The sequence below is a fragment of the Cryptomeria japonica genome, chromosome 4 (assembly GCF_030272615.1).
Source record: "Cryptomeria japonica chromosome 4, Sugi_1.0, whole genome shotgun sequence".
NCBI lineage: Eukaryota > Viridiplantae > Streptophyta > Pinopsida > Cupressales > Cupressaceae > Cryptomeria > Cryptomeria japonica.
Window position 1 is genome coordinate 582,198,777 of NC_081408.1, and position 72,089 is coordinate 582,270,865.

At 34.7% G+C, this 72,089-nt stretch overlaps 1 protein-coding gene across 8 annotated transcripts; it reads left to right on the forward strand.

The window, feature by feature from the left end:
* The first annotated feature begins 1,748 nt into the window (after nucleotides 1-1,748).
* LOC131076262 (uncharacterized) lies at nucleotides 1,749-53,762 on the forward strand. 8 transcript variants are annotated; one of them, XM_058013340.2, is made up of 18 exons: nucleotides 1,755-1,878; nucleotides 2,007-2,030; nucleotides 10,621-10,663; nucleotides 11,076-11,157; nucleotides 11,568-11,718; nucleotides 12,088-12,235; nucleotides 12,383-13,253; nucleotides 13,368-13,551; nucleotides 20,863-20,964; nucleotides 21,078-21,419; nucleotides 37,813-37,896; nucleotides 38,020-38,178; nucleotides 38,487-38,570; nucleotides 38,857-38,991; nucleotides 41,299-41,414; nucleotides 41,512-41,699; nucleotides 52,832-52,996; nucleotides 53,105-53,762. In XM_058013340.2, exons 1-17 carry the CDS (start codon nucleotides 1,831-1,833, stop codon nucleotides 52,966-52,968), a joined length of 2,898 nt encoding a protein of 965 aa, XP_057869323.1. In that variant the 5' UTR covers nucleotides 1,755-1,830; the 3' UTR covers nucleotides 52,969-52,996; nucleotides 53,105-53,762. The 8 variants fall into 8 exon arrangements, with proteins under 8 accessions (XP_057869328.1, XP_059075939.1, XP_057869329.1 ...); XM_058013345.2 differs by having other exon boundaries at nucleotides 1,749-1,878; nucleotides 2,007-2,070; nucleotides 52,832-53,762; XM_059219956.1 differs by having other exon boundaries at nucleotides 1,750-1,878; nucleotides 52,832-53,762.
* The last annotated feature ends 18,327 nt before the right edge of the window (nucleotides 53,763-72,089 follow it).

The following is a 72,089-nucleotide window of genomic DNA, read 5'->3' on the forward strand; positions in this document are numbered from 1 at the left end:
TGATCTACCAGGATGGAGATTCACCTGTCATTCATTTCCACAGGTGAATTTAGTGGTTGGAGATGAGTTGCTTACCAAAGGAAGTTCTATACTTAGTCATTTTTGTGACTTTGGTAAGTTAATAAAATCTTTATAATTTAAAGTTATACAAGTTACTTTTTCTAAAAATAGAAAAGTAAATAAGTTATAAGAGGTTATTAAACAACTTTATGTTTTCACCATGACACCTTTTTCTAAGTTATTTTTTAATCAAAAGGTGGCCCCACTTTAATGATGAGCTTACCCATACTTGGGCGTACCTTTTTGGAGGTTTAAGATTCCATGAGAATCTTTCTAAGATGCCACTTAGAAATTCGAATTAGGGTTGGAGAGGTAAAAAAAAGGTTTGGGGGTGATTGGAGAGCATTCTGAATTTTATTTTTACATCTAATTTTGAAGGTTTAGGTCTGCAACCTTGCATATGACTAATAGAGGGTAAAATCAACAGGCATCTGTCAGTTACAACAGTATACGAGGCAACCGATGAGATCTGGGCAAGGTTCCATTAGCAAATAACATAGTTGATATTGTTTTATGTAGACCGTACCTTTCCCAGCAGGGTTGTACCACTTACTTTGCCTGGGGAAGCCAAATAAATAAATTAAGGGTTAATTAGTTGGTTTGAGTGCTTAGATTTTATTGTTATCAATAAATAAGAATAATCCAATAGCTTCTTTGGTGGAAGGACGTCAATTCACATCTACAACAACAAAACAGTGGGAAAATTGGCTAATTTTGGAGATCTTGCTTGGCAAGATTTCAGGATTCATACCAGACTTGGGGTTTCTTTATCAAAAGGTTTTATATAATTATCCTAGAGTGAAATAAAGTCATTTGCACCCATTAATAGCAATTGGAGGCGCTTGGTTCAGTCATTCCTCGTTCCAGGCTTATATTCCACCTTCAAACCCCAACGCTGGACTTCCGGTAGGTCTTAATGGGCTCAGTTTGCTAAGAATAGACATTTCAAATTCACATGTACTTGCTGCAATTAAAAATCAGAAGTTTGAATTTCATTTCCAACTCAATATTTATTGTATTGCATTTATTATATTTTCATGCATTGTCAAAACTCCAAAAAATAACAAAAAATTGAAAAACCACAAACTTCCAAAAAACAATTTTCGCTAGTTAGATATTAGGTACATAATATATTGAACTCTCTAATATTTTATCATTTTAGAAGTACTTATTTAGACCTCCAATATTTTATATTTTTAAAAATACTTGTTTATCTTGAAAAATGTGAAGACCTAAAAAATGAGTAAAACTCATAGATTGATAATAATTCACTTTTAGATATTTTATGTCAAATTTTTAGAGGTAAATATTTGAAAACATAAATATTTATTTAAATTTAGAAAATTTAATTTTTTTATTTCTTAAAAGATACATACATTAATCTGCCTTGTATAAAATTATATATAATTAACTATTAGTTATATAAATAGTTATAAAATAAAACCTAATAAAGAGAAGGAACCAAATTTAATTAAGGATTTATCACATTCAAAATGCAATTCTAGGGGGAAAAACAAAAATAAACGACACGTGGCCATTATACATGATGCATTACATTTAAGGTATTTCCGTCTTCCTATGCAAGTTTCAAAAACAAATTAATAAAAAATAAAATTCTCTAAATTTTGAAAAAGTCAGCCCAATAAAGGGGTTAGGTGGGGGCCGTAAAAAAACTGCCAAACCTTATTGATTTTCCATCTCTATAAATAAGTCCTCTCCCACCAATTTGGGACGACCGATAGCTTTGTGCATGTCTTTTAGCTGTTTCTTATGATCCCGCTTCTTCAAAAATCTTGCCGCCGTTTCTGCATGAATGAAGTAGAGTTCGTGTTTTAGGGTTTTGGAATTTGCTTTAGGTTTTAGCTTGTATCTTTTTAATGTTGCTTGGAGGTAGGGTTTGTAGCAGTTAAACATTTCAGGTTGAAGAAGGCATTGTGTTGCTGCAGGTCTTTCCAACTATTTTTTTCAAGGTAGGAAACGGCATTCCGGTGTTGGAGGTTTTTGTCTCAGGTTTTGCTTCTTTCTTTTTTCCTAGTTCGTTTGCTTTGCAAGATTTTGTTCCCACCCTTTGTCTTTGTTTGCTTTGTAAGGATTTATTGATGGAACTGCCTGCATTGTTTTAATTTCTTGCTAAATTGAGCTCCATTGTGTAGGGCTTATAGGAAATGCAGGATCGCATCATTAATTTTTTGCATGTATCGTTTAAATTCGTCCCAATAATTTAGCCTAGTTCGGATAATAGTGGAAGTTATTGAATTTTTTAAGAAAAGAATTTGAGGGATTTGCATGCTTAGTTGCTCAATGTGAAGGTTTTGTACACCTGCCTTCCGTTGATAGAAATGCGGATGTCTGTTTTGATTATAGTGGCGAATGTCATTTCTAAGATCTGGTTTGCTGCATGGGTCCAAGAGTTTCCTGCAGCAACATTTGATTTTATCATACGACTGGTCTTATGTAGACCTCGTGCTGCTGCTCTGTCCTCTTGTTTCTATCCCCAACAATAGATCCATAAAAAAACTGCAGCTGCCGATTTTTCTTGGTTCTTCTAAATTAAACTCTGCTTGTGGTTTTATTCATACAACAACTAATTGCTAGTTGCCAGATCTTAATTTACAGCTTTATTCTCTCAGTTCTTATCTATTTCTTTGTTGATTTGCTTTTCAAGAATGCTTGTAGACAACTTTCCAGGTAACAATCGTTTGGCTTATCTTAATTGGGATAAAGTTTCATCTCAATGTATTTGTTGAAATTGATATTACTTGAGAGAAGATTAAGATCTGCTAAGATAATTCTCATAGGTGCTCGAGCATATGGATGGATCCTATTTACATGTTATGTTATCTAGGATTGATGCATATTTGTATTCTGGTTGGAATCATACCAATTTCTCCAACTTAAGGGTTGTGATTTGCATTGTTAAACGTCATACTTGACTTGGTTTTCAAGTCTAATTTTATCATGGTTCAAGTTTGAAGTATTTGTTATGATAAGGGCTCAAATTTGTTTGACAATTATTTTCACCTTGGTTTGATTTGACTTGGAAGCTATTGTGGATAATTGCTTTCACCAGTGTTTGTTTGGTTGAGGTAAAGCTGTGCTCAAGGAAAGGAAAGGTTGTTGAAATCAAAGTCTCAAGGATAATGTGGGCATGTGATAAGTGTTAGCTTCTTGCAACACTATGGATTTTAGAGGTCTTTGTTTTTTGTTATATTGTATTATTTGTGTTTCATGATCTTGTAGGGACAAGGTCACTTAGAGAATAAGGGGTGCATTTTGTAGAAGGTAGTTTGAGGGCCATTTTAGAAGATGCTTGGAGGATGATGGTATATGAATTTTTCAATATATATATGCATGCATATATCTATCTATATAAATACACATATACACATACATATACATACATATATGATATAGATAGATATACATTCATACACACATGTAGAAATTGATTGTGACCTCTCCATAGCCCAAGATCATATGTTTTTTTGATTGATTGAGATGTATATGAGGTCCAAGATGGAGGGATATGATAAGACAATTATGACATGTTTTGATATTATGTTACAAGACAACTAACTTGATAAATGTAGGGGACATTTTCAAGAATTGGGGACTTGGGGGAAACATCCCCCCTAACAACACCACCACTTTTGTCACCTTTGCCACCCTTGTTAGGGATGCCTAAGATTGCTTGCTATATGGCACATGCCATTACATGTTGATTGCAACATTTAACTTTGTGAATATTAGTCGGCCTTTCATGGGGCACTCATAGAGATGTTTTATAGTAGATTTTTCCTCGAAGATTTTAATTCACCTCAATGTTTTATTACCCATCAAAATGTTAGGTGAAGTATAAGGCTAACATTCCCATGCATGATGACATATGATGAGATGCTCTTGAATCAAGGCATAGATGAAGGCAATGAAACAAACTTAGGGGTGCTTTGTGATGGTGCTTCTTTGACTTGCTAATTAGATTTGGATTCCTTATTGTTCTACTTCTTACTTTTGCCACCTAAAGCCTTTCGATCTTTTGCAAGAAGAGCTTGTGATTTAGAAGACTTAAGTGTGCCAATGTGTATCGACTTGGCTTTTTCCTTCATGAGCATGAGCTGCAAATGCATCAATTATTGAAGGACATTATAATTAATGGATGTGACAAGTGGTGATGGCACTACACAAGAGGGCAAGTATTTTTAGTTGTTTCATAATCATAACATGCGATGAGGTGATGAGTCTTAGTCCTTGTATTTTGGATTAATTTGAGGCCTTTGTAGATTTGTGGTATTATGGACAATTGTGCTTGCTTGTAGGAATGGACAAGTTGATCTACTTAACTTTTACTTGGTTCTTGAATGGCTTTTTTAGGAGTTGTGATGGATCTTAGACTCGAGATGTTTTTTAAGACCCATTACAGCCTCATCTCAATGGTTGTTAAATGGGTCATTGGGGATGAATTCTTGATAGCAGAGAATAGATATAGAGTAAATACAAACATATCCTATCGCTTCATCATGCCCATTCTATATCTCGATGAGGATAAGGGTATGGTGTGGTGTGAATGCATGTGAAGAAATGCTTTTTTGGTGGCTTGGAGCTGGTGGTGAATGTTGCCAAGCCAGGCATGGGTGTTCCATTGCCCATGGATCTAGAGGGCTTGGGAGGAGCACAATGCAATAGTAGTGAGTCACTCTCTTCCAACATTGCTTGCAAGTAGCGAAAGATTGCTCTTTTTAGAAAAGATCCCAAATTTGGAGTTAACATATAGGGGAGAGGTTGTTCCAATTCATTTATGAAGAAGATCGACACCTTGGTGAGTACCTTTTGCTCTATAGATGTAGTTAGGGATAATCAATTTTATGTAATCCTTAGCAAAGGGGTAAAATGGTGATACTATTTTAATTAGGGGGGAAAACAGGTTTTTAGGGGATCGGAAATCTAGTACAAGTTATGAAGGGACTTGAAACTCTTGGATTTTTCAAGGATTTGGAACCAACAAAGGAATGCTGCCAAAAGATACATCAAAGACAAATAGCAGCCCAACCACAACCTCACAAGTCAGAGCAAACATTATAGAACTAATGGCAAAAGAGGTTGCAAAAAACAGAGCAACCATCGCCAAATAGACACCAGTCAGACAACAAAAGTAAGCCAATACAAACCAAATTGGTAGAAACAACATATCTAAAACATCAAGCTATAGATCTAAAAACAGAGAACGAGGGTTTAATAGGCACCCTCAACCAACAAGAAGGGTTTTCCAAAGCTCCCTTAACCTATAACAAAGTCTCTAGGCCACCAAAAGCAAAACCCGATCCTAACCAAAACCAATTACTGGCCAAACTAGGCCTTTGAAAACTGCCAACATCTAGCTTGTCCTAGATAAAACAAAATACATAGTGTTTTTCCAGGCTCCCTCAACCATGAGAGTGGGTTTTATAAGGCTCCCATACCCAGACAAGGTTTTGACAAGGCACCCAAAACCTCCAGCACAAAAATGCATGAGGATATGAAGGACTTCCTCAACCAACAACACAATATGAGGGTTTTGATAGGCTCCCTCAACCAGCATCATGAACAATAGCCTCAGAAAGACTCCTCACCATCTCTCCACCTTAATAGGAGAGAGAGCCACCTCAATAGGCCAAGAAGGAAGGCAAACCAACTGCCCAGTTGACCCACTCTCCACCCAGAACCCTTGCAACCTCTCCACCTCCATAGGAAAGCAAACCTTCTCAAACAGAGAAACAAGAGAGTGGGCACAAGGAGCAAAAGAAACCCTCACCAAGGAATAAGTAGTATGAGAACAGAGGGTCCACATCAAAGAGACCAGCACCTCACGGACCAAGACCGTCTCCTCCTCCAAAGAGTCAACCCCCACCTCCATAGGGGGAGAAGAGAACAAATCCGGCAAAGAGTGGGCATGAGGAGAAAAAGAAACCCTCACCAAGGAATAGGTAGTATGAGAACAAAGGGTCCACATCAAAGAGACGAGCCCCTCACAGACCAAAACCATCTCCTCAAAAGAGTCAACCCCCACCTCCATAGGGGGAGAAGAGAACGGATTCGACAAAGAGTGAAGCCAAGCCAGATGCACTCCCACACTGGAACAACCACCATCCAACATAAAAACCTTTGACCAAGACCAAACAACTCCTCTCACCAAGGTTGTCTCCACCCCAATAGGAGACATCAAACAAAAACAAATTAGAGCAAAGGAAAAATAGAGGGTCCACACCGATAGCGAGAAGCCAAGATGGAAGCACCACCAATAGACAAGCCAAACCATACATGGCCAGATTGTCGCCCAAGAAAAAGATGCACCAAATCGGACCGAAGAGGGCAAGAGGAACAAACAGGGAGAGCGCCAGAGCCAACAAGCCATAGGGCATCCACAAAAGCAAAGCCCCCAAAAGAACCACCACTAGATAGGAGGGAAGCAACAAACACAAACACCCTCTAAGGCCAAAATAACACCTAATCCGCACCCATTGCACCATAAAACGCCTTTGCGTTGCTAGCATTGTCATCACCCACAGGAATAGCCAACGTAGCTAAAATTCCCTCCCCAATGCAGCTAGCCCAGGCACCCACAATGCACGACACAAAGGACTCACCGTCCACATCATCTTCTTCGTTCTCATCTCCTTCCCCTGCATCCTCCTTCGTCGAAACCCTTGCACTCGCTTTCCCACTCGCTCGCCTGATCTCTCCCATCATAAAATGGTGATACTGTTAGTATGTTAGGTTGGCATTATAGTCTTATAAGCCTATGAATAGTCCGATTTTGCAAATTGGGTCTTGAACCTTAAGAACAAATGCATTTGATAAATACTTTTAATATAAATGGGAGTAATGCTCATGCTTATTGTTTAGGTATCAAAAAATCAATTGAAATACTCCCGAATACCCTTTTGATGGTGCGAGAATTGTGAAAAATGGAGGCTTAAAAACTTGATTTCACTTCATATTCTAGGGTCAGTCTTTTGGCAATATTTTGTTTTTTTTAATAAAAGGACATTTTTGGCAAAAGTTATTGCAATTTGAAAATGACAATCAATGAGGGTGTAGGAGGGCAAAATTTAGGTGCCTAGGCACTTATCATTGCTTCCCCATGTGATCTTGGTTGTTCATAGAGGAAAAAAAGGTGTAGTCATATTGAGTGGCAAGCAACAAAGACGATGGTGTTGAGTTGGTGGAGGCTCTCATGCACCATTTGATTAACTAAAAATTGAGTGCTAGAATATGACTTGCACCTTTGATTTCTTTTGATTGAAAGATAATCTATGTGCCAAAAATTTTAAATGAAATTTTTATTAATAAAACAATTAAAAAATTGTACCAACTAGTGCAATGATGCAAAATACCAAGTGCTCAGAGGATGTTGAAGCTTGCGTAAGTCGCCAAATATGCCATGGAATATGTCTAGTTTTTTGATGATCATCTAAGTAAGAGAGGATGATGTTGATTCTAGTGGTAAGGACTATGCAATAGATGTTTGGATGCAGATCTACCCAATGTATGGTAGATTTTCAGCAACCCAAAAAAATGGATCTATTGTCCAAATCTAGCCTCACTAATGAAATCAACTTAACAAACTGATTTGAAGGCACCTGTGGCTGAAGCACATTTTTGATCACACCTCTCTGCCTGAGTGTCTGACCATTCTGGGTACCGGCTCATTCATCCTTCTTGCTGTTGGCGATTCACACTGTAAGTTTGTGGCACCTTTTATTAAGCATTGAATTTATTAGAGCAAATCGAAATTCCTTAGCTAGGCGTGGGGTTTTGAAGGTGCATTGGGATGCGTGCCAAATAATGTGGGTGTTTTGATAGCTTACCTTTGGTTTGTTTTCATCGCTGCTGGTCTAGTGTTGGTTTGGGACTGATTTTGGGTGAATTGGGTGAGTATTTAGAGAGATATGACTGATTTAGTGGGTTTATAGGCTGCTGGTTATGCATTTCCAGCCTGCAATTTTGATGTTAGTAGAGTTTCATGCTTATTATCTTTTATGTTCAACATTATTCTTCTACTCTCACTCTCTCTGTTATTGTAAGGTTATGTAGTAGTACTACTAACCCATTCTGGCTTGTAATCTCTCATCTCGCTAAAAAGTGGAAGAGGTTGGCTTGCCGCCTACATTAGTTAAATTGTAATTCAGTCCTCCCGCTGCATAAGCGGTCGAGTTGAATATTTGTAATTCAGTCCTTTCGCTGAAATATTGCGGTTGAGTGATTTGTGTTTGTTGTATGGTTCTCTTGGCTGGTTCACCGCCGAGTCTTTGGCTTTCTTGCTGGATAAGCGGAAGGGGCTGGCTTGCCGCCCAGTATTGTATTTACTTTATCATTTCAGCAGATTTGTGATCTAACGATCCTCTCTTCATTGTATGTTCTCACCTTCCCACATTGGGCACTTGGTGATCAGAAAGTGGAAGGGTTGCATTTTCAGCAAGCTTTGAGTTTATGCTTTCTAACCTTAATGGGTTATATGTTGGTTGATGATTCTTATTGGTCTTAAAAACAAAAAAAAATATTCCGGATATTACAGTTTTCTAGTTTTTTTGGTTGTTTGATTATAGGGCTCGACCCTTGCGAGAAACTGGGATGTCTTAGTACTTTGGTACTTATGCATATTTATGTACAAGTTTAGTTGTTGACTCTACTTCTTTTGTTGAATTTATTGTGGATATACATCTTGTAGCGTATACTCTTAAGGTACATTCAATGAAGTTTGATACTATTGTTATCTACCTAATTTCAGGTATTGTACTAGTGTGGTTGCCATTTTCTTTTGTGTTTTGTTTGCTTTTTTACTTTTCCTCTTTTATCCTTACACCATCATAGAATGTCTTGGAGTTCATCTATAATATTTATAGAGTATGGTTTAACTCCTAAAAGCTACATAAAGGGCATGCATCCATAGGAAGTAGAAGCTTAGTCTTGTGGGCAGCTTTTTAGAGGACAATGGAAATCCAAATATTTTTATGAGAAATTAGCTACTTGTTGAACAAGCTTAAATCATTTACATTGGTACATGTCATTCCAATATCCTTATAAATCCCTCAATATTTAAAATGAATTGGAAGGTTTGAACCTACAATGCTAGGTGTTGTATATGCACCCATCAGTCGTTCAAGCTCAAGCATTGAGATTTACATGTAAACTCTAATTCATCTTGGATAAGATTATTCAATCATAAATGACATCAAGTTTTTAAGCTCGATCTTTGAATATGTTAGTGCCTATTATTTCTTTATACCACTTTATTTTTCTATTCAAACAAAATATAGAAATTAGGAGTTTAACCTACCTAAGGTTTCAAGCTCCTGGCAGATAGTAGTTTAGCCATTTTCTTAAGTGTTCTTAGAAAAGGAATTAATGATATATAATCCCATCTATCAGAGTTCTTTGTTGTAGACATTCCAGTTGTTTTCTGAAGTGATGTCACTGAAATGCTGTATAGGATGTGTTATAAACTATCTAAAATGTCAAGCTCCTGGCAGATAGTAGTTTAGCCATTTTCTTAAGTGTTCTTAAAAAGGAATTAATGACATATAATCCCCTCGATGAGAGTTCTTTGTTTAGATGTTCCTGTTGTTTTCTCAGTGATGGCACAGAGATGCTGTATAGGATGTTATGAACTAGAGGTGGCAACAAGTTTTCTTTTTTGATGGATGAGAGATCAGTAGTGTCCACTTCCAAGAGAACAAAAGCACATGACTTATTTTAATGTCTCAACAAATACCTACACTGTTGCATCTTTCTTGAGATTCCTGTCCCTTTTCAGAATGAAAAACCTCTATATCATACAAGTAATTACGCTGAGAGGTGTAATGTGATGGCAGCAGGGGATGGTGTCTCATGTCATGACTGTGTACATAAAAACCAAATACAACCAATATATATAGAAAAAGTAAAACTATAACACTAGAATTTCAAAGAGTGACATAAATATTTAATATTTACTACATTTTCAAATTAAAAACAAAACAAAAGAATTACTGAAATAATGAATGGTGGCTTTATTAAAAGTAAAATTAAAATTTATAGACAAAAGTAAAATTGCTCTTCAAATAAAGATAAAGTAAATAATGTAGTAAAATAAAATAATGCTTTTTAGTGGATATAAAAATTTGTGTCCATGTAGTAAATAAATTAATTCTAAAGTAAAATAAATTAACTCAAGTAAAACAAAGTATTTCTAGACTTATATCTCACGTTGATTTTTATGTAGATCTATTTAAGGTATCCTTACCAATGTTAGGAATGCTATTAATAGAATCACTTATATTGATCTACTTTATCTTCATTGTAAATATAAATGATCTGCTTTTTTGTTGGAAGGATCATATCTAGCTAATACTTGACTATTTAATATTATTTTATATTGTAAGAGTGTGTTTCAATTTGTTCTTTAATCCAACAAAGCTTTGAAATTTTCAGTGGACACTGCAAGCTGTTGGAAATTATCAGACCATATGTTTTTTGTTAATTTGCATTTGTCATGGGAATATCTTGTCTTGATCTATTCCTAAGGTTTTGTTTTCTTTCTTGTAGTTGATGAATGTGGTGATGGATTTAAACAAGCCCCCTGAAGAAGGTAGGTGCATTATTCCCTTGTACATATTTGGATTTCATTAAAAGAACACATAGATTTGTAAATCTAAATCCATTTTGTATTTAATTGTTACTACTTTTTAAACAAAATAATATTCAGAGTAAAATTCCTTTAATCGTATAAAATCTTGATATGTAGTAAGTTTCTTATAGAAAGTAGTTTCATGGTATAAATTACATTTATCTTTGTGTATTGCGTATCCATTCTTGACATTTATTATGTTCCTTGAAGAAGGTATGTTCAGTATTGTTTATACGAATAATAGGAAAATTAAAGTCGAGTGCTAAATTTCAACATTTTGAGGTTTTTTTATATATTTAAAATTGCGTGAATCTAATTTTTTTTATGTTGGATATTTCTGACATTTGACTTATGCATTTTTATGGGAGACCAGATGAATCATCCATTCTTTTTATGCTTTTGAAAGACGGCAAGCAAATCAGCCAAGTTTCATGCTCTAACACTCCGGTGAAAATGTAAGATTATATTGACAGAAAATGTAAGATTAGGTTGGCAGAATATGTTTTTAAGTTATCGGTGATGTCTGGATGAATTGAGTTATTTGATATGTATCATGCATTGGAAATACATTTAGTTCTATCTTTGATAATAAAACTTTCCTTAAGGCCAAATGGTGGAAATATCTTTTCCCTTTTTATAGATCAATTCTCAGATTGTAAGAGATAACTTGTCCCAGCAGCTGTAATGTGTGTTATAATTTGTAAGATGCTTGCCATTCCAGCTTGTATGTACTTACTCAACATCTGAGCAAGGTTACGTATCTGAACAATTTATTCAGATAGCATTCAATTTTGCATGTTCTTACTTTTGATGTTTTTAAAGGATTTATTTTTGAAAGTGACTATATATTTGAATACCTTTACAGCTCTGAATCCTTGCATATCAAGGATATTAATCCTGCGGCCTACTATCCACTCAAAACGTTGCCTCACATTTACTTTCATGCAGCTAGTCAGAACCGGCCTCAACGTAATGAGTGGCAAAGATTTCTAAATTATCTCCTTAATAGGGACAAGGTGAACATCTATTTGCTTTTCCACTTTACTGTTTATAAAGCACATGAATATTTCATTTTCATCACCCAAAGTTACTATGTGCCCTATTATATTGTACAGCCTGTGAGAGAAGTAATGTTATTTAATTTTGGTTGCTGCCAGCCTGCCACTATAGAATGGGGTTTACTTTGTTTTGTTAGGAGCAATTTTCATATGGAAAGTTTTGGTGCTTCCTGAAAATTTCAATGATGTTAATGTAAAACTAAATGTAAGCATGTATGCATTTGCATGATATGAAACCTATGTTCCTGCAATTAGCTGCTTCAGTCAAATTGACCCTTTAATATTTAAAAGATGATCTGAAGATCATGTTTATTGTGTCTAATACAGGTTGCAGTTTGCCAACATGGAAATTGTGAGTTCTTGATAGCACCTCCTGCTGGACAAGGCTCAGCTAATTTGGACTGTGTTGCTGTTGCTTATCGTTTTGGGGAGTTACCCAAGGATGGAGAATCTGGAGAAATTTTGGTATCTGCTGGTAACTATGCTACTTGCCATTTTAATATTACATACTACGTGGTTCTTGCTTACATTATATGTGTACCTTTTATTGAACAAACCAAAATCTGTTTTCATATGTGTTACTTGCAAAAATATTCTTGATGATTGCACTCTTCTTGTTCAGATAACCGGACTAGAGAGTCTGTGTTGGTTCAAGGGGGAAGCGTACCTAAATCTCATACTCCTGCATTACATATGAAAGGATCACAGCTGATTGTAAAATCTGAAGATGCTTGCTTAAGGCCACAGAATTCCCAATCACCAAGTCCAAGATTGGTGAGTGGTGATGCAACTTGTGCAATTTCAAGGGACTATAAAGAAGATAGTTTGGATAGTTGTCACCCTGTCAAGGAGCAAGCTTTGTATCAAACAATATATTCCTTGCCTGGTGAGACCATGTTGGCTCAAGGGGGAAGTACACCTAAACCTCAAACTCCAGCATTACACAGAGAGCAATCGCAGGTGATTGTAAAATCTGAAGATTTTAGAAGTGCGAGGGTCAGCACAGAAGATGCTTGCTTAAGACCACAAAATTCTCAATCGCTAAGTCGAGGATTGGTGAGTGGTAATGCAACTTGTACAGTTTCAAGGGACTATCGAAGATTTGGTCTGCATAATCTTCACCCTGCAGAGGAGCAAGCTTTGTATGAAAGAATATATTCGTTGCCTAAAGAACCTCTAAATTTTAAAGAGCATATGCATAACTTTTCAGCTCAAATACCACTTGAAATTCCCCACTATATGCATAACTCTTCAGGCCAAATACCACTTGAAACTCCCTGCCATTCATCAAGGGAAGTCGAACAAGATAAATTAGGTACTCCGCGCTATTCATCAACGGAAGTCAAACAAGATAAATTAGGTACAGATCGAGTCAAGGGCAGGTATGAAGTGGATCCTGATTTCTTTAATACACTTCGTCACATGCACAATGGATGGCCTTTTGGCGCTCTTGCGGAGCTCATTGATAATGCCAGGGATGCTAATGCTTCAAAGTAAGCTTAAGATAAGTTTTAAACTTTAAATCTAATTGATTGTCAAATAAAGATCCTGCTGTGCATTTTTTATGAGATAATAAAATCATATACTGAGTGAACCATGTTTAATAGGTTGGATATATCAATTCAAATGGAATTTAGTAAAAATGCTGGACAAAAGATACCTATTCTGTCTGTCATTGATAATGGTTGGGGCATGTCACATTTGGATATTAAAAGGATGGTCAGTATTGGGCATGGACGGCCCACTAAGGACAACAGGGATCACATTGGAAGATTTGGAGTTGGATTCAAGGTAATCAATCATTTGTGCTGTTTAATATTCTGGCTGGACTGTTCATTGATTACTTTTAAATGCATGACATCTATTGTTTTAGTATAATAACATTAGATTTCTATCATCAGGGATAACAAGATATATTTTAACCACAGAATTACTTCCAAGGCTGACATGGTCTAATGGGCTAACATTTCATGATTCGTAATGTCAATTTAAGTAGTCTTTGATGGGGGCACCACCTTGCCCTTGTCTTGGACCTCCTGGGGGGTTGGAGAGTGCACTCCCTTCTTTCACAATAGGAAGTTTGTTCCATTTGGTGCATGACAAAAGGTAGGTTTTAAAGAAGAAAATGCTAGAGTGATGTAAAGCTAAAATCCTTCCCCTTGCCATTCCTAAAATTCAGGCAAATATTTGTCATTTTGAAACCATGTTTCTATGCCCCCTCATCTTGGAATCTTGGAAAAATACTGATTTTTACAATGTAATGAGTGAAACTTTGGGTATTGAAACCTTGAATATGCGTTTTAGGTTGCTTATCTGCTTTCTTTTCTCTTATTGGCATTTTGCACCCTTATATGTGAAACATTTTGCAATCTTCCAACTTGATGATATGTAAGGTACAAGGGTATATACTATATATATGCATGCCCATATATGTCATGTATGGAAGGATCCATAAAACTAATTTGGTGGATATGTATGGTGGTCTTGATAGTGGGTGTGCATTTTTTTCTAAGATTTTCTAATAGTCTGCAAATATAGCTCATACAAACATTTGAGCCAACAAACACAAATCTCAGTTTCATAAGAGCAACAACTTAATATTTACAGCTACATGCTATACTGGAAAACCAAGAGGCAAGGGATTTGAATTTGGGTCCAAGGGCTTTTAACTTGGTTCTCCACAACGAGAACTAAACACTTTGATCACTTGATTTTTTTCCCTTGGACATTGGGAGTATTGAACATGGTTATGAAGAAGCTTTGCATTTTTTTCTTGCCCTGAACAATCTATTGCCTTCAAAAAATAAGGCCTTTTGCTGCATGTTACCATGATATTAAGTAGTGGATAATTTCTGGCATCTTTCCACCCATTCATCACAATACTACATCCTTTTGGAGCCTACATCCTTTTCATTGGTGTAGTTTGTTCCTCCAATTGAGTTTTTTCTTTATCGATTAGAGTAGCGCGAAGCCTTTAATACCCAGGTAAACCACCTGCTGGTGCATTATTGACAGCTTGGATCATCTCCTAGTAGAAAGTTGAGTGAGCAACTTTAAATGGTATTCCAGTTGCATAAAAAAACCTGCAATCGCTGCATCAATTGCTTTTCAACCTTGCACTTCAAACAATCTTCCAATGGGGTTTGAGCTGCCAATGTGTGGTCTCTTGCGAGCATATTCTGTTGCTACATCTCTAGAAGACACATCCATCTTGGACTCCCATTTTTGACTTTGAGCTGCAATAGTTGCTCCCGTTGTTGAAGCATGAGAGCTCTGACTAGCAACTTTCATATTAGCCCATTCTTGATCTTTCATAGCATCATATCATTCTCCCTCATTGGGACAAGGATCAACACCTTTCCTAGGTATGTGAAGGAAATGAGCCTTCACCTTGAAAAATAATTGAATCAATAATCAAATGATATTTATTCAATCAGAGAGCCGTTTAAATAGCCGATTACAAACGATGATGTTTCTAAAAAGAAACAACCACACTTCTAAAAATAGAAGCCAAAAATAGAAAACTAAATAAAGCAAAAAATTACACTAATGACCATTAAAATACTAATTAAATATTCTAATACCCTCTCTTAATGGTCATTCTATCTACTAACTACCCTACAGAAGACACTGCAGGTCTTTTGATCACAAACGGAAAGAACACTCTGTTGCGGCAGAGACCCTCCTAGGATTTGCAAAGTGTTAATGACCAAGATTACCAGAATCCATTCAACTTGATGTTGGGTAACCAAACTGAAACCTAAAACCCTGATTTTGAGGAAAAATTGACAAACCCTCCAAAATTGAAGATACAAATCATTGTTTGTGGAAAAAAATGGTAAAACCTTAAATAGGAACAAAAACTTTGCAATGATTTTTGAGGAAAGAATCAAACAAAACCTTGAAACGTCGCGTGACAAAACCGCAAACATCACGCGGTAAAACTCCAAACATCACATGGTAAAACATTAGACACTAGGTGGTAAAACATCAGACATCATGCGACAAAACACTAGACATCACGTGTTAAAACATCACTCCCCAATTTTGGAGGAAAAAATCAAGCAAAACCCTCCCATGATTTTTTTTGGAGAAAAATCAGAAAACCAATAATAATTTTTATCTAAATCCACGGAACAATTTTTTATGGGCAAAAAATATTATTATTAAAAACCCAAAAATAACCACAAATAAATTGTTAGGACAAAAATTATAAAAAACCATGAAACGATTTTTCTGAAAAACTTTTGTTCTTGGGTGCGGAACACACTAGAAGAAACACGGAAAACCCTGCTTCATTGTGTCGCAGAAAAACATAGCGAACATGGGATTAGCAAAAATGCACACGGAAACACGAGAAAGGTTTGCCTATCGCTCATAGAAAAAGACGAAAAATTGCGCGAATAAATTGCTGCCGCTGCTGTGAAACCCAAAACGCAGAAATGAACACATTGTTGCCACCCAAAATTGCGGAATACAAACATATCGCAAACAAAAAAATGGCAGCCGTGAAAAACGTGGGCATAAGGAAGCCGTAGGAAAAAACGCGAATTTAAAAAGATCCACCAACCACCCAGATCAGCAAAAATCGTGCCACGAAAAAAATTGCGACGGAGGTTGTAGGTGCGACAGAAAAACGCGAAACCCTTGTCGTGGGAAAAACGTGATGTAAAACAAATGCTTGCCGGAAAATCTGAGGCCCTACAAAAGTTGGTGCAGAAAGGAAATCCAATACAGGCCAAAAAAAAATGTGAACTAGAGACAAAAACTCTTCACAAAAACAACGCTTTGGGAACACACATGAATGCTCACACACGAACCTGCAAAAAATCTAGGCCCGAAAAAAAAAACTTCACGATTCTTCATTGGACAAAGCTTACATTTGATTGTGGGTGTGCTAACTGTACCTTTTTGCCCTGGAACATGGTCACCGATACCTCCACATGGGCTTCAAGCCTTTCTTTCCTCCACCCAACATTCTACATGGAAAAACAAAAAGTAATTAGATTTGATGTGAAGTCATGCGATTTTTTCAAAATAGATGGAATGCAAGTTTTAGGTTTGTAATGCAAATAAAATTTGAATTTGAATTTCAGATTTATCTTCTGTTATTCTACCAATAATTGACAATTTTTAATGCAAAGAAAATAATAAAAATAAAATATATATGATTATGAGTATATGATAGTAGACACAATACTCTGTCGATTGTCATAGACTCATATATAAAATTAAAAATGTATTTAATAAAAAAATACATATTATCATTAAACACTTGGATTTATCAATAAAATATATAAAAACAAAGGTATCAGATATCAAATTTTAATTTTATAGAGGGAAATTCAAATCATACATGAGTGATCCCAAATAAAGAAGCAAAGAAAATCTGGAAAAAGTAGACCAATATAGTAATATTTAAATATTAAAATACAAAGAACTAAAAGAAGCAATCATAGATCAAGCAAAACCCTAAATATGCACAAAGAAAACTGAAAATAAAAAAAATAAAAAACAGGAGTCTATGTTAGTTGCAGATGAACGTTTGCATTCACAGGTGCTATAAAAATCACTGCAAATCGTTGTTGAAGTTTGGATCTGGTGTATTTTAAGTTTTGATGTGGTGTGATCAGACTAACCTCCACATTTTCTTCCTTTCCTGCACGTTTTTCCTCTTTCTGTCACATTTTTTCCTTGTTACGCGTTCTTCTTATCCTTTCACCCGCATTTTTGGAGATCATCATGCATGTTATGTGGGTACTGGTAGAAGTGGCTGTGCTCTTTCTGTTCATTTGACTTGGCCAAAATTTCAATAAGCAGGGCTACACTGTCAAACAAGATGGGGTTTGGGTCTCCGTTGGATTGCAGCAGAATAAAAGCCTACTATTATTTACCTATTAAAGATAAGGGCTTCATACAATTCAAATATAGATAAATCAGAAGCTAAACCTCAATTTTTTTTTTTGCCAAATTAACGAACATGAACTGAAACTGATAACTTAGAAAATGAACAGATAACAATGGTAATGCTGATAACTATGTTTGGATAAAGTGAATTTAAAATGGTCAAACAATCCTTTCACATTGAAGGTTGTTGGAAGAATGTCTGCTAACACATATTTTTTCCTTTGCTGCCTTGATTTTTTTTCCTGTTGATTAGAGAAAATAGAACAAATATTGAATAGTTTGCACTAAAATCAGGTACAATTGTATTGGAGAAAATATAGAGTTTGATTGCCAGTCACATGACGTATTTTGAGAGCCAAATGCACATGCAAAATCTAGAGATGAAATCAAAATTCATATCTTTCATAATGTAGATTATGAAATATGGAATGGAAAAGACAAATCTTAGAGGTGGAAAATAAATATCTCTTTTGAATGTTCTTGTTTCTTCTCTTTCACAAGTTGATTTTTTCTCTTAGTTGTGAGGACATTGTAAGGGGAACTAGTTCATTATTATATACTTATTGGAGATGTAAATCTTTAACATTTTAATAAATTAATATGCATGTAAAATTAAGAAGGAAAGTATTATTGTAGGGCAATTCTTAAAAAAATGTACGAAAAACTAACATTTTAAAGTACACAAATATAGATGTCAACAGATGCAGGAATAAATCATCATTTTTAATCATGACAAAATATCAAGACCTCAAAGCTGATGCTTGATAGGACCAAGGCTTTGTCAAGAATACAGAGTGGAACGGAGATAAATAGACACAAATGCACCAAGGAAAACAGAGTATATTGAGAATGGAATCAATCTCCAGGTTCCTTATTTAGTTTGTCTCTAACAACTCATCACTCTCGTGTCTAGTAACTTTGGAGGCAATCAAAATATCATTTAAAAAAATTAGTTGATGAAGTTTACAAATTTGGTACAAATGAGCAAGCTGATTCCAATTGGGATCAATACTTTAGCTCTTTATGAGAAATAGATTATTTAGGGATCAATACTTTAGCTTTTTATGAGAAATAGATTATTTAGGTCCTTATGAACAATGGGTGTGCAGAAGTCATCACTTAGAATTATATGTAATAGTTTAATGTTTTGTTTATTCCAATAAGTTTTTGGAGAAGTTAAATGTTTACTTTTTTGTACCTGCTCTTAATTCTTATAAGGTTTGATTTTTTCCTTTTTACGTAAGTCACCTATGGGGATATTTTGGAACAGCATTTGGAATTGGCTGCATTTAGAAAATGAAAATAACTTATGTTAGTGATTCAATTTGGATATGATTCCCATCCTGCAAACACACACTTATGGCACAAATTCAAGAATAAGATAAAAATTAGTATCAAATTTATGTTTTCTTAAAATTAATAATAGCGACATATCATTGAACTAATGCATTCTTTTATTGTATGTTTTTCTCGGAACCAAATATGTGAGGTGATATAAAAGGGTAATAGTTTCAAAATTCCTGCAAAAAGTCTCAACCTTGTGAGAGAAGATACATCAAAGAAGTGAGATGATAACATAGTCAAATTTTGGATCTTGATCTATATATATCATATAAAGCCTTAGAAGTAGGAGAAATTTGAAAGATCAAAAGCTACAACATGATTTATCTAAAAGGATGGTTCATAGTGCATTGACACTTTCCTTGGGTTTGTTGAATTAGAGGAGGTCTATGCATATTTCAAAGCCAGCCAATACCACCATTAGCAGGAAAATCAACACCACCATTCCAATTTTCCACTTGGCAAGATATTCGTGAGGGTGCAACTGCTTCACAATATGAGATTTCCAAGGCTATGTTTTTGGGACGGGGACGTTTTTCCGATTCCCTGATTTGTCGAGCCATTTTTGGGGATGGCCATGGGATGGCAAGATAAAAAATAAGGAAAATTAAAAATATACATGGAATTTTTAAATATTTATATGATAACATTGATATCTGATAAAGTATGCATATATACATTATAGAACCTTAATATATTTATATAACATTTGTATTAAATTGAGAGTTCACATGAGAGTGAATGTCAAACAAGCTAGCGAAACTCAAACTTTAATTCAAATTAGCAAGTTTGGGAGCTTCACTTTGAGCTGCCTTTTTCATTGACACTCTCTCATTGATGATAGAGTTTGTATCCAGTTTGCTGTTTATGGACTGATTTCAATTCTTAAAATGATGCCAGTTATGCTCATTCATGTGTGTTTCAGCTATTGAGGCTAGTTAAGGTACATTTCTTTTAAGGCATCAGTAATATCTTCTTGGAGCTTTGAAATCAGAAATTTAATGCAGGAGCGAAATCATATGAAAGACCTTATTTCATGTTGCTGCAGTTAGAACTGACATGTAGTTTAATGTGTATGAAATCTATTAAACACGTATGCACTATTGCTGAGGTGTGGGGGCATACAAAAAGAAATAAAAGATTTTTTTAAAGCATTTAAGTGTTGTTTAAATTGTGCTGGGTAAAATGGGACTGTTAAGGGATGTCACAGACGTCCTCGACTGTCTCGGAGACCGCTGACCATCCCTGGCGTAAAGCCCAGCTTTCCCCACTTAACGGGGATGCTTGCAAAAACCCTGTGGACATGCCCTCAGGTTTCCTTGCTCCAAGGCACTTGCTGCGGTGAAAGCTGTTGATGGTTGTTCATTTAAAGTACATTGATTTATGTATATAAATGATGGTTATAAATAATTATAATATTTGATGCATTACTAATCTATGCATCTTTTGTTAGGCAATATAATATTTGTTATGCATCTTATAATTATCATATAAATTTTGAAGAGTTGAACATTTGCGCAATTTAATCATATGATTAAAAAAGTTAAAGATGATCTCAGCATTGCAAATTTTTATTTGTACAGAAGTAATAGATAGATGAACACAATACTGCCTTATATTACATGGACTGACTATGGTTATCATTAGAAAACTCTCGACATAATCAATTGGGATTTTTTCCATAATTGATCTTGATTTATATTTTGTTATTTTCTTCAAGATATTTGTAGAGCACTTCTTTTAGGGAATCATGAATGTGCGTCCTAGATGTATGATGTTGATAAAACGTGTGAGCACACATTTTTAGAATCCACATGTTATTTGTTGACAATTTTTCCACCATGACATGTGCAGACAGGAACCATGCAACTTGGAAAGGATGCAATTGTTCTTACTCAATGCAGTGAAACTCGGTCAATAGCTTTTTTGTCACGTTCATACAATGAAAATAAGAAAGTGAGATTTCTCTATTTGTAATGTTACCATAATGATGTAATATACACCATTCCCTTGCATTTTGTCATTTGGTGAATTTGCTCTGTATTTGATTTCTTATGTTTAAACTTGAGTGTTATCAGGATCTAGATATTCCAATTATAACATATCGAAAGGAGGGAGGGTGGATGGATTTTGACCTTGAAGTACATAGTGAAGCTGAAGCAGAGACTGACTTGAAATCCATTCAGGAGTACTCACCATTCAATGCATATACCATTGGAAGCAAGTTTGCAAGCTTTGCAGAGAATGGTACTGGGACACACATTTATATCTACAATCTAGCCCGATGGGGTTCAGAGTACACTTTAGCCTGGGATGAAAAATGTAATGATGAGAGAAATTTAAAAAAGAAACGAGATATCTGGATAAGATCAAAGCGGGTGAGGAAACGGGAGGGTCAAATTAGTCGAGAGGTGAGTAAATGAGCCTTTTAAATGGTTTTCTTCATCATGTCAGCTTTTTTTAAAATAAAAAATGTTTCAATTAAATAAAATATTTCTTTTATATAGTCCTTTTTGTTATCTCTCTTCCATTTTTGGTTTTCCTGATTTTTGATGATTGAGGGTTTGTGGTGTTTAAGAGTCGATATTTTAATTTTTCTTCCAACATGTTCAGCTAATTGAAATTTTGTATGAATTGAAAAAGATTGTCTTTCAGTTCACTCTATGATCAAATCTTTAATTTGAAATCATTTAACATTGTGTTCAAATTTTTCCCTTGATAGTTATATAATGTAATTAGAAGCCACACGTGGCAGTAGACAAGGGCATTTATTGAGGTCTTTGAGGTTAACATGTATTTCTCATAGACTTTCAATTTATTTTTCATGATGAATATGCTAGAAATTCAAAACTTTTATTCAGAGGTGAATGGCACCTTCATGCAAACTGATCATTCAATTAAAGGATGGGGTCTATTCTTCATGATGCATATTTTATTATAGTGATGACTTTGAGCTCACTTTGCTGAAGTCCAATGCCAAAAGCAAGCTTATGGCTTGTTTAACTCTAATATAACTGAATGTTAGAGCATGATTACTTACATGTTTGTCTTAATTTGATTTCTTGTGAAAGGGAGGGAATCACAGATGGAGGACAACTTGTTTCTTGCTGCAATAAGATGATTCTCTGTGTAGCATCCCCTCTCTCATCTTAGAAAAAGATCTTGTAAATGTATCTTGGCGACTATATATACTAAAGAAACTTATATCTTGATAATTACGTTATGGATAAGATAGTTTTTGTTTCTTGCTTTTGCAGCCCTTCCCAGTATTGAAACGCCTTGTTGCAGGTATAAATTTAAAGGGCTGACAACTATGACTTGGGTGATTCAAAGAATTCTAGCAGGTTCACCAAAGAATTAGTTTTATGAATTGTAACACATTGAATGATATTTTAGGCTACGTAAATGGTACAAAATATGGTCAATGTTGAGATTAGGATATCCATGGAGTGTGACTGACAACCTTACTTATAGATAGATCTATCTACTTCGCCTGTGAGTTATATTGAACATGCAATGAAAATGTGAAAGACAAATATAGAAGCACCTTTAACAAGGGAAAGTGAACACAGCTCTTCTATTTATCATGAACATGATATTATAAATGTGTGCAGATTTTTTGACTTTGAAACCAAAGTCACGTATAACTCTTTGGAGAACTTTAGAGATAGATTGGCATTGAGGGTGTGGTACAAAATATTGAAGTCTATTAAATGACTAACTTGCTACATCATGCCTCTATAGGAAATGAAAGGGTTAGAGTTATAGATTCTGAAAATAGCTCATTCCAATAATTGTTGATGTGTTGTTTATTTTATTCAATTGATCATTGACATGTGTGCTTTTTAGGTGTCCCAAATTTGTCTTATTATACATGTGGAACTCGCCACAGTGATGTCACTGTGTAGTCTTGCCAGCATTATGAAGTTTGCAAACTATGAAAGGGTTCACTTTGTAGTGTTGCAAGTGTTGTGAAGTTTGGAAACCACAAAAAGGTAGTTTTAATACCTTGCAAAGAAAAAAGTTTTTGTTGGGGGCTATGAATTCAATAGGATTGCGATTGGATCAATGCACAAGGAATTTGTGACTTACTGATGTGCTTTAATCTTTGATATATTTGAAAATAGAAATAGAAATACATGTAATTGTAGGGGTGTCAAATATTTTAAAGGATTTTGACCAAGATATTTCCTGCTATGAAGGTCTAAACTTGCTTCCTAAATAAAAATTATGCATGATATATGATTCTTGATTCACAACTATAGATACCCTTTTTATATTGGGCTAATATATAATCAAATATATCTTATTTACTATGTTCAATGGAGTCTTGACATAGGGGGACATGGGTGATGGGTCTTACAGATGGGGAGACCAAGGGCCTAGTATTGGGGATGATGAGGGGATTGCTTGTAGTGTGGGTGGGGCTCATAAGCTATAAGGGCTAGGGTTAGTGGCACAAAGATCCCAAATATTTTCTTTATTAAAAAAGTTGGACTTTTTTCAATTGGACTATTGTGAGGGATGTTTTGGTCTCTTAGGCTTGGTTTGTAATGTCCCCAATTTGGGATGTACCTATTATTGACCAAAATTACATTTCCAAGAATATGATTTACTTACCAATAGCATTCAAAAGTTTGTAACTCTTGCGAAGGACCTAATTATGAAGAATTGTGACTCCCTCACATTGGAAGGTATAAAGGGGGAAAACATGTTATTTGAAAGGATCATCACATATCAATTCATTCAAGAAACCAATTATTCATCAAGGCAAACAATAAATTACCAAGCACAACAATAAAACACTTGAATAAATCATATTTTCAATCATCAATCAATCCAAGCAGTTCATGCTAGCTTCAAGTCGTTTGGGCAAATCATTGAAATATCAATTCCTTCAGGCCTCAGTTAAGGAATCTATGAATCCACCTCAAAATTTTCATCATGCATACCAATCAATTTATAAATCAAATCATCAATGATCAAAATGTCAATAGCAATCAATTATCAAATATGGAATATCAATCAATTATCAATTCATAATGCATTCATCAATCTGATTATCAAACATTTAATCAAAAATTGGATATTCACTCATCATCAAAAGGACATAACCAATCATTTGCAGCATTCACACACACACACACACACACACACACACACACACACACACAGAGACTATCGATTTATCGTCCAACTCCCAAGCAATTTGTCATATGAATTCAGAATTTCATTTAAAACTCACTCTAACACACAGATGAACATTTTGTCATTGATGTTACCATTTAATTGCTTGAAGGAAATAATATGCAAATTGTAAATCATCTTGATCACCCTATCCACGATCGTTGCTTGAGGACAAGCAATCTTGGGAAGGGCAGACTGTTATGCCCCTCTCATAATGCCAATATTCACACCACCTCTAAAGTACATTAAGGAAACCCACACAGAGAAAATTATCTTATATTATAAGACTTCAAAATTTTTCAATGATCTAAATCAGACCTAGACAAATAGAAAGAAAACATTCTAACCCTGCACTGGTGCATAGGCAACTATCTCATCGTTAATCCAACAACAATCTCAGTATGAATGAAGCGATAATGGTAATAACAGTTAATATCAAATGGTGATAATAACAGATTGTGCCTCTTTTCCTAATGATAAAGTTTCCAAAGCAACATTGTTAAGATGCGATTTGAAGGGATGCTAAGTTTCAATAAGATTAAGCCAAGCATTTGTTATGAACAGTCACGGTCAAATCAGGAGGAGTTGCCTCTCTTACAAATATCTGCGACCAACATGATGGGTCATAACTTCTCACCGTTGATAGGAAGGTATAAATATCCAATCCAAGTGATCAAGGGAGGGGATCAGAATTAGCATTAAATCTAATAAGAGATTGCAGATTCAAAATATATATATTCTAAGCTATTCAACTATTGTGCTATGGAGGATAATGCATAGCAATATGATGTGATTTGTTATTGGTCTCCAATTTGATAGGAAGTGGGAATGTATACAGGTATTCTGTTATGTATAATTAATAATGAATCTAGAGTATATGCATAATTAATGTGGATAAGATTCCTTTAAGCTTATATCCAATCCACCATACTGTTATGGAGGGGAGGTAGGACATATAAGGGGGGCAAGTAGCAAAAGGTCTATTCAAGTAGTGGTAACCCTGAATGGGGTTGGGAGGTCTAATGGCAGATGCCATTAATCAGCTCCTGGGCTTGATGGATAGGGGCTCAATGCGCCTTGTATGATCTGCCATGTGCTTCATAGTGTGAATGGAATGTTGGGAAAAGTCCTATGGGAATCTTATATACATTAAGAGTATTACAATGATGGGTAGAATTCCCTTTGGGATATTGTTGAAATATATGTTTATTTTTCTATCTATGACTAACCTGTTTGCTTGATCTAAATCAAGGAGTCAATCTAGACTTCAATTAGGAATTACAGAGTGATGACTGAGTGAGTGATCATTGATTGTTTTGAATGGTCTCTCCTTTATACTTTATTGGTGGAAGAGTCACCACCTTTCATAAGAGTTGAGTCATCACTTTTTGTTGCTGCCTTTTCGAATAATAAATTATTCTCCAAATTGAACTCCCTTGGATCCCCTCATCAAATGAAACCTTCTCCCATTTATATCTTCCAATGTGAGGGAGAGTCACACCTCTTCATCATTTATGCCTTTTGAAAGAGTCACAATCCTTACATAATTACCACCCTTTGAAAGAGTCGCAACCCTTCATAATTACCACTCTTTGAAAGAGTCACGATACTTCTTGATTACCACCCTTTGAAAGAGTCACAACCCTTCATGATTACCACTCTTTGAAAGAGTCACGACTTTTCATGATTACCACCCTTTGAAAGAATCACAACACTTAATTGTTACCACCCTTTGAAAGAGTTACAAACGTATTTTCTTCACGTTCTTTAGTTCTTCCATTAATCCTTCCCTAGTTCCGATGCTCCATTTTTTTTCCTTCTCTCCTTTCAAATGAGGTTCTCTTCTCCATTTCATATCTCATGTTTGAGGGAGTCACAACTTTTCATTTCATGCCTTTTGACCATTTATTATAACTTAGTTAAATTTTAATTTTATTCTTTTATATCTCAATTTTATTTTTATTCTTTTGTATTTTAATTTTATTATTATTATTTATTATTAAATCCTATTTCAAAGAGGGGGACATGACATGGCTGGGAGATGCAATGGAGCCCTCATTGAGGGAGAAGTCTTGGAGATGTCCCCATGTACTTGGTGGATGTTGTGGGATGATGGAGGGACATTTTCCACCAACTCCCCATTGGTAGAAATTTAGCAGCAAAAATCATTTGGGGAAAAAATCAGCAAACCAAAAGTATAAGATATTTTGAAATAATCGGCAAAAATAGGATTTAAAAAAACATAACAAATTGTAAAACAAGAGAAAAAACTATTTCTTTAAAAAACTTAAGGGCATTTCCATAGCATAGAGATATAGAGAACAAATAAAATAGAGTTTAAGCCATGAATTGTAGAAAATAATTTTTCGTTGTTTATATTCATATTGCTGATTACATAGGAAAATATTCAGTTAACTTTTTAAGAGGGCAGCAACCAAATACACCAAATAGCTGTCTAAGTCTGAAATATTAGCTAAGTCTATGAAGTAACTGAGATCAAAACTTAATAGACAACAATCCAGCTACTGTTATGAATTTAGTAAAGGTGGAAGCCATTTTGAAGTGATCCAAGAATTTCATTGTGATTGAGGCAAGGAGTTTTGTATGGTTAATTCAATATTTTAGAAAGCTTATCAAATCATATTCCACAATGTAATGTCCCCTCTTTCCTAGTTGGTCACTCAAATATAGAGATTCGTCTGTTATCACAGGTGAACTCAGTGAATAGGAGATGTCAGTGCTGACATGTGGGGTCTTATACTTGGCATTTGGGTGCTAGGAAGTGTTAATATTTGGGAATATAATGTTATTTTTATATAAACTCACTTTTCTAAAAATAAAAAAAGTTAATTAAAGTGAATTTATGGGGTCAAGTTATAAAGTAATAATAAAATATAAATGCACCCCCATGGCACACACCCCTAGGCATAATGTTGTTTTAAAAAGTGGGCAATATCAATGATGAATATGTTAGTTTAGGATCAGACTGATAACAGAAAGCAGAAAATAACAAATGCAACACACATAACACAACAGTGCCCTGGGAAAACCTCCCTCTTGGAGGTGAAAAACCCAGCAACAAAAGATCTCAGATTATATTAATTAAACACAGTAGCAGATTTACAATCTTGCTTCACACATGAAACATACTTCAAATTAGGGCACACATTAGGGCAACTTATCTTGCTGTAGGCAATACAATATGTTGAAGGCTATGTCCTTGAATGCTTCACTGCCCTAGATGAAGTTCACTGTTACCATGAATGGATTCGGTAGGCTTGAAAGTTAGTTTGCCAGCCTTGTATGATGTTCGCCCAGCCAAGAATGATGTTCACTCAGCCAAGAATGATGTTCGCCCAACGAAGTATGATGTTCGCTCAACCAAGAAAGTAATCAAGATGAATTCGCTGGATTGAAACACTAATTCGCTTGACAAAGGCAGATCGCTGATCAGTAGACAGAGATAATTCGCTATACATGAATTGGTGTTGAATGATTACAAATCAACTTGTATAAATATGCCTCAATGCCTCCTAATAGACCTTAGGTCGGCCTTATTGTTTTGGCGCCAAGAATAGGATCAAACCTATAAATTACAAGTTACATTCATATAGGTCTTGTCCAATACAATTACAAGTTACATATAGGTCTTGCTCAATTACAAGTTACATGTGATGCCCGATTAGGGCCAAACTTAAACAATGTTTACATATCAAATTGAACCATCAATATGGCTAAGGTCGACAAGCCACTTAGCCATCAAGTGTACTAGGTCGGCCCTAGATAGAAGGATCTTACCTAGCTACACAACAACACTCCCTCTTAGCTAGGGAGGATTCCTTTTGAATAACCGAGTCACATAGTGACAACCATCATGGCTACTCCCATGAGTAATGCAAATGAACACAACCACCATGGCTACTCCCAGAGGGTGGGTCCATCATGGCTACTCCCATGAATGGAATTACGAATGAACACAACCACCATGGCTACTTCCAGAGGGTGGGTCCACCATGGCTACTCACATGGATGGAAACCAAATAAACATCATGACGTTCACCATAGCTACTCTCGGAGGGTGAACAAACACAAGTGCTTAGTCATGAAATTTCTTCCATGACATCCACCATGCCTACTCGTAGAGGGTGGATCCACCATACATACTCACAGAGGGTGGATAAACACAAGTGCTACATCATGGAATTTCTTCCATGACATCGACCATGCCTACTCGTAGAGGGTGGATCCACCATACCTACTCGCAGAGGGTGGAACGAGGGATTTCACCTCAAACTTCTCACAAAGAAGAATGCATTAACCAAAAGATGAGGCTTCCTCTGAAGCTAAAATGTTAGGCTCCCTCTGAAGCTGAAATGTCAGGCTCCCTCTGAAGCTGAATTGACATTTCCTCCTTTTAGAATAAGAAATCTTTTGAGTTGACATTTGACCTTGGCTCCTCCTAAGGTGTCCCTATGTCAACTTCCGCAGAAGAAGCTAGAGGAGTAGACCTGAATTTGCACTCTTGAGCATAGTGACCATACTTATCACACCTAAAACATTGAATGTGAGATAAGTCCTTCCTTTTTGATTCAGAGATAGGGTCTGATTCTCTGTCTCTATCCCACTTCCTTCTTTTGCCTCTTTCCATACGTGTAGCAAGGACTTGATTTTCCACATCATAATGATCACGCTCAATTCCTCTTGCTATCAATCTTGACTCTTCTTGAATGCAATCCGCACGAAGACGATCAAACTTGGGAAGTTTTGATCTTGCACTAATTCCTTGAATGCAAGACTCCTAGGATGCAGGAAGACCATTAAGAGACAACATGGTCAAGTCCTTTCTGTCAATAACATGACCAATAGAAGAGGGCTGATCTCTCAACTCATAGATCCTCATGAAGTAAGCAATAATAGTTTCTCCTTGCCATCTTGATGTGATGAAGCTATTGCTTTAATTCTAGGGCACGACTTGTGTTGTTGATCTCATACATCCCTTCCAATGTCTTGAACATATCTTTGGCTGAAGACATCTTGAAAATGATAGGCACAAGGTGGTCCTTCACGAAGTCAATCAGGATCTTCTTTGCTTTGACAACATTCTTCTTGAATTGGAGTTTCTCTTCTTGATCTTCAGGTTCAGGCTGATCTTTTCCTTCTACAAACTGAAGTAAATCATTCTCTTCGAGTGCAATAAGAACTCTAACCTTCCACAAGGTGAAGTTCAAAGCTCCGTCAAGTCTATCTTCAACCTTTAAACCGGTCACCATCTTCAATGCAGGAAATCGCTTGATGAAGGTGAAGTAGGCGAGAGTGCTTTGCTGTTGTCAGACAATTTGATCACGATTGCTTCAAACTTGGCTCCGATATCATGTTAGTTTAGGATCAGACTGATAACAGAAAGCAGAAAATAACAAATGCAACACATATAACACAACAGTACCCTGGGAAAACCTCCCTCTTGGAGGTGAAAAACCCAGCAACAAAAGATCTCAGATTATATTAATTAAACTCAATAGCAGACTTAAAATCTTGCTTCACACATGAAGCATACTTCAAATTAGGGCACACATTAGGGCAACTTATCTTGCTGTAGGCGATACAATATGCTGAAGGCTATGTCCTTGAATACTTCACTGCCCTAGATGAAGTTCACTGTTACTGTGAATGGATTCGGCAGGCTTGAAAGGAAGTTCGCCAACCTTGTATGATGTTCGCCCAGCCAAGTATGATGTTCACTCAGCCAAGAATGATGTTCGCCCAGCCAAGTATGATATTTGCTCAACCAAGAAAGTAATCGGGATGAGTTCGCTGGACTGAAACACTAATTCGCTTGACAAAGGCAGATTGCTGATCAGTAGATAGAGATAGTTCACTGTATACGAATTGGTATTGAATGATTACAAATCAACTTGTATATATATGCCTCAATGCCTCCTAATAGATCTTTGGTAGACCTTATTGTTTTGGCGCCAAGAATAGGATCAGACCTATAAATTACAAGTTACATTCATATAGCTCTTGTTCAATACAATTATTGTTTTGGTGCCAAAAATAGGATCAGACCTATAAATTACAAGTTACATTCATATAGGTCTTGTTCAATACAATTACAAGTTACATATAGGTCTTGCTCAATTACAAGTTACATGTGACGCCCGATTAGGGCCAGACTTAAACAATGTTTACATATCAAATTGAACCATCAATATGGCTAAGGCCGACAGGCTACTTAGCCATCAAGTGTACTAGGTTGGCCTTAGAAGGATCCGACCTAGCTACACATCAACTCAACAAAATAAGACCCTCAAGTTGTGCGAACTTTCTTTGGACATACTTAATTAAATAAATTTCATTAAAAATAAAGCATGAGAACCCTAAATGGGACGATTAGGGTTAGGAGGCAATAAAGCAACAAGAGGAGCTTTCATTTTGGCATTTATGATTTCATTTTTACATCAGCAGGTTGAGAATTGAGCTCTGGATATGATTTTCAGCAGCATATGAGTCTCCTGGGAACAAAAACTCCTTGAAGGCAAGTGAATTGGAAGAAACCCCAATCCACATGAGAGAGGTATTCACACAGAATTCCTGTTGGTGCTTCAGAGACTTATTTCAGAGAATTTTCAGAAGTGATTGCAGAGTTTAGAGAGATTTTGATCTCCCTAAGGCAGCTGTTTCACCTCATAAGCCAACCGTACATCTTCCTTGGGCAGCCGTACCATCTTGCAAGCCTCTGGGTCCTAATCATGATCGATCCAGCCAATTAAGGGCATGAATCTCATGCAAATCTTACGAACAGCACTTCTCATTCAGATTGTTGTTTTGTAAGTAGATTGAATAATCTAGCCTGGGAGCCAGGCATGGGATTCGGTAGTTCTTCAGTATTTGTTTTTTGGTAATTGCTGTAGGAGCAACTAAAACTATTTGGAGCCACCTTCAGTAGTTGGAAGCTCTTAGATTGTCTTCTGTTTCAATTCATTAATAAAACCCACTCTAGGCTAGGCGATGGATTCCTGGTATGCAATTTTGTTGTCCTAGTGAATTAAATTTCTTGAATCTGAAAATTATAATATTGCAGCTCCTAAATTAGAATTCTGAAATTAATTATCAGTCAATTTTATTTCTGCATTTGAGTTTAAAAGTAGTGGTTCATTGGCACTGTTTATGATTAAACCCTATACAATCCATTGGCATCAAAATCTCAAACTACACAACTCAGTAAACAACCTTAAAACCTCCAATCACCAGCATAAAAATCAGAAAAATTTTCAGTACAATCTGGTTGGGGATCATTCACACAATTGCAATGCTTTCTACCATAGCAGCAAAAATTGTTTTGGGAAAAAATCGGCAAACCAAAAGTATAAGATTTTTTTGAAAAAATGGGTAAAAAATTGGATTTTAAAAATCGTAAAAAATGGTAGAAAAATAGACACAAACTACCTTTTTTTTAAAAACTTAGGGCATTTTAATAGAATAGAGATATAGAGAGTAAATAAAATAGAGTTTAACCCATGCATTGTAGAAAATAGATTTTTGTTGTTTATATTCATATTGCTGATTACATAGGCAAATATTCAGTTAACTTTTTAAAAGGGCAGTCACCATATACACCAAATAGCTGTCTAAGTCTGAGATCAAAGATTAGCTAAGTCTATGAAGTAGCTGAGATCAAAGATTGACTAAGTCTATGAAGTAGCTGAGATCAAAATTTATCAGACAGCAATCCAGCTATTGTTAGGAATTTAGTAAAAAGTGAAAGCCATTTTGAAGTGATTCAAGACATTCATTGTGATTGAGGCAAGGAGTTTTCTAGGGGTAGCTCAATTTTTAAGAAAGCCTATCAAATCATATTCCACAGTTATGCTTTATATTCCCTAATGGAAATTGTTAAGTCTTTTATATGGGGTAGAATTAAATAAAAAGGCATTTGTTTAGCTTAAGTAAAAAATTAGCAAGCCATTGGTTTTGGCAATACCTAGCTTGCAACTACTAGTGGAGGCTGTTTTATTACAAGTATGTAAGCTTTCTTGTTGTCATTCAGATTTTTTTTGTGGAACACTTTGGATATATTGCTCATATACTGAATTGTATGTCTTTGTTTGAACAAAAAATAACCATATCAATTATAAATAAAAAATCATATATCTATATCTATATATGTTATATTTGTCTTCGGACCTTAGTGTCATGGTAGAAACACTCCATTGGTGAGGCAGCCACCAAGATTCAAACCCTTGTTGGGCCATTGAGCTCGTAGGCCTTCTGCCTTTATTGGGCCGTTGAGCTCGTGGATTTGAACAAGTGGAGTGTGGGGAATGATGACCCCCTATAAATGGTCTCGTGGGAAGATATCCTCTGTAAGTTGTCTCGTTGGGATCAGACCAAGCTAAAAACCGAAGTTTTCTCCATAAAAAAAATATATAATTACGTTAAAGGCGTTCCCTTATTTGAAAGGGACGACTTGATCTCGGCCATCAATGGTGTGTAATAGATGAGGACGGCTGCAAGACGATTCAATCGTTCGTGGCCGTTAGATTTTTCGTGAAGTTTTTTTTCACCGGTTTCATTGTTTTCGTCGCTACTGTCCATCGGTCTTTGCCCTTTTTGGTCCTCGCTATTATTTGAGATAATGTGAGTTTTTCATTGTCCTTTCACTTACTTGAAGTTTTTTAGTGCATTTATAACCCATTGACGTTGCCCGTACGAAAACATTCTACGTTGCTCTCAGATCTAGGAATTAATGATGATAAGTCTAGCTCGTGGGGTCCACTTTTCCTGACCTATCCGTTTCGATCATTTCCACTTTTTCGTTTTCCATAAATTCCGTTTCCGTTATCTATTTCATTCCTCCGTTTTGCAATTAACCGTTTCTGTTCGCATGGCAATTTCCGTTCCCTTTTTCCATTTGCGTTCTTGTAAAAATTTGTTTCCATTGTTTGCAAGGATTCCCCTCGTCGCTACTCGAAAGGGATTTCAGTCTTATGAAAGATAATGAATCTTACGACATACAAAAACTCTATTAAATCAACAATTTTTAGCACAATCAACATATATTTTACTTTACACAATAATTTTTTTAAACACAATTAATATATTTTTGGAAAAAAAAAATATATAAAACAACTAAGTAAATAATTGTAATTTTAAAACAAATTCAAGTAAATAAAAAATCAAATAATTCTTAGATAGTTTAAATTTTTTTAATATTCTTTGGTTGTGTTTTGATTCTTTTAGCATATATATAAATATTAAACAAAATAGACATAAAATTCAATATATATATATATAAATTAGGTGTTACTTTTATTAACATGTGTATATGTATAAATTTTTTTATAAATATTAATTGTATCACTTGTCAATTTATAATTATATAAAAAAATATTGGACAAATATTATATTAAAAAATATCTAATAGTAATTAATATAGATATATTAAATACATCTTCCCAAAGGATATTGAACGATACAACATCATCATATTATACAAGTATGGCCATATCCCTTTTGAAGAACTATAAACAATTATAATGTAAGGGAAAAATTTAATATTGATTGTGCTAGTAATAGTCCTCGCTAGTACTAATTAATATTTTTCATTCGTTGAATTTACATTTCCTATACCAGACACAACACAAGACTCTATAACTGAATTGTGATGTCATTGTCATCCCTTGCCTCAATAAATAATTCACAAAGGATTTTATTTACAATCCGTTCACATAAGTTCCTATCACAAAACTTTATTAATAGTGTTCAACACCTACAAGGTTTTAACAGACTAGCATCCATCATAGCATCATGCTAGAGGATTTTGTTAGATGTTATAGATGCAATTTTAATTATTAGTCTCTTTAGATGAAGTTTTAACTATTAATCTCTCCTCTCAATGTCACTTTTCCTTTATCTCTCTTATCTTTTCCTCTACCTCTTGGTCTCTCTATCTCTCTAATCTGTTTGTCTATATATCACTCTCTATGTCACTTTCCCTTTATCTCTGTCATATGCCAATGTATCTCTCTATTTACCTCTTCCCTCTTGGATATCCCTCTCCTTCTTAGGTCCTCTCTCCTTGTTCTTTGTATCTCACTCTAATTTCTCTTCTATCTACTTACCCTCTCTCTCTCTTACAAAGATAACATGAGCCTATTGATTATCTACTCATTCAAAGGTTTTGATACAATCATATTTCTATCCCCATTTCAAGTAGCATCACTACTCCACTAGACCAATGTTGCACAAAAATCACTTGCTAAATGGCCTACCAATTGACCTCACATGTATTCTACAAATGTGTGTAAGAAATAAACCAATTTTTTTCCTAATTGACCTTCCACACCTTTCGGCATACTTATTGCACACCAAGATGCAATTGCTAGTATATATTATATTAAAAATTAAATATGTACATTATAAATTTTACATTATTTTTTAATTGTTAGTTTATTATATAACTATTAATATATATTCATAATCTATAATAGTTTAAATTTTAAAACTACTTTATACTTATAGTACTAATTATAAACTATAGGTGTTCACTCCTTCCCCATCAAAATGCCATCTATAATAGTACATAATAGCTAAGTCATAGAATCCGCTGAATTTCAACCATGAAAATCGAAATTCGGAGAACTTCAAAACATGACTTGAAATTCGTTAAAATTCATCTCATATTCGAATAGGTTTAGGGCATAATTTTTTTTTCAATAAAATGTATTAAAAAACGTGGTTTTCCCCGTTTGGGCAGCTCTAGGCACGGACATTAGAAATCCCTCTAGCAGGGATGGTGGGTCAAGATTAACAAATTATTGCAAGTCGTCATACTTGGGCAATGCCTAGGTCTGCGCATAGGTGGAGCCGCACGATTTAAATTTTTGTGCGTCGAAGCGTAGTTTGCAAAAGTTTGGTTCGACATCCCTAATATATCTTAAATGTTTGAGGTAAATTAAAATCGTACTCCTATGTTGCAAATTAAAATCATATTAAGAGTTTTCTTATGTTGCCGAATTAGATATGTCTTCTTGATATATCTGAATAAAATCATAAATTAAGAGATGTCTTCCTACTTAAGATATGTAAAATTGTAAATTTGAGGTCAAGATTAAAATCGTATTTAGAGGTCGTAAAAAAAAAGATGTCTTCCTACTACGTATATTTAATATAGTTATTCAAATATATATATCAAAGTTGCATATTTGATATATTTATGATTTATATAGTAATAATATTTAAACTAAAATTTTAAACTTATTTATATTATAATATTTTAAAAGTTATTATAATATACAATATATTCAAATTGAATATAATATTATTTTTTTAAATTTATTATTTTAAATATTTATTATTTATATTTAAAAAATTAAATTTATATTAGGCAAATTTAATTCAAATTTTTTTTCAATTTTTTTTCCTCGTCGAATTTCATTCGAATTTTATTGTTGCCGAATTTGAATTCGAATTTTATTGTTGCCGAATTTGAATTTGAATTCGAACCTTGTGACTTAGCATAATAGTATTAATTTTAAAGGTAGTGTACAATATTAATTATATACTTGTTCGCATCAGAATCCATGTGTGCAGAGAGCTTGAGTCATATTGAAGCTATGATTTAGAGAAGATTTTCCAGCTGCTTTGGTACAATCTCATATGCCGCCCATGATTTAGGATGATTGAGGCCCTTTCAAGTTCGGTTGATGATTGCCATTGCTTCTCCCACTCCTTTACTTAGGGATTTTTCAGAGGTTGGAAATAAAATTAAGGGACAAAATAACAAACTTTTTCAACGCTGATTCCACTTTGACTCTGATTTAATCTCGGATCAACCCTATTTTTGAGCAATTCAGTAATTTTACAAGTTTTTCTAGGGTTTTGCGAGTTTTTACAACAATTTTTTTCACTTTTTTTTTGGTTTTTTAACATGATTTAAATGCAAAAAATCATTGAAAATTGGGTCAACGATTTGTTTTCATGAATTGGGATTTTTTCGGGGAATAAATCAGCTGGCTCCAAGATTCAGGATTAATCAGGTATAATTGTGATTTTTTGCAGACTATTGCTTCTATGGAACTTAGAATGATTTGTTTTGTCATTGATGTCAAACAGAGCTATATGATGTCAAATAGAGCTATATAGAGATCTGTCAAAAAGAGTTATGCAAATGTTAATTAGAATTCATGAATTCAGATTCATATACACAAATGAATATAGTTCAATATGAATGAATACCTCAGATTTATATGCCCATATCTGATATTTGTGACCACAAATGATCTCGTAATCTTCATAACCGTTGGTATTGATATATATATATATGTATGAAGTAGTGTTGCCTTCAAAATTCTGTAGAGATCTATGTTTCACATCGAACCAGGATACAAAGTTGTTTATTGGAGAATCATGTGTCTGGAAATTCACCGATATATTGTGCAGCAACTGATATGTTTGATTAAAAAGTTTATCTTTATCAAGTGGCAGAAATATTTAGTTGCAACCTAATTCAGTTTAACCGATGGAGGAGGTTAGAAACCAAATATAAATGACATGAATAAGATTTTTTATGTGAAGAGTATTGTGTTTATTTGATGGTTGGATAACTAACGGGTTAGTAGAAGATTGTTACAACTTCCTTGTAACCATTTATACCTGCTCTAGAATCTTATATATGGTGTGTGTGTTGTTGATATGTGTTTTGTTTGGATATGAAGAGACATATTGCTTAGAAATGATATAAGTAGAGACCACAGATATGAATGAAGTAGCACGAGTTCAGAGATTGTTCTAAGTCTGAGAAAATAAATAGGACGCATTGAATTTCTTTATAAAGAAGATCGGTAACACTTGGGACAATTGCAAACTTCTTTATGTAGAAGCACACATTCAGGGTATGCAATATAAAAGGGATTAAGTGCTGTGAGTATATCATTTATTTCAGAAGATTGACACAGTATCGTGTAAAATGAATTAAATCAGATTATAAGGAGAATAACATCAGTTACAGAAAATAGTCTATATCATTTTTGATGAATTTGTCTTGAGTTGGTATAAACAGCTTTTTGAAAATTGCTGATTGCACTATGTCTGGAATAAGTTTTGGCAGATTGCTACTGTGGTGATACAGGTTAATATATTAGAAGAGTAGTGATACTCAATGTATAACACTTTTTGTATATCTTCAAGGTCGTCATTGTAATCTATCTCTTTACCCCATCTTTCGCTCTTACTCCCTTTATCTCTCCCTCTTTGTATCCCTATCTCTACCTCTCTCTTTATTGTAAACATAACATGAGCCTATTGGTAATGGAACTTGATTATTATCATGATTTAAAGGTTTTGGTTCAGTTATGATTGGATCCTTGTAAGTGGATGCATAGTTGATTTGAAACTATCACTTATTTATTGAGACCTTTGTTGTACAAACATCATCATTTTGCTAGTTTATACAAAAGATATTAATTTGGTTTGTGTACATTTTGAATTGCATGAATGCCATTTTTAAGGTTGGTCTAAACAATGGTTGAAATAGATTACTAGTCTCTTTTTTTATAGACATGCCACTAAATGATTCTCTCTTTCTTCTTATATGTTTTTTGTCAAAAAATGCTACAGGTACCTCTTGATTATTCTCTGCATTCCTACTTGGAAGTTATGTTCCTTAATCCTCGAATGAAAATATATGTACAAGGGACAATGGTATTTTACTCAGCTCTTCTTTTGCTTTAGAAAGCAGAGCCATTCAGTTTGAAAATATGCTACGATAATCCCAATTTACATATTGGGTGGTTTTGTTATATTTGATATTATGAAATTTCACAGGTTAGGACACATCCACTTGCTAAGTCACTCAATAAAACGAAGGTTTTAAGGGATGTAATCCTAGAAAAAAATGTTGAGCTAACTTTAGGACGAAGTCAAGTGGAAAAAGAGCGAGGAAATTGCGGGATGTTTTTATATTGGCATGGTCGACTAATTGAGGTAATATTAAAATTAAAGGTCTGGTTGATAAATTGTGATTTAATATTATATTTTTGTAATAATTATGTTTTAACTTCTTAAGCGTTTGAAGATTGCATCCAGAGCTATATACCTTATTCTGGGTTAAGAATGTATTAATGCATAATGTTTCTTAGAAAGAAAGATAGAATTCAAACATTATGTTATTGCAATAATTTCTAAATTCTTTAAGGTATGATAACATTTTTAGATTATCTTGTCTTTTTGTTTCTTCTGGTGAAGAAGATTTTGATTTTTATTATCTCCATGATCGCTTTGTGTCTATATAGGCATACAAAAGGGTAGGAGGAATGGTTCAAAGTGCAGATATGGGTCGTGGTGTTATTGGTGTTATAGATGTCACTGATCTCATGGTTTGTATTAAATAGTAAACTTATGTTTTTATGAATAGCTGCTCGAATTTTTGTGCCTCCAGTTTTGGTTGGATTTTTATTTTGTAATGTAGGTTCTACTGACAGATGACATAGAGTAAACTGAGACTCCATTAATTAAACTAGTTATATTCTTGCTTAGTTCAGAAAAGAGCATATTTGCGACATTTGTTAAATTTTAGATTTGTTGAAGCGTAGCTTTTATATCTTAATAATGGATGGTATAGCAGAGACTTACAATTATTTTTATGGCCATTGGATGATGCAGAAAGTTGGTGATCAAGTTATGATTCTCCCTACCAAGCAGGGCTTTCAGGACTGTGAAGAATTAGAAACACTGGAGAAATGGTTAGGATGCAAGGCTGATGAATATTGGGATGAAAATTTTGATACCCTAGAATTGGTAATTGCTCACATATGCTATAATAGGCTGTTGATCATGGTTTATGAAAATCTATTATTTGTTTTTGGTAGTTATCATCGTATAAATGATCTATATAGAAACAATTGTCTAGCTTGATCGCTATTCTGTTCATTTAGATGTAGTGTAGCATGCTTGATGAATGTGAAATATAGTGGACAGAACTACACACTTAGCTCCAGGTGATTGTACTTCCAAGTTGATAACTATAATTTATGAAATGGTGAAAAGTAACAAAATATCACTAAATCCTAGAAAACAATCACATCTTGGACATTCCTCCTTCCTCTAGTTTTCTGCACCCTACTTAGCTCCAGGTGATTGTACTTCCAAGTTGATAACTATAATTTATGAAATGGTGAAAAGTAACAAAATATCACTAACTCCTAGAAAACAATCACATCTTGGACATTCCTCCTTCCTCTAGTTTTCTGCACCCTACTAAATGTACATCCATACTTGCTATTATTCTTACTGTTATTTGTAGATTATATAGATTAGGAAATCAAGTAGGGTGAAAAGTTGAAATCCTTATAAATCTAAATTCTACAAATAAATTTGACCATCTCTCGAAGATGGCAGTCATAACGTACTCCATTATATCATTTGCCACATATTATGTGTAGCTCAGTGTTTTAACATTGATCAAGTATGTTGGTGATGATGAACTTTAAGCCATATGCAGTTAATGTCTTTATTCTTATTTTATGAGTAAACAAAAAACTCTTATTTTATTATCTATGAAATACAACTAGGAGCCGAGAAAATCATTATTTGATTGATTCCATGATACAAGAAGCTATTCATTGAACTAGATTGAAGCATGGTTTGTTCTAATTTCTGCCTGCCTTCCTCTACCATTCTTTGGCGATGATGTCGGAAAGATATTGATTTTTCATGTTTGTTTTCCAAGAAATACAGTGGGGAGTGGCTAATCTATTACAACCTACAACATGCCAAGAAGATTAATTCTAGATGCTATTCAATGAACTACTTCTTGAAGCTTATCCTGTTTTAAAGGCTGACTATATCTTCCTCTACCATTTTTTGCCTGTGTCGTTGTAGACTATTGATTTACTGCTTTCTTTCCTGAATTTCTACGATGTTCAAAATGCTGCCAACATTAATAGTGGAAGCCATTCAATGAACTACTTTTTGAAGCTTATCCGGTTTTAAAGGTTGATTACCTTCCTCTTACCATCTCTTGGCCATGCTTTTGAAGACTACTGATTTTTTGCTTTCTTTCCTAAATTTCTAGGATGGTCAAAATGCTGCCTTTTTTTTAGGAGCTTGTTTAAGTTTTGAAGTTGGTTTATAAGCTGGGTTCCTCCATTGACCTGAATCTTTTGAGAGAAATGCAACTCACCTGGGTCCTCTAACCCTTACCTTGGGTTCAAACTCATTTGCAGGAGGTTTGTCGTTAATTTCACCTTCATTTATAATTATTTTTGAGCCAAACAAGGCTTTAAAGTTCTTATTATCAACAATTTCAGGCTTTCTTGTGATGTACTTGATCTGCATCTGCAGTTCTTGTTTTAAGCATTGTTCCCTTTTCTATTTCATAGTCATGGTCCTTATAACATATGTATTTATGGTGGAGGATGTCAAATGACACCTAGTTTTGATAGGGTTTTTTGATGGCTGTTGTTTACAGCTTTTTTTGATGGTTTGTAGTTTTCTTCATGAGACAGTTTGCCTTAAAGGTTGAAGTAGTGTGCATTGTCTTGCGAAAAATGCATTACATTTCTATACAGGTGTATCCATTTATACCCTTGTTCCCCTTCAGGTGTGTAGAGAGGATTAGGAATGTATTGTATAAATGTATGTGAGAACTATGGAGAGGAAGCCATCCTATTGTATTTGTTGATGACTAGAGATTTTTAGAACTATAGCTCCGTTACCCTTCAGCACTTTTTGTTTTATGCTCAACATGACATGGATGGACTTGAATATATATACAATATGTCTTAAAACATGGGATTTACTGTGATTTGCATGAATGTGATAATGGCCTAACCTTTTGTATATGTGCTTTTCATCAGAGTCAATTTATTTATCATATTGTTAACAAATGAATTTTGGTTAGTGAACAATGCAGTGAAAACATATGGTATTGTGGTACAGTGTTATGTGTAATACATTGAAATCTCATATAAGATTTATTGAAAACAAGCAAGTATCCATCCCAAGGATAGTAAATTTTTTTTTCTTGTTTTATCCTTTCTCATTTGTATCATTAAACATCTCTTTAAAGTTTGTGTATGTTAACACACTTTTAGTGCTCACTAGCAGAGAGATAATAGCAAAGGGTACAAACCAGACAATGAATGGGTTCAATGTAATAAATGTCGAAAATGGCGAATACTCGATCCAAGTTTCAATGCGGAAAATCTACCTCCTGAATGGTATAGTTTTGTAATCAATCATGGTTTTGGAAATTCTTTTCTTGATTGATTTATTACCATTTTCTTCATTGTTACTAAATTTTTGTTTGGATTTCAGGTTTTGCTTTATGCCTCCTTATAAAGGTGAATGTGATATTCCTGAACAGAAAGTTGAACATGGTGTAATCACTGTGAGTGCCAAACGTTCTTCTGGTGGCTTTTCCAATGCTCGGCAATCACAACCTGTGGAGGAAATGAATGTAACACCACTAGATGATTCTATAGTTACTACTATTAGCAACAAAGGTAAGTTTCTGAGCACCCAAACACGCAAAGAGTTAATTCCAACATCGAAGAGAGTATTCACTTTCTTGCTTTTTTGTCTTGGATATATGTTGTAAAATGTAAAATACTTTGTCTTGTCTCAATCACAGAACACTCCCCACTTGAACTTTTTTTCTAAGAATTCCAATTCTTATTTTATTTGAGAGTTTTGCAGGATAAGGTTTGTTTATGAATGTCTATGGATACCCAAGGATTTATATTAGTTTCAATTTTATCCAGTGATTGCCTTTTGTCATTGATTTGGCATTTGGTATTGCCAATTATAGTTTTTTTTGGTGACTTGTAAACTGAAGGTTCAAATGAGATTCTCACATAATGAATAACAGTATCAACAAAGTACCAAGAAAGATAAGAACTGGCAACCACTGCCACCAAACTTCAACCTTATCAAGCTCTTAAGGATGAACCTTATTAACAATGAATGAAACAGAAGCTCTGAAGGTTGAACCCTATCAACAATTAATGAAACCTAAGTTAGTAGTGCAGGTGTTAGTACTGGTACGAGAACTCAGTACAGTAAATCTTTTCGCCCTGGGTATGGGTATGGGAATATACACACACACACATGTATATACTATAGACATATATATGTATATATACACTATATAATATATGTAATTGAAAGTTTAAATTCATATAATATAAAACGATGATACTTATAATGCCAATATATATATATAAACACCTCATAATTTGCAAAAATAAAAATACTCATAAATTTATAATTCAGTGATATCAAATGTCAATACACAATGAAATTTACAATCAATATTTAAGAACCTTCATATTGCTTTTCATCAAAAGCATCAAAGTCTATGTTGTCAAACATTTGGTTCAATTTCACTTGAACCACAATGAGTTATACTACTAATTCCACTAGCTATGTACTAAAAAAGTCGCCTCATCCAAAGATATTTTCTTGCAAGTTGTGCAACAATAATGTCTAAGTCAACGCAGTCAGGAGTTAGATCCCAATTCCTCATCACTCTGATGTCCCCTATTTACACGCTATCAATTACCAAGGGCAACATCTATGTTACTACCTTCTATTGCTATTAATTGAGCATAACTAACTAATTCTTTGTAATATAACTTATGATGCCATTAAAACCATGCCTAAATCCAAATCAATCTGATCCCGATCCCAGAAGAGGGCTTGGCTGCCTAGGGCGCTTGACACCACCTCTTCAATGTAGCCCAGATTACCGGAACTCAGTACATTCACCTTTGGGGCCTGCAGCCCAGATTTCAGGAGGAGTCCTTTCACCCTTGGGGCTTTCTATTGAAGTGGTTTTACTCTGCCCTTCCCTAGCAGCACCAATCTCCCTTGGGGAATAGAAGGATTAGAATAGATTTATGACTTAGGACAAAGTTATGGCAATATCGCTTTGTACTATGGATGTATATTATGACTGTCATACATATTGTAGTCTAAATTAATATTACTACTAAATTCTGCATAAGAATATTATCAGGCTTCATATACCAAGCGTACATATTCAGCACATCGCTATGCATACCACCAAGAACAAAGATGGTACTGCCTATAACTTAATAACAGATCTGATCTGATCTGATTGATGGTGATTCACTGGATGCTTTGATTCCTTTCCTTTATATCTCTCAATGTGAGGGAGAGGGCACACCTCTTCATCATGTATGCCCTTTGGCAAGAGACACACCCTTTCTCCATTAGCACCCTTTTGAAAGAGTGCAACTCTTCATTATTTCTGCCCTTCGAAAGGGACACAACCTTTCTCAAGCAGATCTGCACTTCTTATTTAAATCAGATCTGCATTTCTGATTCGCAAATTATCCCCTCTTCAAATGAGTTCTCTCCCTCCCCTTTATACCTCATATTTGGGGGAGTCACAACTTATCATTTCATGCCTTTCGAACATTCATTAACTTTAATCAAATTTTAATTATATTTAATTATATTCTTTTATATTTTAATTTTATTTTTATTTTTATTTTTTTGTATTTTAATTTTATTATTATCATTTATTATTAAATTATATTTCGAAGTGGGGACATTACATTGACCCCCTCATTGTAATCAAGTTTCTTATGTGACGAGATCCTAATAACTAAAGGGTGTCTGGGAGTGGAGATACCAATTGCCATGCCTTGCTAGGCTGCCCTTACAAACAATTCACAGCCTGTAGTATATCTAACCGTAGCCTATATTCGTAATCATTTAAAAGCACTAAGGGCAGTAATTAGGGCAACACTTAGTTTGGAAGAGGCGCATCTCTTGCAAGGGTCACAAACTTTAGGAAAAGATGTAACCTTTCCCTACACCGTTGAAGATATAAAGGGGGATCAATTCAGTTGAGAAGGATCAATCAAGGAATAAATAAATTCAGCAGAAATAAGAATAAATATCAATCGAGTTTGAATTGGAGAAGAATTCAAAAATTAACCGGAGTTAGAAATTAAGAACCATAGTCTTTAATATTAAGGGAGATAAATAGTATGCAATTATTATCGTGTTTATTTATTTCACATAAATCTGATTGCAAGCTTTTAAGTCTGTCTTATATGATTAAATTGCCTATCCAACAAGAAATATAGGATATGTAATTATTTACCTCATCAGCAACCATGTTTGGAATCAATGTGAAATGTTTTCAAATAGTAAGATGCAGCAGCATTGGTCTTCCCTCATCAAGTATGCCACCCCTAAGATGGTTGGACTGGAGATCCTACTATACTAGTGGGCCAAGGTGCCAAATAGATTCTAGGTTCATTTTGTGCCCCTGGGTTTGGTTGAGGAAGAGTGGCTCTTGGCATTCTATCAAGCTTTTGCATTGTATTCCTATTATTATTGACCATGGGAATAAGCTATGAAATAGATATGGATGATTTTAGGATACTTTGATTTGAATAAAGATTATTTGTATACGATCATAGATTCTTTTTTTTTGATCGGTAATCGCTTTTGACTGGAGCTACGAACCAGTGGGGCCACAAAGGGGGACCCCATCCCCGAGAATATTTCTTGATTGATGAGGCATTAACACCTCCAATTTGCTATCTGGAATCAACTCCTTATCGCTCCGAACATCCTTATCTCTCCACTTCTACTCTCCATTTGATCTTTTTATCACTCCGCATCCTTATCTACTCCTTATTGCTCCACTTATCACACCTTGTCACTCCATGCACGCCTTATCTCTCCACTCCTTATCACTCCATACATCTCCACTCTTTATGTCTCCTCTCCTCATCTCTCCACACCATCTCTCCTTATGTCTCCCCCTTCACCACATCACCCACCTCTGTTCCGTGCAAACACCTCCCCCTGCACCGCCATGTATCTTGCCTCCAACTGCGCGGGCCACCAAGCACAACTGCCATTCACTGCTGCCTGTCTGCATGTGTGGACAACCAACCAACACCTGCGTTTGTATTCGGAGGGGTATTAACACCCCCAAATCAACACTACTAGCTTGGGAACGCTTGGGCACAAACATCTGCATGGGCCACCAGAGATGTCATGGGGACATCCACTGCAACAAGCAAGGTTCGAGAGTTTCGAACCTGGAACCTCCGTATTAACACGGAGTTGCAACTTCTGTTGCACTGCGGGGTGCGGGGTCATTTTCTATAAGGGGGATAATATACGATCATAGATTCTTGATATTAATGCTTCGATGTCAATTAATATTGTTTATAAGACCCAATTTAGGATTTTCTCTAAGTTTGGCATTACAATTATCAATTATGTAATTTTATTATAGATTTCTATTTGTAAATGAATTGCATTTGTTGGAATTGTTTTTTTTGGGACAAAATTAGGTATATCTCAAAAGGGGACATTACACCAATGGGGTTGAGGGCAACACTCCTCGTGGGGGTTTGGGGGCAACGCTTGCAATGGGGTCAAGGTTTGGGGACAACACAAACCATAGCAGCAAAAGTCGTTAAATCGGCAGATCAAAAGTATAACATTTTTTGTGAAAATTGGGATTTAATCAAGATAAAATCAGACTTAATAAAACAAATTATATTATTATTATTATATTATAATAATGTAATATAATACAGTAATGTAATAGCTATATCATATCAATATATTATAACAATATATTATAATTATATTATCATTGTTTTATAATTATACTATTTTATTATATTAATATGTTTATTCCATTACAATAATAATTAATAATTATATTTGTAAAATAGTAATATAATTATAAGAAATTATTGTATGGATATATTATAATTATATATATTATATTAATATATTTATAATAACACAATAAGTATGTAATGATATTATAGTATTATATAGATATATTAATACAATAATAATATAATTATAATATTATTATATTAATTTAGTGTAACTATTATATATTATTATATTACATTATAATAATAATTATATTATGCTATTGTATAGTTTAAATATAATTAGAAAAATAAAAAAGATTGTGATGGCCGGGGTTGATCGCTTGTCACATGCGCCTTGTGAAATTATGTACACAAGCTTTTTTTGTTCATAAAAATGTTTAGAAAAAAAACTTTCCTGTTTTTTTGGGCTTCCCTTGGGTTGCCATGGGTTTGCCTCAGTTCAGCCTAGGGCAATGAACCATGAGGATGTGTCCTTCCCCCTCCTCGCCCCCCCAAACCCTCGTGTTTCTGGGATGAGGAGACTTAGGGGAAACATCTCCCCCGCTGCATTGCCCCCAAACTTACACAAGGGGCAGTGCCCCTTGTCCCTGCTGCCCCCAGATCCCTACAAGGGGTGTAGTGCCTTGACCCCATCAGGGGCTGTAGTGACCTGCCCTGTTTGCTACTTTTTTTTAGCACTCTCCCCTCTACTTTATTGCTCAAGAATTATGTCAAACAGTTGACATGCATTCATTGATAAAGAACTTTATCTTGCTGGTCATGGAAACTCAGTTTGCTGATGGTTTTGTGTTTCAGACTTGCAAGGGCAATAAAAATGAGTTTGATTTAAGTGCAAGCAGATTTCATAACTCAGAAAAGAAGAGAAACATATGCTGATTGAACATATATGATTTTCTTTTGCATATAAATAGAAACGACAGTGTTTGTCCTTAATAAGCAATAGAGTTCATCAATTTACTAGTGCAGTGATATAAATCCTGACCTCAAGTTGCCAAACCAGACTCTGATCGATTTTGTGGTGCTCAAAAATACAAACAGAAAACTTTTATTATAGATATAAGTCTGCAATCTGCATTGCAGCACTCAGAGTTGCACAAAAGAACTCTTGGCTTCATCCCTTGAATGGTAATTTAGTCAACAAATATGCTTGAACTGCCAATGAAGGAACATACCCAGGTCTGATGTGAATTGCAACAGATTCAACCTTTATTCTCTTCCACACTATTTACGCCCAGCAGAGAGATAACTTTCCTTATGCGGAGTAGGATTCAATACCAGCTCACTACTAAAGTCTAAAACCCACATGAAAGATGCCAACTGAGTCTTGACCCAATCTGATAGGGTTTATCTAACTGAATTTCTTTGACCAGCGGAAGTTGTGTTTCAAGTTTTGAGTGAATTTTGTGGTTTTGTAGTTTTTAGGGTTTTTACTTGAGATTTTGGCAATGATGAATGAGTAACAAATGCAATGCATAAAGAACAATTGACTGAAATGAAATCTTCAGAACTCTGATTTATTACACCAGCAATTAATGAATTCACAAGATTGACAAATTGTAACAATCAACGCCAGGTTTGGCCTACCAGGAGTCCTAGGCCTGCTTGGTCGAGCTCTGTTATTTAGCTGAATTGAAGAAAATGCTGATGTAGGTGCTTCCAGAATGTATCAACAGCACCAATGAGTTTTATTGGTCCTAAAATGAATTACCAAAAACAATTTATGCATATACAATGCAAATCCTTCAGAGTCTCCAGGCTAGAATCCCAAATCCTGACAATTTTCCCAATAAAGTGCTCATATAACCTTCTCTTGCTTGAATTCCTCTGAATAACTTGGTGATCCGCAATTGTTTATTAATAACAATGAAATTTGTAACAAATCCAACTGCTAAACCCCTGCAATTTATTTTTTGAGATGCTAAGGATCCCTTCCAGGGGTACGGCCTGCTGTACCAAAGGCACGGCTGCAATAATGAATGGCGTGGCTGCTGTAAGTGACCTCCAATTGGACCAGAATTAATGTCGACACACCCTCGTTGCTGTAATAGCTGAATAACTTCACAGTTTGGTCATTGGATGACCTGAAATAACCTTCTCTAGGCGCTACTATGTTGGATTGAGCCAAAACTGATTAGGGTTACGTCCAATCTGTGAAGATATGGGTGTTTTCGTTCCTAACCCCTGCAGATCTGAAATTGCAGACATGCTTCAACAAGAGTCGATGAAAAATAAATCAAGAATGGCAAAAATGAATGCCAATGCAATCTTTTATGAGTTTTAACCCTAATCAAACCCCTTCAAGGCATCATTAAAAGATTCCTTTGGAATCTTTTCCTTTCATAAGCCACGCCCAGCATGAGGGTTATAACATCATAGTTAATTGCCTACCTTTTAAAATGTTTAATTCACCAAGGCCAAAAGTAACTAAGTATAAGCCCCTCCTTGGTAAGCCAATCATCTCCAACCACTGAACTTCACCTGCGGAGATGGCTAACAGGTGAATCTAAGCATCTGGATGATGTCCTAGAAAGTGGGGACATTACACCACACCAAGCAAGTATTGTCCAAAACTCTCCACGCTAAAGCTGATTAAAGTCTCATGCCATGAAAGAAACTCTTGTTATGAATCCACGCCAATAATGAAAGACTGAATCCCACACTAAGAAGTAAACCTTCTCAATTGACAAGGAAAGATATGAAATAACCCACACCAAAACTCTCTTACACTCTTGCCACTAAAAGAAGCCACACAAGAAATCTCAAATCTGAAAGCATTGTGAAATACCTGTAAGATATCTCCAACAAATAATCATCTAGAATAGATCTTTCACTACAGTAGCTAGCCCTCTTAAGGAGGGATTTTGTCCTCAGGAAGGTTGAGATGGGCCAAGTCCAAATCTACAGAACCACTTATAGTTTCCTCAGAGACAAATATTGGAAATAATAAACTCAACATACCACATGAGCTCTCCATCCTTCTTATAATCTTTTTAGGGAACTTTTGAGAAACTTCCTTTTAAAATCACTTTACTAATTTAATTAATTTTTGAACATTTCCAGCACTTAAAGTCACTTTTAAGCATCTCAACATTTAAAACTTTTTGTTCTCTTTACAATGAGATATAACACTGAGGTGCCCGATAAATTATTTTAATTAAAACGGCCACCTTAGTGAAATTAATTAAATATAGTTCAATAATACACCCAATTAGCAACAATGGTTGAAATGCATTGGAATTGAAATATGACTATTAGAGTTGATCCTAATGATGAAAGATAATAAATGGACCTGACTGGGTGACTTACTAAAAATAGATGCTCCTTTCAAGAATCTTTAAGTCCAAATTTGAAGTTGAAAATAACATTTGAAAGTGTCATGACTCCTCTATAATTGCAACTGCTGTATTGTCATCTTTGCCTTAAAAAATACATGCCAGATACAGTTAATCAGAACAGTGTAAATTGACATGCCACAAAGTTCTAGTTACCATAATCAGTACAAGATGTGATGTTTGCACTAGTAGAAACTTCTATATTGTCCTTTCTTACAAGTCCATTTCTCTTGGAAAACGTATTGATCAACTTGCTGTAGGTTTTGAGTTCCAATTCGATTACCTTTTACACTATGTTACATAATTGACCCAAAAAACAAGGTGTACTTGGTTATGATTAATTTTAGAATTGGAATTGGGTTGATTCACCAATGGATTTATCTTGGATACAGATTTTGGTGTATGGATTCATTTGGAATCATGCATAAGCATGCCTGAATGATTCCAGCTATGTCGAGGCATTCTGAGGCAATTCCAGCAGTGGGTCACAATTTCAATCCATTTTGTTTGTTTTTTGACTACTAGAATTGCACTGTAGACCCTAAATCGATGGTCATTTTCACTTGCATTTTATTTGTAAGCAACAACAAAATAACAATGTATTTTGTTTGACAAGTAAGCAACACTACAATAAGATTTGCTTTAACTAGAGAAAGCAGAAGCACAAATTTCCTCTGATTCTATAGCCATTTTGAGGTATCTGTGTTCTCCTCACTATCGGCATAACTTTGGCTTTTCTGTGGCTCTTTGAATAGATTGAAAGAATCTTGTGTAACAATCCATGGTCATTCTGTAGTAAACTCGGCTTCTCGTAGTATCAATCTCTTTATTGGATTTAGAAGTCTGACTACTAGTTTCTTGCTTGGTTGGGAATTGTGGGAGTAGGCAGCCATGGTCTGCTGAATTTGGTTCCTGTTCCTGTTCCTGAGGTTAATTTGGTAGCTTACAAAAAGATTAAGTTCAAAAACCATGTTTTATTAAATTTTAAGTAATGAGACTTGACTGACAGTTTACTCGTGTTTAAGTGTGCAGGTATGTGAATTGTAGTGAAAAATTACATGGTGCAACTAGTAATTGAGTATGACATATTGAACATTTAAGATTACTACAATAATTTTCTGAGTGCATAATAAAAAGATAATCCTTATTCATTAAAATTAAGTGTATCATATAGGTGGGAATGACATGTCCAGAGAGAGTGAAGAAATAATGGTTACTAGTAGTGAGAGTGAAGATATATTTTTTTTGATCGGTAATAGTTTTTTACTTACATAAATGCAGAATTTAAGAACATACATAGATACCATCTCCCATAAACCATTTACATGCTGTAAACAGCAATCCCCATACTATCCACAACCATACAGCCTACTCTAAAACCATACAGCCTATGCAAGCCAAAAAATGAACCAGTCCAGTGCTTCTCCCGCCAGCCAAATATTACAGAAATATAGTTTTAAAAGCTACTATTAACAATGATTTAGTAAAGCATGTAAAAAACAATGGCCAGATGGCCACTCACTCGCTCTCGCTCTGGTTCTCCTTCTCCCCATCCACCTTGTCGGCCGGAGCTTTACCCCTTGCCGCTTCACGCTTCATCTTTGAGATGCAATCCGGACATCCAAAGTCGGGGTAACCTTCCAAGCTCGCCACCAGTTGAACAGCCCGACCTTCCTCAAACCTGTTTCTCAGCTCCCTACCGACCTCCATCCATGCAACCACCTTTAAAGCCTTAAAGACTTCATCCGCCCTAATTAGTTTTACATATATCTTCATAGCTTCCCATCCAATGCGAGCACGTTCACGGCATTGTTCTTTTATGTCATCCTCCGGCCCACGGACAAAAGGCATCAGCTCCTCCTGGTCATCTCCCTCCTTGATGCGAATGCCTACTCGGGGCACAACCCACTCCAGAAGTGAGTTGAGGTTGATCAAGTACTCCCCATCAATCAGTTTGGTCAATGTGAGTCTGATTTTCTCCACCTCTAGCTCAAACTCGCATGCCCATGCTAGAATCAAGGAGTACACCTCCATATTCGTCCAGTAGTGATAATGGATATACACCACCTCCTCTGCAAGCATGAGGCGAGCCGCACTCCACAACTTCTCCGCCTTGTAACGGAAGAGTCCTTGCATCCTCTTCTCCGTCACTTTGCCCAGGAATGGCACCAACTTCTTATCTGTGCGCAGGGTGAAGTTTGCTTCCGTGATCACCTGCAGAATGAAATCGCTCCAGCTTCTGCAATAACAATGTCATAAGAGCCACAAAGTACTACATCAATTAAAAAGCATACAACCCCTAGCTCGCAAACCAAAGGGAAATAAATTCTGCCATCGTTTGGGATGAGTAATAAATGCAGGAGTGATGGCGTAAAATCCATGAGATTGCACGAAAGATTTGCTGCCATCCGCCACCCTCTCTAAAACGTGCGACCTGCCATGGATAACTATCACTTTCAAAGAGCAAGCGCCAGCTTGCATGGTGTACTTGCCAAAAATTTCCTTGTTTACATATTGTAGGCTGCGAATTCCTAAGACTGCATTTAAGACCACCTCCACAGTCTTCCATCTCCTTTCCACCACTTGGCCATATAACTATCCATTTCACAACCAATATTAGAGAGCAAATCTGCCATTGCATTTGCTCCTTGCTTGACATTGGAGACACGAAATTCCACAAATGATTTGAGTTTCTCTCGGATAATAGACACCCAACGATTTAATTTCCAGCATGGAGTGTTGCCTTTAGCAATTGCGTTAATGACTACCTGAGAGTCTCCTTCCAAATGCAGCCGTTGTACTTTCATATTTAAAGCCAACTCAGTTGCCAGAAGTGCCGCCTGAGCCTCTGCTTCTTTATTCGTACCATCTTGCAAGCATTGTGCTCCTTTGAAGAGGATAGATCCATTATTATCCCTCGCCACTACCCCAACACCTGAGATTCCCAGATTTCCTCTAGAAGCACCATCGAAATTGACCTTTATCCATTCTTTACTAGGTGGTTCCCATGTGACCTCCCCTATATCTGACAAAGGAGCAACCCGTGAGAGTGAAGATATTAGTACCAGTCGTGAAACAGTTTTAAGAAGAGGCTGCTTTATTCATTGACAAATATGATATAAAAACTTTTTAAGACAGTTAAATTTTTACAAGATGGCTTTTTCTTAGAGCAGGTAAGTGGGAGAGAATAACGTGTCATTTACTTGCCTCAAAAATAGGGGAGGTTTGGGATGCTGTGAGAATAGTCTGTGTTTGGAGCCTTACACATAATGGTTTTTCTCAATTATCTGATTAATTGGTAATTGGTGGTTTCCATGTGAGAGTCGTCTCTTTGCTTTTTTCATTTTGTAAGTCTGAATTCTCAAGAAGAGAATGCTTTTCTAGTTATTTAGTTTAAATTTCACTAGCTTTATTTTTTTAGGGAAATTACACTGGACTACAATTGAAGGCATGCCGTTCATTTTATATATTGTGGATAATTATGAAAAAAATGGAAAAACTATATGGCACAGGTTTTTGATGATGAAAATCTAGTATTTAATTCAGGTCTATCAATTTTTATTAATATCATAGGAAGGTGGTTATGACTAACAAATTAAATTGATAATTATGCAGGCGAGAGTGAAATTTCTACAGACAGTGAAGATGAGCCCGTTGTTGAGCTTCCTGTGGCAAAACGTACATTCAGAAGGCTTAGGCGAGGGCCACCTCCATCAGAGGGTGGTATTGCAAAAAGGTCGAGGGTAAAGTAATGGACATGCATGGGACAAATCAACTTGGGTATCCATTGCTGACTATTGTGAATAACTGCTGGTGTATTATTACTGCTTCACTTGTAAATGTTGTATTGATAACTGTTCTCACCGTGTATACAAACATCTTGTTCAGTTTCTATCAGATGGGAGATGCATGTAAACCGAAGATCAAAACCTGATTCGGGCATTTAGATTGCAACTTATAAACTCAATTTTGTACAGAACATTTGATGTGATATCATTTGCAATGCATGTCATTTGAACATGCAATTGCAATTGATAATCTTGTTCTATTTTAGTGCATTGAAGTATGGAAATTTGATCCGCTGCAGTTGATATGTGGTGCATTTCACTACATCACATAATGGCATTTTGGGCAGTTATATAAAGAGATCTTAGATCCACGTATCTAGAACAATGTAGATGAAACCAAGATTCTTCAATGTATACAAGTGATTGGGAACGCAAGTTCTTCACCCATGTAATATATTTATGAACCGGTGATTGTGTACAAAATTTGTTAATCATGGAGAAACCTACGATTTATATCAAGAAACAAGACAGCCACGGGGCAGACTGTAGGCCCCAGAAATCTGCATTTTGCTTAGTTTCTATGTTAGATTAAGATAATCCTCTTGTTGACCACTATAGGGGCCAGTTATCTTCTCTAGTGGATGTACTTATTCATCTCTGCTCAGAGCTAGAGGATTTATAGCTGAGCGAGAAAAGCTGTTTTAAAACTGGTTTGTATTTTTGTTCTGTCAATATATTTAATATTACATTTTTTTTGACGTGTGAAAAAAGGCAGTACTTTTTCTGCCGTCAACATTTTCACATAATTTCTTACGCTTGTTACAAAATTTTATCATCAAAGTTTCAAATTTGAGTAACCATGTTAGTCTGAAGGTCCAATTCAATGCATTAAGACTAATGCCTTGATCCATGGTGTTTATTACTAAATCCTCAGTATTCAAAAGGTATTATCCATAGTGGGTCCTCCGATATTTTAAAAATAAAATAAAAATAACTATAAAAAGAGCAAAAACAAAATGAAAAAAAGATTCGAAATGTTTTGAGGGGGGCGGGAAGGGTGGCTTATGATAATCAATCTATGTGAACACCATCTCTAATGGAAGCAGGAGGCCCAAAGGTTTATTTTAATCTGTAAGTTGGGATTGGATTGTATAGTTCATGATTTTGAAGTTCCATTTTGAGGTCTAGTTAACTCCACAAGAAGATTGAAGACTGAAGACTATTTTTGATGGAGAGACGAGATGTAATTAATTCTATCATTACACAATTTGTCCCTTGATTGTTGGTTGGTTCAGTTTTTGAAAGATCATAAAGTTGGTGCAGGAGGGAGGAAGGTGTTGTGCACCTTGTATAATAAATTATCTTGAGATTCATTGTTGTAAGAACGATTTTGTCACGTGGAAGAGCATCTATGTTATTGTACTACATGTATACAATTTGTAAGAGCATATACATTATGTTAGGGCATACACGACACAAGTTATATTGTAAGAGTTGTCATCTCCCCAATTAATTGGTGCCATGAAAACATTATAATTTCATAATAAAAAGTGATTTCTTGGCATTGCTAGAATAATAATAATATTAATAATTTAATAGAATAATAATAATAATTTTTCTTTAATAAATGATAATAAAATTTAAGGGTTGACCTATGTGTTAATTTTTCTTAATAAATGATAATAAAATTTAAGGGCTGACCTATGTGTTGTTTTGTTTGGTGGCTGACTTGGATAAGGATATTTTGGGTTTTTGGTGCCACCAATTGGGTATATAATTGGGTATATATGTGAGTGCACTCTCATATATTTGATGATGAGTTTTTATGCATTCAAATTTGCTAAGTGTAGATTTAGTCTTAACTAGGATGAAAACCTCAGTTTGTTTAGAGTTTCATGTAGGGGACAACCCTTTCTTTAATGTAGTGACTTTCATTTTAGTTTTTGTTTGAGGTTTAATGTCACTCTTCCCACAGATCTTTGTGTTGGTATGTGGTGACTAATCATGTTATCAAGCTTAATATTTGGTGACTTAAACAATTGTGTTTTCCCTCAAATCAATTAATGAGCTGTACAAGGGGAAAGAGCCCCTCTTGCGAGACTCTAGACGACTATCCTTTTGGTGGAAGCCCAAGGGTCGAGCCCATAGTAGAGGTTTGGGGCCAACACTCTCAATAGGCATTGTTGGGGGTAGTGCCTCTCCAATTGGGGGCTTAGACACAACACCTTTGAAGCAAAGATTGTTTATTATTTTAATAAATGAGTTCGTCCTTGTTCTGGTATATAAATCGACCTTTGAAAATTATCAAAAAGGCTTGATAAATAAGTGGTTGTGGAATGTGAAAAGCTATGAGATTGTAATTTATTTCTTTGTTGGATAATACAAGTGGATGTTTCTTTGTGGATGTAGCTTACATTGGCGAATTGCATAAAATTTGTGCTATTGTGAATTGTTAGTTTTTGGCTTTTAATTTGTATTATAGTTAATATTGTTTATTGTTTTGGTCAGCTTAAAACTAACACTTTGATTATGTCTAAGTGATCTTTTTGCACAACAATCGCCCTAAGAGTGGTTCATGGTAATATCAGGGCATTTGTTGGTGTTATGCACCACTTTTAAGGTGTAATAGACTAGAAATTTGCCTATCTGCAACAAATTGAAGTTCTCAACAAAGTTTTCTTCACACAACAATTTGGAGTTACCACTCAAGTTAAATAAAGGCTAGCTCAACTATTGCCAAAGTAAACTAGGCATTTGTGTGGGTGTATTAGCCAAGCGGTTTACATCTGCAACTCTCACAATAAGCAAATATTGTAACCTTTGATCTATGTGTACAAGCTTTACTGAGCATTTTTCTTGGACTATAGTTGTTCTACTTGAAGTTTCTATGGTCCATAATCAAGAATCACTATATGATGTAAATTGTCAAACATATATTGCTTGAATATATTCACCTGAAGAACTATTTCAAGGGCACCTAGATATTGTGCTTTATGTGTTAGAGGAGTCTTGCAAGAAAAAAGGGTGACATTTTTTATTGATAAGAGGGTCCACACATAATTTCATTGATGAAGGACTAGTAACTAGTAAGGGATTGTGGATAAAAGACTTAAAAGGGTTTATGTTATAGTGGCCAACAAATACTATTCCTTGCAACCAATAGTTGGAGTTGACTTTAGGACACGATGCAAGATGATTTCTATTCAATTGACATTAATGATACAATGTTGCTATTGGGAATGCAATGGTTGCATATTTTTGGAAAATTACAGAGAGTTATCAAGCCGCGAGTTGAAGTTCAAATCTAATTGGAGGGAGGGTAGTTCTTTGTGGCCTTTCAAATGGATGTCCCATGGTAGTTTTAGCTAAGAGGATGAAGATCTTTTCGTAGGGATCAAGTGGCTTGGGTAACATAATGCCTTGATACAAATACTGGTCCATCCAAGGATGCAAGGTCCTACCATGTGGATATTTAGTGCATCTTGGACAAACATAGCAAGGTTTTTGACAAAATTCCTCCTAATTTACCTCTAGATAGGGGCTTTTAGCAATGCTTAAGCTTGAGGTAGGAGTGAAACCCGTTATCATCACACCCTATCAAAACCTGAGGAGATACAAGGAAGACATTGAGAAGGAAATTAAGGAGCTACAAGACATAGAGCACATACGTGCTAGTTCTCACCTTTTTGCTTCATCTGTAGTATTGGGGAAGGAAAAAGATGGGACTGCGAGGATGTGCATCAATTATAGAGCCCTTAATCAAAAGAATAAAAAATCACTACTCCATACCTAGGATCAATGAGTTGATAAATGAGCTTCATAGTGTGACATACTTCTCCTATTCTAGGTATCATCATAAGGGTGCACTGCGAGATCTTGGTCATGCCATTTGGGTTGACCAATGCACCCACCACCTTTCAAACTTACACGAATCAAGTATTTATTTTGCAATTGAGAAAATTTATGTTCGTCTTCTTTGATTACATCTTGATTTTTAGTAAAACATGGGAGGATCATTTGAGGCACGCAGATGAGGTGTTGAGCATACTTGAGTAGCATTCATTTTACACCAAGGCATCCAAATGTGAGTTTGGTTTGATTGAAATATTATATTTGGGATTTAAGATTAGTGTCCAAGGGGTTAGTGTGGATGAGGAGAAGATCAAGGTAATAAAAAATTGGCCTAGACTAAGGAATTTGACACATTTGAGGCGATTTGTAGGATTTTTCGGTATTATAGGAGGTTTGTCAAGGGATTCTCACAACTTGTAAGCCCATTGATACATTTGACAAAGGAGCTTTCTCTTGAAGCAATTTAGGATATATAGCTTTTGACAAGCCCGAGGAGGTAACGAGTTCACGTATATCACTTCTTTTTGTTCTAGAGTGTGGTGCTTCAAGAGAGGAGATTGGATCAATTTTGATGCAGAATAGACACCCCATAACATTTGAGAGTAGGTTTCTCAAGGATACAAAAAAAAGTTTCTATATTTATGACAAGGAGATGTTGGCCATTATGCCTGTACTAGCCAAATTTAGACAATATTTGCTTTATGGAAAGTTTGTGGTTAAAGTAGAACACAATAGCTTGGAATTCTTTTTCAATTAGAATGTTTTGAAGGATCAAAAGTGAAAATAGGCAAGAAAACTCCAACCTTATGATTTTGACATTGAGTATTTTAAGGGATAAAATAATGTGGTGGACGATGCATTATCTAGGAAATATTATTTTTGCTCTATGACTGATAGATGCGTTGATTGGAATGCTTTCATAATGGTTGGATATGCCAAGCACACAATTGCTACTGATATTTAAATGGAAAATTACAAGATGATAGGTTCATGGTGGTTGATTAACTCATCCTTTACAAAGTTCGGTGTATCTTGTGCTAGAATCTAGGGTGAAGGAAGGAATCTTGAGGCTGTAAAAATTGGCTATGGAGGTAGCCACCCAAGATCTAAATGCCTAATGAATATCAAAAAAACAAGAGAGAACAAATGTGACAAGAATAAATTGTATTCTCATCAATGATGCAATATAACTGAACAAATCTAAACAGGAGGCCCCTTGGTTATATAGTTAAGGTGATTACAAAGGAGTGAATGAGATAATGCCAAGGGTCGATATCTCATAACATGATAGCCTAAATGAAAATACATCATCCCACCTAAAGTAGAAAGGTGATAGTGAGATAACACCACAAAAGGTGGATCACCCACCAAAGGTGGAAAAGTGCTCCCACAGAAGGTGTATATGATAAAGAGATAACATGATAAGTGCACCTTGTTGTCCTCATTTTTGTTTTAAAAAATGATGGACTATTACATAAAAATTTTGTCAAAAAATGAAAAAAAATTTACTCTAAGGCACGCTTACTGAGGCATAATTTATCCTTACCCCTGGACTAGCTTAATCCTTAGTCTATCCTCAAACTGCGTTTCAAATTTCATCGCATTCTGAGTTCGTTTGCTATATCTTTCCTTCAATTTCGAGTTTTTTCTCCCTGACTGCAGGTGGGAAATTTTCCTTAAGTTGCAAGTTTTAATGTTTTCCTTTGTTTTAGTCTTTGTAGGGAAATTTGTAATTAATTACAAGTGCACTTTATGAAATTAGAACTTGTAACTTATTTTTTATTTTCCCCTTGTTGCTTTTTGTCTTTTAATTCATTGTAGGAACTTTTTGGGCATATATATATATATTTTTTGGCAAAAGTGGCAAGCCACTGATATATATATATATATATATATATATATATATATATATATATATATATATATATATATATATATATATATATATATATATATATATATATATATATATATATATATATGAAAACTGATTCAAGAGCTCAATAGGGAAATAATCAGGAAGAAAACCCTATATCCTTGCTTAGATACAATGAAAAAAGGAAAAGGGACTATGAAAAGAAGCCCCCCGAATCCGGATTACAAGTGAACTTTAAACATATTACAAGTGAACTTTAAATTATAAAGTTAAAATAAAATTTGTAATTCTTTTAAAAAGTTTCACTTAAGTGATTTTAATTTATGGTAGGGGGTTTTCTCCTCCATTACAAGTTTTATAAAGTCACTTTAAGTTGTAATAGGGATTTTATTTCCCTATTACAAGTTTTATTTTCAAGTTGTTTTTGTTTGACTTGTAAAAGGAATTTTATTTTCCATTTACTAGTCTTTTGTTGAGTTGTTTAAAACTTGTAATGGGAGTTTTATTTCCCTATTACAAGTATTTTAAACTTGTTTGTTCTCACAAACCCGATTTTGCCTTATGAGGGGAAAAGTGAACATTTTAAACATGTAAAAAGGTTTAAGAAACCCGATTTTTCTTATTGCATGCATTTTAAACTTGTTCTTTCCCAAAAATCTGACCAACATTGTTGAAGGATTTTGTTGACAATTTCCATCGATTTTTGTGGAGAAATCTTAGGAGGAGGAAGGCGTTTTGGATTTCTTGCTATTTTCATGCATTTTCCAACTCTCTTTATGCCATTTGGAAGACATTATCGTTGGTTTTATGGTGTTTTAACAACAAAAACGTTTTTGAAAAATGCCACGATTTTTCTCATCTAAGTGCCACGAATCTTACTTCTTCCAAATCATTTTTGCTTGTCTTGCTTAGGCGTGGGGTTTGGATGAAGATTTGACCAATTCTCATGCCATTTTGATAGTGGTTTTTGCTGCATAAGGTGTTTTGGAAAAACATGGCTAGGGTTTGAATCTCCTTCTTGTATATATTTATGAGGTTCATTGTCTTCTCTTTCAAGGATTGCTTCTTTCTTCTTGGAGGGCATTTTGATTGATCAAGGTATGGTTCTTTCCTTTTTTTCTTTGTTTTTATTTCTTGTTTGTTTGGGTTTCCTTGATCAATTTGTATATATGTTTGTTTTGTTAGTTCTTGCCTAAAATCGGTTTTGTGAGAGATTTTCCCCTTTGCAAAGCAATTTGTAAATAACATTGATCTTCCCCATTTTCTCTCTTTACTTGCATTCGGGATTTTAAATCCCGATTGCAAGTAGGATGAAAATAATTGATCTTCCCCTTTGGCTGGAATATTTTAATCATCTTTTGGTGAAATTCCAAGTTTCTGAGTTGAAAAATACCCATTTTTTTTTTCAAAATCGGGTTTTTAAAATCGGATTATAAGTTGAAAGTTCTTCCCATTTTCATAAAGTTGATCTTCCCAAAATCTTTTCATTTTCACTCGTATTCATTTCCATCATCCGTACATACCATTCCTACCATTTCATCCACTCATTTCACACCTTCATTCATTTTTCCCATTTAAAGTCTTCACTTGCAGTCAGCCATCCAGAACCCGAAATTGGTCCAAAATGCACTAAAAAAACACTTGACAATGAGTTTTAAAGGTCCAATTACAAGTGCAAACTTGTAGTTACCCATTACACATATGAATTTGCATGTTTGTTCTCCACAATTGCAAGTTAATGCTCTTGTTTTCCCCACACATGTAATGCAACTTCTAGAACCCAAAATTCACCTATGAGCCCATTTTTGCACCAATTTAACCCTTCCCATGTCAGTTTGGTTTGTACACACGACCTACCAAATCAATGAATTAAGACATGGGTCTTATTTTGCAAGCAGATTTCAAGATTGGAGGATGATACAAAGAAGAGATACAACAACAATTCATGGTTGAGAGCATAGAATGCTTTCAAGACAAAGATGGTCATCACATGAAAAGAGGAAGGCAACCCTCTCCCTCTTGAAAAGCTAGTACTGCCCTAAGAAAGAAGACAATGATGCAAGTTCCTGTTCCGGTTCAAGATGTCTTTACCAATCCAGAATACTTCAAGTTCTAGCATCCTGAAGCGACATGAAGATCATCACAGACAAAGGATGATGCAGTTAGAGTCGTGTCTTTAGACACATGGAATAGTTTTAGTTATGCATTTGTAATTTTGTTTTGACAAGTTACATGTAAAAACATAACTTTGTAATTGTAAGTTAACTCATTACTTGCACTTTTGTAATTACATGTAAAACAACTACAAGTTGTGTTCAATTAGGATTGTAGTTGGAATAAGTCATAGTTAGTTATTGAATAAATCTTGGTGGTTGAGAGATTTTCTCTTGAGTTAGTTGGGATCCTCCCACCTTTTTCTCATGACTCCTCTCCTATAAATACTTGAGGGGGTCTATTGTAATTTTTATCTTTTGGCAATACAACAAAATTTTGCCAGTTTATATGTGCACTCTAAGACTTTGAGCTTAGATGTAAATCAGATTGCTTTAAATAAAAGAGGCAAGTTGTGTTGAGACTTTGTGCCAATTCAAGTTGTTATATGACGACATTTTATGGAGTTGACTGTGAGTTTTGTTCTATTGTGAAAGAGGGATTTAAATTCAATCTTGCAGACTTTGAGCTGCTAATTGTATTTAGAGTTATATGTCTGGTTTTCAGGTTTGGTCTTGCAGACGTTGAGCTGCTTATCATATTTGAAACTAGTGTGGAAAGCTAAAGTGGGAAGATAGCTTGTAGACTTTGTGCTACTTCTATTTTTAAGACTTGTGCATGTAATAAGGTGAAGTGCATCATGTAGTTAGACTTTGAGCTGCTATATATTGTGCTTAGTTAGCAGAAAATCATCTAAAAAGGTTGATAGGGGAATAGATAGTTGAAGACTTTGAGCTTTCTTTATGTTTTCCCGTCCCGGGGAAGTGACGGAGGTCTTTGTGCCTTCACGGATACTTTTCTTCCCTTTATGTTCCAAAAATCCTACAAAAAAGTCTCATTTCTGTATTTGCTGTTATTTATTTCCAATTGCTATTACTTTTCTGTGAAGAGAAAAGAGTATAGTTTTTCTTGAAAGAAGAAGAAAGACTATTGTCTTACTCATATTAAATTAGTTTAGTTGTAGATAGGGGTAGCCTTCCCTTAATTAGGAGAGTTTTACTCACACACTGTGGTTGAAGCCACAATTTTGTATATTTCCCCAAGTGTACAAGATTTTCAACCAACACACCTAAAGTGAAAATGCTCCAACAACTCCTATGTAGTTCGCTAAGTTTAAGTGACATGTAATTAGGACCTAGGTGAGAAATAACCAAGGTAAAATACCTTAATTACACCAATAGAGGGCATACCATGGCACAACACTTGCTAGTCATCTAGGTTACTACAAGACATACAAGCAAGGAAACATATTTTCATGGAAAGGGCTCAAAATGATGTGTTGAAGCATGTTAGGGTGTGCCAACAAAACAAAATAGAGTATGCATTTCTAGTTTGTTTGTTGCAACCCCTACCCATTCCAAATAAAAAATGAGAGAGTATTTTCATGGATTTCATTATAGTTCCAAAGGTATAGGTTAAGAATTATATGTATGTGGTTGTTGATAGGTTCACTAAATATGCTCATTTCCATGCTATTTACAAGGCTCCACAAATTGTTGACCTTTTCTTTGGAAATATTTTTAGACTTATGGGCTGCCTAAAAAGTTGTGTGTGGATCGCCATTGAATTGAGAAGTTTTTTGAGGTAGGAGACATAGTTTTTTTGAGGTTGTAGCCCTATAGGGAATTCTCACTCAAAGGAAGTGGACCTGTAAAGTTGAGACCTCGATTTTATGGGCCATTCAAGGCCATTAACAAGATTCACGAGGTTTCATATGAGTTGGAACTTCTTGAGAACAACAAAATTTACAATATTTTGATGTGTTTTGTTTTAAAGAAGGCTCTTGGACAACAAATCACTCCTTATTGGAGTTGCCACCACTTGATGACGAGGAGAAGTTGATTTTAGAGCCTTAGACAGTCTTTGATGTTAGAGAAAAGAGGCTAAGAAACAAGATCATATCAGAGTATTTGGTGAAGTGGTAGAACCTATGTCTCAAGGACACAATTTGGGAAGGTGTGGAGATTTTTGAATATCTAAATTTGAAGTTGCTTGATGACGAGTAATGCTTTGAAGGGGAGGATTGCCATGTCGCCAATGAACTAGTGCCATGAAAACATTTAATTTTAAAAAAAAATAGTAATTTTTAACACTATAATAATAATAATATTATTATTTTAATAGCAGTAATAAAAATATACAAAAGGCCAACCTATGTACTATTTTGTGTGGTGGTTGACCTGGATAAGGATATGAGTTTTTGGCTCGACACATTGGGTATTTGAGTGAGTGCAATCTCATTCATTTGATGATCAGTTTATATGCATTCAAATTTGCAATTGCATGAAACCCTCAGTTTGATAAAGTTCTAGTTAGGAAGCAACCCTTGCCTGAACTTTCATTTTGGTTGAATTGATTTTTTTTTTGGAGTTAAACGCCAATCTTTCATAGGTTTTTGGTTCTATCCAATCGATCTCTTTACAAAGTAATCACACCTAATATCAAAGTGTTTGCTTGTGCCATAGACTGGAAATTTGCCTATCTTCAAATACATTGAAGTTCCCAGCGAAGTTGTTTTCACAGAATGAATGAATTGGAGTTGCCAGTCAAGTTTCCAAAGCAGAGGCTGGAATCTATGTGGTTTACATCTGCAACTCTCAGGACAAACAAGCATTGTAACCTCTATCCTGTCTACAAGCTTTACTAAGCATTTTTCTTGGACTCTAATTATTTTTATTGAAGTTTCTATAGTCTCTAGTTATGAATCACTCTTTGATGTAAATTGTTTGAATATATTCACTCGTGGAACTATGTCAGTACCTATTACAAAAAAAATCAGTGATATTGGAAATTGTTTTCAATCAATTTGTTTTAGTTGTTTATATCTCTACAATCAACGTTAGTGGGTTTCAGTTGTTATTGGACATTGTCACCGATCGATCCATTTCAAGAGCACTTTATTGCAAGGAATCATGTAAAATGGATTGAATGTACATGGTTGCAAAGTTTGACTCCATGTCCTAATGCAACTGTTCAAGTCTATTTTCTGCTTCAAAACAAGCAATTAAAGTGTTCTGTTCGAGACTATTTTCTGCTTGCTTGAGACCATACAATGCCTTCTCTGGTTTGCTTGAGACCATACAATGCCTTTTTTGGTCTGCACACTATGTTTGGATTCTTTGGCACTTGAAAACCATCAGGCTATTCTATGTACACTTTTTCTTATAAATATCTATTCAAGAATTTTGGCTTGGTAGTCATCTCATACACCTTGAAGTTTTTGTGAGTTGCAAATGCAAGAAATATTCTATTTGTTTCCATCATAGCCACCAAAGCAAAAGTATCTTCAAAGTCAATATCTTCTACTTGAGAATATCCTTTACAAACCAATCTAGCTTTTTTCCTTTTCACTTCTCTTTCTTCATTTAGTTTGTTTTGGAACACCCACTTTGTTCCTATAACATTCCTATCTGCTAGTCTAGGGACTCTTTCCCAGTTCTCATTTTTTCTCAATTTGATCAAACTCTTCTTCCTTTTCCTTTAGCCATTCTTCACCCTTAGTAGAATTAGAAAATGTTTTGGATTCTATCTTTGATAGAAAACAAAGTTTCACTTCCTCACTTGCCTTGGCAAATCTTCCACTAATCTGCACACCTTCAATCTTATCACCAATAATTTGATCTTTTGAATGATTCTTTTTGACATTCCTTATTAGAGACTTAGGGACCTCTCTAATTCCTTTTCTTTTGTTTCCTTTTCATCTTTCTATTTATCATCTTTTTCTCAATACATGGAGCACCTTCTTTTCCATAACCCTTAGGTTCTTCTATAGTTCGATTCCAGTTTTCATCTACTTTGATATTTGTGCTTTCAACCATCTTTCTGAGTCTTTTCTTGTAGCATATATAGGCATTGATTCTTGTTGACTAACCAAGGAAGATTTCGTCATTATTTTTTGAGTCAAAATTTCCAAGATTTTCATCTCTTTTGATGTAACATTTTCTTCCAAAGATTCTAAAATATTTGACAATAACAATTCTTTCATACAACAACTCATAAGTGGTTTGAGAATGGTTGGCCCTTACCTGTACTATGTTAAGAATATAAACAATAGTATGCACATCCTTTTTCTACTTTACATTAGACAAGTTAGTGTCCTTTAACATTGTCCTAGCCATCTCTTGAATTGTTCTATTTTTTCTTTCAGCTACCCCATTCCGTCGAGTGGTCCTACGAGAATACATATGTCTCCTAATACCATGATCTTGACAGAACTTATCAAACTCATTTGATGTAAATTCACCTCCACTATCAGACCTTTAAAAGTTAATCTTAACATCTATTTCATTCTCAACCATAGAATTGAAAGCTTTAAACTTATCTAGGGCTTCTAATTTTTCTCTTAGAAAAGCAACCCATGTCATTCTAGAATAATCATCAACAAGCAAAATAAAATACATTTCATCATTTAGTCCTCTTGTCCTAGTAGGTCTGCATAGATTTGTATGTGTCAATTTTGAAGGTTTTGCAATAGAAAACTCCTTTCTCTTGAATATTATCTTTGTTTACTATCCCATTTGACATTCCTTGCACAATGTGCTTATGGGTTTGATAATTTTTTGGCATATCTCTTTGTACTTGTGTAGAACTGATCTTCACCAATGTTGTCAAAATTTATTTGTCCCATCCTCTTGTGCCACAACCAACATTCTTTACTCTATGCTAACAAACAACTACTTTTCTTTCTTTCTTTAGATGATTAGCATTCCCAGAAGTCTTTTTTTCTTCTGCAATGCATCTTCTCAAGCTACATTTTTTGAATTTATAGCCCTTTTCATGAAATGTAAGATTGTATCCTTTACTGCACATGTGATTGAAACTAAGTAGATTGTGTTTCAATCCCTTAACCTATAGAACATCCCCTGTCTTGTTCTTTCCATCAATGGTTATGGTTCTTCTACTACAAATTTGAGTAGAATCTTCACCACCAAGCTTAACTAATCCACCATTCCACTTTTGAGGATTAATGAAATTTCTTCTATCTCTTGTCATGTGATTGGAACGCCCAATATCAAGCACCTAAGCATTTGGTACTTCTTTTGCATGTAGAGCAACCCACACAATTAATGATCTTCCATTATTTTCATTGACTGGTAGGGTATCAAACTCCTTACAATTTTTAACACTATCGACTTTCATAGCCATAAATAATATCTCTTCATTTAAATTATCACATTCCTCATCTTCAGTCAAGTGACTCCTTTCCTTGGAATACAAATTCTTTTAGGCTTATGTCTTTTGTCTTCTCTTTTGTTGCTATCATCTCTTCTATTTTTATCTTCCTTGAAAATATGTTTAGATGCATAATGTGTTGGAAACAACAATGGAGGAAAACTGAGAGGGGGGAGGGGAGGGGGGTGAATCAGTTTTCACCGGATCAACAAACTTAACCACAATCACAAATATGATAAACTACTACAACACCAACAAAGATAACTAGATAGATAGCACAACCCACACAACACCAAGATTTTGACGTGGAAAACTCGGTTAACGGAAAAAACATGGTGGGAACCTACCCACAATAAGATGATACTCTGCAGTAGTATGTGTAAATATTACAATGGGGAATGCACCAACATTCAGGCACACTGCCTAGAGCTTACAACTCAAGATACAATAACCCAAAAGGCTACAACCCTCAAGGAAGGTTCACTACCTTACAAGGAAGTCTCACTGACTTACAAAATGATCGGACAACAATCCAGAATCAAATGAGCTGCAATAACAACTTCATATAATGCCTGATGACAGTTCCGGTTAAGCACATATGTCTTCTCTGCATCTCTCCAAAACTCTACTCGATACACCATACTGAAAGATGAATCCTTGTTTGCACAAACACCACTCTATGATAATGTAGACTCAACATCCATACCGAAATTACATGAATATGACACCTATTTATACAATTCATCAAACTTGACAGCAAGGTCGACTAAACCCTCAACACCTAATTATAAGATTACATCACACGATACAAAGATCGACCACCAGACCAATATAATGATATAAATGACATGACATGGGCCTAACTCAAATCTCCAAACACTCATCACCACTGGAAATCACACCAAGATCAACCGCAACACTCTACACCACCAGGAATACTGCATAACACGAAGAACATCACCGGTTCAATAAAATCACCAAGAACTCGCACAACGATCAATGCAGATCATCAAATCAAATAGGACACAACTAGGAAACACCAACAAACACGTTATAATCATCAACAACAGCTGCACCAACACCACTTATCAAATCTTCATCGATCAACATCTGAACTTCAAGAACACTTAAACAACAACAACTGTCACGAAGAAAGATAACTCGCCGAGCACCAAATCACGAACCATCTGAAATGAAGATACACAAGACCATCCCAAACAATCTCCAAAGAACACAACTCAAGATATGATCACACTGGAATATATCAGAGGAAATATCGAACTCTGCAAAGCACTGATCAAAAAAACAAATTGCAAACTGAATCATATGATATGATCAATTAAGCTTTTCGGATCACCAAAACCAATACAGAAAGATATAATGCTACTAGAAATACTCCATATACCAAACCATGATCCCAATAAACCAATCTGCAATCACCAGAGCAATAAATCACAAGAATATGTTGACATCAATGACAACAACATATCCTAGCAGCATCAATGACCAACATAATGAACAATTATTCCACAATTAAAATATTGAAGGGTAACTTACCTCTGAATTTTTTGGTGCCTTCTTTGATCTTCTCACAAAGTTTTCTTCTGTGTCATCAAGATCTTCATCCCGATCAACATCATCTTCCACTTTTTTTATTGGTTTTCAATGTAGATTCCTTCTTAGGCTTATCAACTTAAATTTTTCTCATCTCAAAGGCAGTGAGAGCATCATAGAGCTGATCCATTGTATATTTGTCCAAATCCTTAGTTTCCTCAATAGCAGATACTTTAGAACAATAAAATTCTGAAAGAGATCTGAGTATCTTCTTCACAACTTCATCTTCTTCCAACTTTCCACCAATGCCTCTAATTCCATTAACTAATTTTGTCACCCAATATATTTAACTGTCATTTTGAAACATCGATGAGGTTCACGATATTAATTCATCATTTGAAATTTCATTATGAGCTTCAAGACACTATTTTTTCACTTAGAACACTATCATCTACCATTAAAATTGGACTTCTAGAATTTATTTTTAACTATTTATGACCATCCTATGTCCACTTCTAAACCATCTACCACTTCTACAATATATAAGATAAAAAAAAAAAAATCATATTTGTTTCTCCAATACTAATACAATATCAACTCCCGAATAAATTCATTTTATTAAATTTAAAATATATTTTTTCCATTTCAACCATTAATAATCAAACAATAAACACTAAACACCTTAGGTCAAACATATGATATAGGAATAATGTAGCAAACAAAATGAAATATTCTCTTTTGTAGAAGGATGTTAGCCATGATTCACATCCGTGCAAATAGAGGCATGATAGGAGCAACACATGCAACATAAAAGTTTCATTTTTTATTTGTTTGTGATTTGTTCATACTACTCTTGGAGTACATTCCTCTCCATGTTTACTATTATCTCTCAAGCTCACTCACTTTTTAGTACTATTGCAAGCCATGTTAGGAGTGAGGAAAACAATAGGGGCCCATAAAATGTTAAAGTTGTTTCCTCCAAGGTATAGACTACTCATTATCTTGTGTAACTATTCATTATCTTGTGCCTATGGATGTTTTTGTTTTGTCCAAAAAAAAAACCCATTATTTTGTTTTGGACACTTGTTTTTGTATTCCCCATAATGGGTACTAAAAGACAAATATTAACTTGTTTTGTATTCCCCATAATATGTACTAGAATACACATGTTTATTTGTTTTGTATTCTCTATAATGGATATTAGAATATAAGTATTTGATTATTTTGTATTTCTCATACATACAAATAAGATCAAATAACTATATAAGGGGTAATAAAGTAAACTTGTATTTATATCAATATTTTCCTTTGTCCATATAGATGAGATTTTAATAGGTTTGCATACATTGTTTAGAAACAATGATAACAAATTTTATTTTATTTTTTAAATAATGATTGGTAAACTTTTTAACGTGACCGACGACGCTGGTATGACACGCCCTCCAGCTCCACCTGAAACACTTTTGACCTGAAGCTATGAACCGGTGAGGCCACAACTAGGGGACCTCATCCCCACACTTCACTTGTTCAAACCCGCGAGCACAACAACCCAGCGAAGACACAAGGCCCGTGAGCACAATGGCCTAGCAGGGGTTTGAACCTTGGTGGCCACTTCACCAACGAAGTGTTTTAACCGCAACACTATATGTCCGAAGACTAATGATGATAAAATTTAATAGATGTACTTAAAAATTAATTATTTTATAAAATAATTGAAATATATATACATATATAATTAAATTATTAATATTATAAAGAGTTGAAAGTTATATTTTTGGTAAGTTGTTGTAAGAGATCTAATATGTCAAAGTCATTCAAAGATTAAAAATATCTCAATCACATCTCACATTCTTTGTGAATATCATAATTTTAATAAACATATTGTCATTCTCATTAATTGTACTCAATCAATTGAATTACAACCTTTCAATTAAACTAACAAAAATTGAATATTATGTACACTATTATGTACTCATATCTTATTTTTAATTATTTTTCTCAATTAGAATAAACACTACAATATCCTTACATGAATATTATGTACACTATTTTAAAATTGTCATTTACTATTTTATTTACTAAAATGAATAGTTAATTCCTAAATTACATTTTATGTGTATGGATGATAACAATGTGAATAAATAAAATGATTCTAAACTTAAAAAGAAACTCTTCATTAAATAAAATAATTTTAAACTATTATTTAAATATATAAAATAAAATAATTTGAATATTTTTACGCATCTCAAAATTCATACTTATAATTTTGTAATGGTTGGTGACTTCCATTTAATTTTTTTAATGCTTCTATTCAATTACTTTTACATACTATATTATTTTATTAATTTTACCTTGCAATTTTTTAAATTCTATTTTTTTTAAAATTGTTTTCGATATATTGATTTTTAATTAAGTTGATAGGTGGAATCTACAATAGTAATAAAAGGGAGAGTGTAATTGCATGAGCATATTAATAAAAACAAATAAAAAGTCATCATATTAAAATAATAATAAAACGTTAAAAAAGAATAACCAACAAACTCAACATTATACATATATATGTCGACTCTTTATTCTCATTACAATTACACTTCGCCCTTTACTACCATTGTAGATTACACGGATCAATTCACTATTTATTTTCATTTTAAAAACACTTTTAGAATTCTTGCATTTAACTTGCTATTATTATTTTATATTGATAGTATTTAGGTGAAATTAAAAATTACAATCATTATTCAAACTAGGCGCCAAACAAAGTTGACATTAATCTCCAACTCATGCGACACTTTTTCCCATTTAAAATGGTTTGTTGCCGACCAAAGTGGATAGTCCAATGGGAGTTGAATTTAATGCCTCACAACTACGTGAAAGTGACCTACTCACCATCTATGTGGTGTGACGTACAAGTGATGAAGTCATATGCAAATCCTTTTAAAGACAAATCATGCTTTCAATCACTTATATGACCTAATATCTTTGGACGCACTTATTACAATTGCTATGTTGGATTCATGAGATTAGGACATTTCATTTGTCTTTTTAGAATGTTCATTTTAGTTATATCTTTAGTAGTAAATTTCGTTTTTATTAGTTATTCAATTATTTACTGTGACCTAATGTCTTTGGGGTACTTTATTTCACTTATTACAATTGGTATGTTGGATTTTTGATACGGACATTTTATTTGTCTTTTTAGAATGTTCGTTTTAGTTATCTTTAGTAGTAAATTTCACTTCTATGTCTTTTTAAAATATAGTTATGGTAATAGGGTGTGATAATATTATAGTTATAATAGGGCTTGATTATCTTGTTTGGTGGTTTTAATGTATGTAAGCTTGTAGAAGAAAATGAGTAATGCTTTAAAGTGTTAATATGAAATTAAATCGGTTGAACGATCATTAATTAGTATAAGGAGTTGAGTATGGTTAATTAATCAGTGCAATTTGAAGAGAGATTGTAATAAAATGTGTTTTGAAATAGAAATGAGAGGGATTCGAGTTGCGTATCTTAAAATGTAAATTTCAATTAGTAATATGCTAACATAAGGAATTATGAATTAAATTTTAAAATTGAAGTTCTACAGATCATAAATTTGAAACTAATAGAATTTATGTAAAAATGAGTGTCTAGAACAAAATAGAATCACTATAATGTGTGACACCATAACATTAAATAAGGCTAACCTATAGCTAGGAAGTGTATATACATTTAATAAATCATAGTAACCCATATTTAATGGTAAGATAGGAAAATCAAAGGTGGTATCACTCATTTAAATAATAGGTGGGGAGCAATAAGAAGAGGTAGAAATGTCTCTATTGCCTCAATGCTTCAAGCATGGACTTGACAACCTATGAGAAATGTGAGTATCCATAATAGAAATGTTAAGAAGCATGGTCTAATATTAAGATGTTAGGAAACCTAGTTGTTATTTTGAAGGATTTTGTAAAAAAAATCAGAACTAATAAGATCTCTAAGATAATATGATAAGAGACATTAGACATGTCTAACCTAAGATAAGAAGGTTAGCGGTAGGATTAAAAGCAAGCTACACCAAGATAAGGGTGATATGGTAATACAAGGCATCTATAATATCTGTGTTTCCTTTAAGTGCACAAAGCACACAATACAATGGGTTAGTAGCATTTGATTAGGATAAGTAACTATCTTGACACTATGGAGAAAGGTATTTACCCCTTGCATAAATATTTAACATTGTATAAATTTGTGTTCCACCTAGAGTGTGATGTAGGATACTTTAATTTGTAAGAGGACAATTGCACACACCAAACAATATTTTATTTCGTGATTCTTTTTTATTATGTAGGTACTTAAGAGTGTCATAGTGATCATATTCTCATTGTAGAGGTTCATACCATAATGGTTCATTATTATTGTAATTGACATTTCAACATAT

Excerpts from the sequence above, each read along its gene's own strand:
- LOC131076262 (XM_059219956.1), top strand. The coding sequence starts at position 1,831 with ATGATCCCGCTTCTTCAAAAATCTTGCCGCCGTTTCTGCATGAATGAA. Across the intron at positions 1,879-2,006 it reads GCCGTTTCTGCATGAATGAA|GTCTTTCCAACTATTTTTTT; the intron begins GTAGAGTTCGTG and ends GTGTTGCTGCAG. Across the intron at positions 37,897-38,019 it reads TATATGTACAAGGGACAATG|GTTAGGACACATCCACTTGC; the intron begins GTATTTTACTCA and ends GAAATTTCACAG.